Source organism: Dendrobates tinctorius, unplaced genomic scaffold, assembly GCF_039654945.1.
Source record: "Dendrobates tinctorius isolate UK_male_01 unplaced genomic scaffold, ASM3965494v1 ptg000192l, whole genome shotgun sequence".
Lineage (NCBI taxonomy): Eukaryota > Metazoa > Chordata > Amphibia > Anura > Dendrobatidae > Dendrobates > Dendrobates tinctorius.
This window is the reverse complement of record NW_027361859.1, coordinates 13,048,804-13,107,461: the sequence shown is the minus strand read 5'-3', so window position 1 is coordinate 13,107,461 and position 58,658 is coordinate 13,048,804. Positions and strand designations below refer to the sequence as shown.

Sequence of the window (58,658 nt, the reverse complement as noted above, 5' to 3'; positions counted from 1 at the left end):
CGCCGTACACCTCACATGCACAGGTCTCCGCTCCATACACCTCGTAATCACATGGCTCCGCTCCGTACACCTCGTACATACACAGCTCCACTCCGTACACCTCGTACACACGGCTCCTCTCCGTACACCTCGTACACATGCGGCTCTGCTCCATACACCTCGTACACATGGCTCCTCTCCGTACACCTCGTACACACACGGCTCCTCTCCGTACACCTCGTACACACGTGGCTCTGCTCCGTACACCTCGTACACATGCGGCTCTGCTCCGTACACCTCGTACACACGCGGTGTGAGGAACTGAAATACTTTCCCTGCACAGATGACTAGTTACCGCAATTTATGTTGTAATTTACATGCAATGACCTTATCTGGTGGGGGAATATGTGCCTTTCTTTCTCTTGGCAGGGGGCCCACTTGGGTTCATACCACTCCAGACTGGCCGGAGACTTCACTGGGTGTGAATTAAATGTACATTGGTGAAGGGGGTTGGAAGGAGAGTTGAGAGACCTGATGGGGGAGGCAGTTGTGTCTGGGGATCTGAAGCGAGAGGAGCAGAGTTAAGGCCGCTCCTGGAACCCATGAATGGACTATCGAACTTGGAACTAAGTTTTCTCGGGCTTCTGTCATGAGATCTATATTCCCCTAGGAATTATCCCATGGACTATTTTTACTGATTGGGGTCATCTACCTGGACTTACTGAAATGCTTGTATGGATACAAATAAAACTTGTTACATCATTAACCTGCCTAGGTGATTACTAACACCCACAACTCTAGATCTTCACAAGTGGTGGCAGCAGTGGGATCACCTATCTCTGAACAGCGTAACAGAGAAAGTTACTGATGGTGACTTGGCAGAAGAGATGGCAGACTCCATCTACAAGAGACTCAAGTAGGAGCAGCTGAGAGCCCTGTGCTCTGGGAGAGAGCTGGAGTGGTCGATGGCGGACAACCGGATGGCCCTAATACAACGCTTGGACAAGTGGCATCGAGAACACCCACAGGAGGAGATCAGTCCACATGTAGAAGAGGACAGCCCAGTGGACGGACAACAGCCGCGGGCAATCATTCCGATGGCAGAGGATCGATTGACCGAGTTGGGGCGGGTGCTGGCTGCGCTAGGAGAGCGGGCCACAGAAAGAGAACAGGCGGCTGTGATAAGCAAATATCTGGGTGTCCATGTAGCCATTCCACCACCCTCTGCGCAGATGACAGTGGATAACGGGAGAGAGGGACCCGCATCTTTGAGGTACCGGGACATACCACAGTTTAATGAAGACACCACGGGTATTGATGACCATCTTCGATTATTTGAGAACCTCTGTCTGCTTCATGAGGTGTCCATTGAGGACTGGCCGAGATTTTTGAGTGTTGGCCTGACCGGGAAAGCCAGAGAAGCTTTTAATAACTTGTCTTCTGGGGATCAGAGGTGTTACGCTACCATTCGCAGTGCATTACTGGAGAGGTATGCCGTCACACCTGAAACCTACCGGAGGAAGTTTCGGGAGACTGAAAAGCCCAATGCACATACGCACCGGGAGTTTGCCAACACATTACGTACAGCATGTGCTCGGTGGATCGAAGGACTGGGAGCTCGGGAAGCTGAACATGTCTTGGATATATTCATGCGGGAGCAATTTATGTCCAAGCTCCCACGTGACATAAAGGAATGGGTGGCGGATAGAAAACCACGGAGTCTGGAGGAGGCTGCAAGATTGGCTGATGATTGGTCTGCCAATCGTCCAGGGCGGTGTGGGAGAACAGCTCCGGCAAGTCGGGAACAAGGGCTTCCCGAGAGGCCAGCGAGACCCATGGTCCAGCGAGAGGAGGAACTGCAAGGATTTCGTACTCTACAAAGAGGGGGAGGACTCCAAAAACCCCAAGTATGGCCAGCATCAGGGCGAGGGGGATTAAGCTACTATAACTGCGGACGCATGGGACACTTCGCCAGGGAATGCCGGGCCGATTCGGGTCCACGTCATCCGCATTTCCAACCTGTGAACAGTGTACTGCAATGGGGCTGGAATGCTGGGGGCGAGAAAAGAGGGGGAGGTCCTCCAAAACCCCAAGTACGGCCCACATCAGGGCGAGGTGGATTAAGCTACTATAACTGCGGACGCAGGGGACACTTCGCCAGGGAATGCCGGGCACATTCGAGTCCACGTAGCTGGAGGAGAATTTCTGAACACTCGGACAGCCCGAAGCCAAGGACTCATTCCCGCTGCATCAGAAGACTTTGACATGCCAAATAACCTCCCGCCAGTGTAGGAGAGACCACGGCAATGCTGATGGACTATCGAGACAGACTGAGGAAGCCATGAACTCTGGTAATTGTCGTCAGAAGAAGGATAGTCAATTTCATGAATTGGAGCCCAATACTTGCCGTGCTGGAAAAGTGGGGGAAGAATGTGAGGAACTGAAATACTTTCCCAGCACAGATGACTAGTTACCTCAAGTTATGTTGTATTTACATGCAATGACCTTATCTGGTGGGGGAATATGTGCCTTTCTTTCTCTCGGCAGGGGGGCCACTTGGGTTCATACCACTCCAGACTGGCCAGAGACTTCACTGGGTGTGAATTAAATGTACATTGGTGAAGGGGGTTGGAAGGAGAGTTGAGAGACCTGATGGGGGAGGCAGTTGTGTCTGGGGATCTGAAGCGAGAGGAGCAGAGTTAAGGCCGCTCCTGGAACCCATGAATGGACTATCGAACTTGGAACGAAGTTTTCTCGGGCTTCGGTCATGAGATCTATATTCCCCTAGGAATTATCCCATGGACTATTTTTACTGATTGGGGTCCTCTACCTGGACTTACTGAAATGCTTGTATGGATACAAATAAAACTTTTTACATCGTTAACCTGCCTAGGTGATTACTAACACCCACAACTCTAGATCTTCACACGCGGCTCTGCTCCGTACACCTCGTACACACACAGCTCCGCTCCATACACCTCGCACACACAGCTCTGCTCCGTACACCTCGTACACACAGGGCTCTGCTCCGTACACCTCGCTCACACGGCTCCGCTCTGTACACCTCGTACACACGCGGCTCCGCTCCGTACACCTCGTACACACACTGCTCTGCTCCGTACACCTCGCTCACACGGCTCCGCTCTGTACACCCCGTACACACGCGGCTCCGCTCCGTACACCTCGTACACACACGGCTCCGCTCCGTACACCTCGCACACACACGGCTCCGCTCCGTACACCTCGTACACACACGGCTCTGCTCCGTACACCTCGCACACACACACGGCTCCGCTCCGTACACCTCGCACACACACGGCTCCGCTCCGTACACCTCGCACACACGGCTCTGCTCCGTACACCTCGTACACACACGGCTCTGCTCCGTACACCTCGTACACACACTGCTCTGCTCCGTACACTTCGCTCACACGGCTCCGCTCTGTACACCTCGTACACACGCGGCTCCGCTCCGTACACCTCGTACACACACGGCTCCGCTCCGTACACCTCGCACACACACGGCTCCGCTCCGTACACCTCGTACACACACGGCTCTGCTCCGTACACCTCGCACACACACACGGCTCCGCTCCGTACACCTCGCACACACACACGGCTCCGCTCCGTACACCTCGCTCACACGGCTCCGCTCTGTACACCTCGTACACACACGGCTCTGCTCCGTACACCTCGTACACACACTGCTCTGCTCCGTACACCTCGCTCACACGGCTCCGCTCTGTACACCTCGTACACACGCGGCTCCGCTCCGTACACCTCGTACACACACGGCTCCGCTCCGTACACCTCGCACACACACGGCTCCGCTCCGTACACCTCGTACACACACGGCTCCGCTCCGTACACCTCGCACACACACACGGCTCCGCTCCGTACACCTCGCACACACACGGCTCCGCTCCGTACACCTCGCACACACGGCTCTGCTCCGTACACCTCGCACACACACACGGCTCCGCTCCGTACACCTCGTACACACACGGCTCCGCTCCGTACACTTCGTACACACACGGCTCCGCTCCGTACACCTCGTACACACACGGCTCCGCTCCGTACACCTCGTACACACACGGCTCCGCTCCGTACACCTCGTACACACTCGGCTCCGCTCCGTACACCTCGTACACACACGGCTCTGACCCGTACACCTCGTACACACGCGGCTCTGCTACATCCAGCCTGCAAACCCCTCCTGACCCCACACAGAAACTTCCCCTCATCCAGCACCATGACACCCAGCACAGCAGAGTCCTGCATACACTGAGGCCCCTGATCATGTGACCCCTGACTCCTCCCCTCCTGTGACCTCATCACACTGATCACAGGTCCTGTGCGCACAGAGCAGCCATATATGTGGCAGACGCTCCTGGATCTTCTCCTTTCTGGGCCGGTTCCTCCTGTGAGTCCTATTAACCCTTTCTCCCCTGTTTCCGCCTTCCTGACAGGTGTCACGTTATGATTAGCGATAAGCGAATTTGTTTGGAAAACGATCGCCAAACATAAATTCGGCACACATATGGCACATTCGGATTTGTGATCGGAAATGCAAGGAAAATGTTAGAAAATCGGTAACATTCGGTAAAAGTGCGGGAAAATATTTGCATTGCCACAAAAGTATTTTCAGCACTTTAGCATTTATAATGGTGTATCATGAGTGTTTGGCACGTGTATGATGGGGGGAGGGGGGTCTGCAGAGCTCAGAGACGCGGCGTTCTTGTAAGCACAGCAGTCATTTTTTCCCCTAACTTTATGTGTGCACATTGCGGCTAGCCAATCAGTGCACAGGAAACATCCACAATGTCCTGACACAACGGCTTATGTCATTGGCTGCTGAAATCACATGTCACTCTCCATATACATAGCGGACATCTTGTTTTAGCGCCATTTTGACAAATTGATGCAAACAGTGGCGGCATAGGAACCAACATGACATGAACCAAGGAAGGAAGCCACAATGACCACAGACCTGACCCCAGGGCACAGAGCAGGAAAAGTTGGGAGCTGTGTCCACCAAAGTACTTAAGAAAAATATTTTACAGTAAGTGGAAAAATCCAATTTTCATATTGAGAGCAATATGGACACAAGACCATTGGACATTCCAGAACAGTCCCAATGGATAGGAGCAAACAGCAGCCAGCCATGTGGACTGCCAAACTGACAGCAGCCGGCAATACCTTCCATCCTACAGTGGCATGTAAAAGTTTAGGCACCCCTGCTCACAATTAAGTAAGTTGAAGATGACATGATCTCTAAAAGAGATAACGTTAAAGGTGACACCTTTCCTTTGTATTTTAGGCAAAATATATATATTTTCATATTTTACATATAAAAATTTTCAAAAAGGAAAATTGGCTGATTCAATCGTTTGGGCACCCAACATTGACAAGTGTGACCAACTTTTTACTACTGAGGCCGCCTATGCAGCATCAGTAGTAAAAGATAAAATGTAAAAAAAATAAAAAATGGTGTTATTCTTACCTTCCGACGTCCCGCGCAGCCGTTCCCAGTAATCCTTTGCGAAAATGCCCGCGATGACGTATGTTCTAGCGGGATCGCGACGTCTCGCGAATGACCGCGAGACTTCGCGATCCCGCGAGAACGGACGCCATCGCGGGCATTTTCGCAAAGGATTACTGAGAACAAGAGTGTGGAGAGAGGCGGGAAGGCTGCGCGGGACGTCGGAAGGTAAGAATAACAATATTTTTTATTTTAAATTCTATTTTTTACAGGGATATGGTACCCAAAGCCCGGAGGACAGTCTCCTCTCCTCCGGACCGTGGGTACCATCCGCAAATGTTCTGCTTACTTTCCGCATGGTGTGCACAGCCAGCCACATGCGGGAAATAAGTAGAACAATGCATTCCTATGGGTGCGGGATAGCCGCGATTCCGCAAAATTAATGAGCATGCTGCGTTTTTTACCGCGAAGCGATTCCGCCGCGGTAAAATCCGCAGCATTAGCACAGCATTGCGGAATCCCATAGGAATGCATGGGATGCTTATTTTTCGCGTTTTCACGGCAAAATCGCGCGGTTAAAACCGCCGTGGAAACGCGAAAAAAACGCCACGTGTGAACTCAGCCTTAGAAGCCAGAGAAGAGTCTTTCAATTCTTGATTGAGGGATTTTCTTCCATTCTACCTTGGAAAAAATCCTTCCACTTCTATTTTGAGGTCTAGTCACAGATGTTCAGATCAGGTGACTGAGGGTCATGGTAAAACAATCCGCTTGGCCTTTTCATGTAGTCTGTTGTCAATTTTGTTGCGTCTCTGCATTCCCTTCCCCTGCAGAGACATTGACGCTTTCACTGCCGCAGCCCCGCACCTCCCTCTACTCCTCCTGCCGTCCCTGCCTTTTCTCCGCCGCCTCTGCTCTCCGCCTCCCTCCCCCAGCAAAAATGCTCACCATAACGGTCCAGCGCCCTGTCCTCGTCCTCCTGCGGCTGCCGGGGGTCTGTGCACTGTTTGCAGATGCCCAAGCACAGTGCTTAAAGCGCGCGTGGTCCCGGTTTCTTAATGAGACAGCTCACACCATCCTAAAGTGTCCCCAGCCAATTTAAGGCACCTCCACCTGGTGGGTGGTACCTGTGCAACATTGTAAGTTTGTTTCCTAACAGTGGTCCCAGTGCTCGTATCCTCGTATGTTTGCCTTTCAGCCATGCTCTCCTGACTGTCTATCAATCAGTCTCCATTTGAGCCTCTATCAGAGTACTTGATTAACATTTTGACCCTAAAAATGGCCATTCTGGTGGCTCTTACATCAGCTAGAAGGTTGGGGGAACTGCAGGCACTATCGGTTAACCAACTATCTACTCAGGTCTTATCAGATAGGCTGGGTCAGGGCTAAGTATAACCCTTTCTCCCAAAGGTTGTGACAACCTTTAACAGATCCCAGGAGCTAGTTTTGCCACCTTTCTGTAATAACCCAAAGAATGAGGGAGAAAAAGAGTTTCATACCCTGGTTGTTAAGAGCTGCCTGTTGCAATTCTTAGCGTCAACCAGTGAATTCACTAAATCTACCTCCCTGTTTGTTCTCTTTCATGGTCTAAGGAAAGGCCAGGCTGTGTCCAAAGAATCCATAGACAGATGGGTCAGGACTGGAATTGACTTGGCCTACACTTTGGGAGGTGTTCCCCCCCCCCCCCCAATAATATAAATGCACACTCCACAAGGGCTGTCTCTACATCCTGGGCAGAGAGGGCTAATGCTTCTCTGGAACAAATCTGTAGGGTCTGGCACAAGGTCCTCACCCTCCACATTTTTCAAACATTACCACATGGATTTAGGTGCTGCAGATCTTATTAATCTTACATCTTATTAATGTCTTACAAGCGGTGGTCCCTCCTCACTAGGTTCCTCTGAAGTCTCTCTCCATGGTTATGTTGTGGGGAATGAGAAAACTGATATTTACTGGTAATTGGATTTCTGAAAACCCAGGACAGCACCTTTCCTTATCCCCTCCCTTCTCACCTCCTGTATCCTTAGTGGATAGCCCCGGTTGACTCACTGGATGTTGCAGGAAAAAAAACCACTTTATTTCTGATGTAGTCATGTTCAGGGTATGACATAATACATGTTATTCCAGTGATATCACCAAACTTGTATATACCGTATATACTCGTGTATAAGCTGAGACTTTCAGCCCAGTTTTTTTGGGCTGAAAGTACCCCTCTCGGCTTATACATGAGTCATATACCTGGGGGTCGGCGGGGGAGGGGGACCGGAGGTGTCAGAGATCATACTGACCCCCCTGACGCGTCTCTGCAGCCCCCCCTCTTCTCCTACAGTCTCCCTTACATCCTTCAGCGGTCATGTGGTACCACTCATTAAACTCATGAATATGCGCATATTTATGAGTTTAACACCTATCTGACATATGACGTACTATCCCGTTCATGTGCCCTGGGACTCAATTCCCAAGGATGGGATAGTACGTCATAGCGATCAGCGGCGCTCACGGCACATTAACCCCTGGCACACTGCGATCAAACCTGATCGCAGTGTACCGGAGGATCAGGGAAGCATCGGCAGGGAGGGGGCTCCCTCCGTGCTTCCCTGAGACCCCCAGCGCAGCGCGATGTGCTGCCCTGCGCTGGGGGCCTCCTTCCCTGCAGGTCCCCGGATCCAATATGGCCGCAGGGGCCTTCGGAGGGCCTGCAGGGCGGCGGCCTCCTCAGTGCCTGCAAAGCGCAGGCATGAGGAAGTATTCTGTAGTGCCTGTATCACATCGCTGATCTGACACAGCGCTGTGTGTTGTGTCAGATCAGCGATCTGACACATGACAGTGATGTCCCCCCCGGGACAATGTAATAAAGTAAAAAACGTTTAAAAAAAAAAAAGTGTAAAAATATTCCCTAATAAATTCATTTTTTGGAAATAAAAAAACCCAAACAATAAAAGTACACATATTTGGTATCACCGCGTCTGTAATGACCTGCCCTATAAGTGTCCCACTAGTTAACCCCTTTATTGAACCTCTTAAAAAATAAAAACAAAGCAAAAAATAATGCATTATCAGCATACCGCCAAACAAAAAGTGCAATAACGCGCAATCAAAAAGACGGAAATAAATAACCATGGTACCGCTGAAAACATCATCTTGTTCCTCAAAAAACGAGCTGCCATACAGCGTCATCAGCGAAAAAATAAAAAAGTTATAGCTCGCAGAATAAAGCGATGCAAAAATAATTATTTTTTATATAAAATTGTTTTCATTGCATAAAAGCGCCAAAACATAAAACGACAAAAATTAGGTATCACGAAAATCGTACTGACCCGAAGAATAAAGCCACTTTATCAATTTTACCAGACGCGGAACGGTGTAAACGCACCCCCCCAAAAGAAATTCATGAAGTGCTGGTTTTTGTTCATTCTGCATCCCAAAAATCGGAATAAAAAGCGATAAAAAAAATGTCACATGCCTGAAAATGGTACCAATAAAAAGTCAAAAAACAAGACCTCACATGACTCTGTGGGCCAAAATATGGAAAAATTATAGCTCTCAAAATGTGGTGATGCAAAAACTATTTTTACAATAAAAAGCGTCTTGTAGTGTATGACAGCAGCCAAACATAAAAACCCGCTATAAATAGTAAACCCCCTTTATCACCCCCTTAGTTAGGGAAAACTATTAAAATAAAAAAAAAAATGTATTTATTTCCATTTTCCCATTAGGGTTAGGGCTAGGGTTAGGGCTGACATTAGGGTTAGGGGTGTGTTGGGGTTAGGGTTGGAGATAGAATTGGGTGGTTTCCACTGTTTGGGCCCATCAGGTGCTCTCCAAAGGCAACATGGCGTCTGATCTCAATTTCAGCCAATTCTGCGTTGAAAAAGTCCAACGTTGCTCCTTCCCTTCCAAGCTCTGCCATGCGCCCAAACAGTGGTTTACCCCTACATATGGGGTATCAGCCTACTCAGAACAAATTGTACAACAACTTTTGGTGTCCAATTTCTCCTGTTACCCTTGGGAAAATAAAAAATTGGGGGCAAAAATATCATTTTTGTGGCAAAAAAATGATTTTTTTTATTTTTATGGGTCTATGTTATAAACTTCTGTGAAGCACTTGGGGGTTCAAAGTGCTCACCCCACATCTAGATAAATTCCTTGGGGTGTCTAATTTCCAAAATGGGGTCACTCGCGGGGGGTTTCCACAGTTTTTGCACATCAGGGGCTTTCCAAACGCGACATGGCGTCCAATCTCAATTCCAGCCAAAAAAGTCAAATGGCTTCTTCCCTTCCGAGCTCTGCCATGCACCCAAATAGTGGTTTACCACCACATGTGGGGTATCAGCGCACTCAGGACAAATTGCACAATAACTTTTGTGGTCCTGTTACCCTTGGGAAAATAAAATTTGGGGGTGAAAAGATCATGTTTGTGGAAAAAATATGATTTTTTTTTAATTTTACGGCTGTACGTTATAAACTTCTGTGAAGCCCTTGGGGGTTCAAAGTGCTCACCACATATCTAGATAAGTTCCTTGGGGGGTCTAATTTCCAAAATGGGGTCACTTGTAAGGGGTTTCCACTGTTTAGGCACATCTGGAGCTCTCCAAACGTGACATAGCGTCCGATCTCAATTCCATCCAATTTTGCCTTGAAAAAGTCAAACGGCGCTCCTTCCCTTCTGAGCTCTGCCATGCGCCGAAACAGTGGTTCTCCCCACATATCAGGTATCAGCGTACTCAGGACAAATTGCACAATAACTTTTGCAGTCCAATTTCTCCTGTTACCCTTGGTAAAATAAAAAAATTGAACTTGAAGTTTTTTTTTGGTGAAAAAAAGTTAAATGTTCATTTTTTTTAAACATTCAAAAAATTCATGTGAAACACCTGAAGGGTTAATAAACTTCTTGAATGTGGTTTTGAGTACCTTGAGGGGTGCAGTTTTTAGAATGGTGTCACTTTGGATATTTTCTATCATATAGACCCCTCAAAGTGACTTCAAATGTAATGTGGTCCCTAAAAATAAAATGGTGTAAAAATGAGAAATCGCTGGTCAACTTTTAACCCTTATAACTTCCTACAAAAAAAATTTTGGTTCCCAAATTGTGCTGATGTAAAGTAAACATGTGGGAAATGTTACTTATTAAGTTTTTTGTGTGCCATATCTCTGTGATTTAAAAGCATAAAAATTCAAACTTGGAAAATTGCAAAATTTTCGCCAAATTTCTGTTTTTTTCACAAATAAACGCAAGTTATATGAATGAAATTTTACCACTAACATGAAGTACAATATGTCACGAGAAAACATTGTCAGAATCACTGGGATCCATGGAAACGTTCCAGAGTTATTACCTCATAAAGGGACAGTGGTCAGAATTGTAAAAATTGGCCCGGTCATGAATGTGCAAACCACCCTTGGGGGTAAAGGGGTTAATGAGTGGTACCACATGACCACTGAAGGAAGGGAGACCGTAGGAGAAGCCGGGCTGCACAGAACGCGCCAGGAGGGGGTAAGTGTATTCAATATTCACCTGTCCCCGTTCCCACGCTGCTCACCGCTGTCTGCTGCATCCTGTGTCAGTGATGTTTAGCCAGCAGAGGGCGCGATGACGTAGTTAGTCACTGACACAGGACGCAGCAGACATCCGTGAGCAGCGATGGACCCAGGACAGGTGAATATCTCAGGTGCCGAGTCCTGAGCGAGGGGCAACACCGGCACCTGGCCCCCAGCGAGGAGAGGTGAGTATGGCATTTTTTTCTTGCAGCAGCATATGGGGGCTTAATATATAGAGCATCTTATGGGGGCAGCATATAGGGGCATATTCTATGGGGCAGCATATGGGGGCATATTCTATGGAGCAGCATATGGGGGCATATTCTATGGGGCAGCATATGGGGGCATATTCTATGGAGCAGCATATGGGGGCATATTCTATGGAGCAGCATATGGGGGCATATTCTATGGGGCAGCATATGGGGGAATATTCTATGGAGCAGCATAGGGGGCATATTCTATGGAGCATCTTATGGGGCATAATCTATGGAGCACTTTATGGAGCATCTTATGGGTGAATAATCTATGGAGCATCTTATGGGGCATATTCTATGGAGCATCTTATTGGGCCATAACCTTTATGGGGCATATTATTCTATGGAGCATCTTATGGGGGCCATCATTAACCTTTGTGCAGCATTATATGGGGCATATTTTGTATGTAGCATCTCATGAACTGAATGGAGCTTTATATGGGGCTCCTGATTCAATATGGATATTCAAAACATTTAGCCTACTGATGTCTCAATTAATTTTACTTTTATTGGTATCTATTTTTATTTGTATTTTCCACCCTAGGCTTATACACGAGTCAATAAGTTTTCCCAGTTCTTTGTGACAAAATTAGGGGGGTCGGCTTATACTCGGGTTGGCTTATACACGAGTATATACGGTATGTGTGTTTAATAAACTAATCAAAACGTAGTTCCTTTCATGCTCTGTAAACCACTGAAGTGTAGTGGACGGCTCCGCCTTTTAAAGCTGTAGGGTTTCTGGTCCTTGGAGCGGATCCTTTGTCTCCATGGTACTGTTGTGGTTTCAGGCAAATCTGATTACCGGTAAGTAATCATCGTTTTTCTGGTGTTTTTCTTGTATTATAAGAAAGCCTAAGGCCAGAAATAAACCCCATCAAACACTGTACATGGAGACTTTGGAAATCAGATAATTTTTGTCACCGGTGTTTGTGGAAACAAAAAATATTTTAAAAAAGCCTCAAACTTCTGTGTGTGAATCAGACCTGAGATGTAACGTGATAGAAGATTACAGTGCGGGGAAGACGGGAAACCTTCATATAGACGGCCGGTGGGGATGGAGTCAGTGACCGACTCTGACCAAATATGTTTCTAGAGCCGTAGTAGAAGATGAAGATGTCGTCCTCATCATGAAGTAGTTATTTCTCCTGTCCCGTGTAATGAATATCTCCTGCAGTATTGCTAATGCCGATTCCAGTGTCGGGAAATGAGACGAGAATTAGCGTTATGGAAGATGAGTCTGTGAGGAACGTATTCAGCTGCCGACTCCGAGGGAGAAACTGCTTGTTGTCTGTGGCCTAAAATATATAGGTTTTATTAGTAAATGTAAAGAAGAAAACTAAATACTGTAAAATAAGAAATCTCCTCATATGTTTCCCTTATTATCTCCAGTAATTGTATTATTACACAGGATTTTTATGATCAATTGATTCCATCTTTTTCTCATTCAAATTTAATGATGTTCCATATCCTTTTTCGTCTCATTCAGGTCCCTACAATATTGGATCCTCTCAGTGAAGATCTGATATAAGATATAAGAGAGTTTTCCTGATTTACCCATCAATGATGGATATGGACAGAGACAAGATGGCGGAGAGGATATTACACCTCACCCTAGAGATCCTCTTCCGGCTTACTGGAGAGGTGAGAGATTCTGATGACGTCACATTACATCATTCTTATCTATGGGAATAACAGATGGAGAGAACTGGAGAGGTGAGGACTCTGGAAATGTCTGTAGTGAGATTTATTAATGTTTTTCTCCATAACCAGGATTACACAGTAGTGAAGGAGACCTCTAGTGATCGCTGTCAGGACCTTGTGAATGAGGGATGGGGAAGACGCCTGAGCCCAATCACTGGGCCTCCACCTCACCCCCTGATACATGAGGACATCAATGACCAGAAGATCCTAGAACTCACCTACAAGATGATTGAGCTGCTGACTGGAGAGGTGACACTGCTGGGAATGCTGGGACATTATACAGTAATGCTATGAAGGGATCGGGGGGATGATGGTATCATTGTATGTGTCAGGTTTCTATAAGGTGTCAGGATGTCGCCGTCTATTTCTCCATGGAGGAGTGGGAGTATATAGAAGGACACAAAGATTTGTACAAGGACGTCATGATGGAGGTTCCCCAGCCCCTCACATCACCAGGTAATAGACAGGACTAAATACACACGGCCTATAATTATCTGTATGTAACGAATGAATTCAGTCCCTGTATGTGTTTCCTACAGATCTATCCAGTAAGAGGACAACACCAGAGAGATGTCCCCGTCCTCTTCTTCCACAGGACTGTAAACAAGAAGATCCCAATGTTCCTCAGGATCATCAGGTAGATGGAGAGAAGGTGTCATGAGATCTCCCCTATGATGTGTAGATGGCTGTGAAGGTCTTGTGCTCAGTCTTGTTTTATCCACCAGTATTATATGTTTTATACTTGTGTAATGAGAATGGTGGAGATGGCAGGATTAGAGCTGACCATAGATGTGACTTCTCCATCTGTCTGTGACTTTTACAATATTGGTTTCAGGGTGAAGATCTGACCCATATTAATACTACAGAGACATATGTGAGGGGTGATGAGCGGTGTAAAGAGGAGATTCCTACATATGACTACCCAGGTGAGTAGTAACCACTAAATGCAGAGATGTCACAGATTCTTCTCAGTCACCGGCTGTGGCTGCTTTAACAGTGGTGTAGTCCGGCTGTATCACAATCATGCGATCTCTAGTGGCTTAAAGGTGAATAACATTCTCCTCCATCTGAAAATGTTCAAATTACTTTGTGAAATTATGAAAGCCCTTTTCTATTAACCTTTCAATCTGGAAGCTCCTCCTACTCCATAGGATTAGAAGACGTTGACCATTACCTGCCCAGGTCTATAAACTACAAAGCCAAGTGACAGCGTGCATAGAATGTGCTGACAAATTAGAAAATCACTTGAAGAAAAATATTATGATGGTCCTGTAATAGAAAGCGGAGGGTAATGATGCTGTTGACTTCCTAGATCCCTGATATCTTATTGGGTGAATCTCCCTTCTCTCCCTTCTGTGCTGCTGAATGTGCTCATATGGTCCCTACAAGACCAGATCCAGTCTTTCTAGATAAACTTCCCTTTTATGATCGACAACATTAAATGTGCAGTGAGGCCAAGTGTGAATTTCTCTACAATAACAACAGAGTTTCACTTTATCCCGCATTTTCAATTTCTTTTAAAACCGACTAGCTTCAAAAAGATTGCTATGAACTATACAAAAAACATTATTCAGATTACTGCACAATCTTTCCTGAAATCGGGAGTAACATATACTCTACTCTTCTGTTCAGGACTCATAGTAGTTCCAATGGTCCATGATAAATGAGTGCAACTGCTGTTTAACCCCTTTTCCCTAAGGCTTTTTGCACATTAATGACCAGGCCAATTTTTACAATTCTAACCATTGTCACTTTATGAGATAATAACTCTGGAACAGAGGATGTACCGTATATACTCGTGTATAAGCCGACCCCCTCCCCCCCTTTTTTTTTTTGTCACAAAAAACAGGGAAGGCTTATTGACTTGTGTATAAGCCTAGGGTGCACAGTGAGTGGCCCCAGATAATACTGCCCAGTGAGTGGCCCCAGATAATGCTGCCCAGTGAGTGGCCCTAGATAATGCTGCACAGTGAGTGGCCCCAGATAATGCTGCACCGTGTGTGGCCCTAGATAATGCTGCACAGTGAGTGGCCCCAGATAATGCTGCACAGTGAGTGGCCCCAGATAATGCTGCACAGTTAGTGGCCCCAGTTTTGCTGCACAGTTAGTGGCCCCAGTTTTGCCGCACAGTGAGTGGCCCCAGATAATGCTGCACAGTGAGTGGCCCCAGTTTGACGGCTCTGCAGTGACTGTTCAGGCAGAGGGCGCGTACTAACTACTCATCGCGCCCTCTGACCTAAATGTCACTGCAGAGGACACAAAACAGCAGAGCGATGCGCAGCAACGGGGACAGGTGAATATGGCTCCCCCCGTTCATATTCACCTCCTCCTGGCGCAGGTCTCTGCAGCCCCCCAGCTTGTTCTATGCTGTCGGCGCCGCTGCTCTTCCTGCTTCAGCGGTCACATGGTACCGCTCATTAAATTCATGTATATGCGCATATTCATGACTTTAATGAGCAGTACCACGTGACCGCTGAAGCAGGAAGAGCAGGGAAACCGAGAACATGGAACAAGCAGGGGGGCTGCAGAGACAAGCCAGGAGGGGGTGAGTATGATCTCTGACCTTCCCCCGCCGATTCCCCCCCCCCGGTATATGACTTGCGTAAAAGCCGAGAGGGGGACTTTCAGCCCAAAAAAATCGCCTGAAAATCTCAGTTTATACACGAGTATATACGATATTGTACATCATGACAGTGGTAAAATCTCTTCTAAATAACTTTTTTACAACTTTCAAGCTTTGAACTCTTTTGCCCTTAAATCAAAGAGATACGTCAACAAAATAGTTAGTAAGTAACATTTCCTTTGTCTACTTTACATCAGCACAATTTTTGAAACTTTTTTTGTTAGGAAGTTATAAGGGTTAAAAGTTGACCAGTGAGTGCTCCAGCAAAATAAACAAAATTATTTTTTAGGGACCACTTTCCATTTGAAGTGACTTTGAGGGGTCTATATGATAGAAAATACCCAAAAGTGACCACATTCTAAATTCTGCACTCCTCAAGGTGCTCAAAACTACATTCAAGAAGTTTAGGTGCTTGACAGGAATGTGGGAAAAAAATGAACATTCACTTTTTTTTTCACAAAAAATTTATTTACACCCAAATTTTTTTATTTTCACAGGGAGTAACAGGAAAAAATAGACCCCCATTTCTCATGAGCATGCCAATATCGAATATGTGGGAGAAAACTACTGTTTGGGCACACGATAGGGCTCTAAAGTGAAGAAGCTTAATTTGACTTTTTGAATGTAAAACTTGGTGGAATCATTGGCGGATGCCATGTCCCTTTTGGAGAGCCCCTGATGTGCTAAACTCCCAACATGTGACCCCGGTTTAACTTATCTGAGGTATTGTACTTTGGCACCATTTGTATGATACTCTCCCATCATGACTGAATTGGCACTTTTGGTTGTGGAGATTGACATCTATCGTATATACTCGAGTATAAGCCGACCCGAGTATAAGCCGAGGCCCCTAATTTTGCCACAAAAAACTGGGAAAACTTATTGACTCGAGTATAAGCCTAGGGTGGGAAAGGCAGCAGCTACTGGTAAATTTCAAAAATAAAAATAGGTACCAATAAAAGTAAAATTAATTGAGACATCAGTAGGTTAAATGTTTTTGAATATCCATATTGAATCTGGAGTCCCATATAATGCTCCATACAGTTCATGATGGCCCCCATAAGATGCTCCATGCAAAATAAGCCCCATATAATGCTTCATAAAGTTCATGATAGGCCCCATAAGATGCTCCATACAAAAAATATGCCCCATATAATGCTGCACAAAGGTTAATAATGGCCCCATAAGATGCTTGATAGAATAATATGCCCCATATGCTGCTCCATAAAGGTTGATGGCCCCATTAGATGCCCCATATAATGCTGCATAAAGGTTATGACCCCATAAGATGCTCCATAGAGTTATATGCCCATATGCTGCTGCGATTAAAAAATGTAAAAAAACATACTCACCTATCGTCACTGGGGGCAGGTGCCGTATCCTGAGCAGGCGAACACACACTCTATAGGGGCCAGGTGCCGGTGTCGCCGCTGGCTCAGGGGCCCGGCACCTGTGATATCACCTGTCCCTGTTCCACCGCTGCGCTCCGCTCTGTCTTCCGGGTCTCTGCAGTGACGTTCAGCATAGGGCGCGCACTAACCACTTCATCGCACCCTCTGACCTGAACGTCACAGCCAGAGGACGCAGAAGACCGAGTGGCACACGGCGGTGGAACGGAGTCAGGTGAATATCACATGGCTCCTCTGTCCTCCCCATCACACTCAACCCCTTTTGGCGCGGTCTCTGCAGTCCCTGCTTCGCCGATGGTCTCTGGCACCGGCAGCTCCTTCCAGTGTTCAGTGGTCATGTGGAACCGCTCATTAAAGTAATGAATATACGCATATTCATTACTTTAATGAGCGGTACCACGTGACTGCTGAACACAGGAAGAGCTGCTGCGCCAGAGACTATCTGAGAAGCAGGGATTGCAGAGACCGCGCCAGGAGGGGGTGAGTATGATCTGACAGCTGCGCTCCCCTGCCGACCCCCAGGACAATGACTCAAGTATAAGCCAAGAAGGGCACTTTCAGCCTAAAAAAATGGGCTGAAAATCTCGGGTTATACTCGAGTATATACGGTATTTGGCAGTGTCATGACTTTGAGGCTTTTATGGCTATTATTTGGCTTTATTTATAGTGAGGAGTTTTAGGACTTGTTTCATTTCTCCTCCCCCTTATGTGGATTTGCATCCCTTTGAATTTCTACTGACCACATCTTTCATAGTCCTCTGCACTCTCATTTTACTTGATATATAGTGACATATGGTTCCCCAGCTAATCTAGCCTATTTATTTAATTATTATTGTGGACTTCCCCTATGAGGCACTATGCTGTATTTTAATTTATTTTATTTATTATCAATAAAGTTTTATTATTTTAATATTTTCCTATGAATCTCTTCATGATTTTGGTATTATGTGGTACCAAAAGGTGCGATTACTTTTGACTTTGAAGTGCCATTTGTATAGTTTTTTGGACATCTATATGTTAACTGAATGTCGGGTCTCAGCAGTCAGAATCAACTGACACTTGGCGGTGATCGTTCGCGCACAGCCTCTGTGCATGCAAAATCACGGGGATGTATCCATACGGCACAGTGTAAATAAGTACCAGGTCACAGGGACGTTTCTGGTGGTAAAGTTCTTTGAACAAACCATATGTTGTTGTTGGGGATCATATTTTTATTCTATGTCTTTTTTTGTTTGTTTTTACAGGTTCAGTCTGTATGGTATGTTTGATTGTGGACACTGTCTAAATTTAAAAGGAACCTGTAAGGTCTCCCTTGCCCTCAGAACCACCTGCAGTTGTGTCTACATAGCTAAATACCCTGCTTAATAGTCCTTTTATGAGATTACACACATAAACAGAGCTTTAAGGGCATGTCACACTAAGAGATATCGCTAGCAATATCGCTATAACTTGTGACGTTATAGCGATATTGCTAGCGATATCGCTATGTGTGATACTTACCTACAACCCGCTCCCCCGCTGCTTATCGCTGAACGTGCGAGAACAGGCTGGACTGTTTCTCGACGTCAGCTTCCTGTGGCGCTTCCTGCTGTGACGACGAGCGACGCGTGGAGCCGGGCGGGAGGACGCAGGATCGCCTGGTGTGACAGGTAAGTAGCGACCCCCGTCCCCAGCGATGTCGCTGGTGAGATCTGCCTGTGTGGCAGCTCACTAGCGACCACTTAGCGATGCACCAGCGATCCTGACCGCGTCATATCGCTGGTCGGGATCGCTGGTGCATCGCTAAGTGTGACAGTACCTTAAGAAAAGTATTTCTAAAGTCCATTTAAGATATGTAAATGAGGCCTTAAAGCTAGCCTCTCCAGAGATGCTCAATTGGGTTTAGGTCAGAGCTCTGGCTGAGCCAGTCAGTAATGGTCACAGAGTTGTTTTGAAGCCACTCCTTTGTTAATTTAGCTGTGTGCTTGTTGGAAGGTGAACCTTCGGCCAAATCTGAGGTCCATAGCACTCTGGAAGAGATTTTCATCCAGGATATCTCTGTTCTTGGCCGCATTCATGTTTCTTTTAATTGGACCCAGTCGTTCTGTCCCTACAGCTGAAAAACACCCCCCATAGCATGATGCTGCCACCACCATGTTTACCTGTTGGGATTGTATTGGGCAGATGATGAGCAGTGCCTGGTTTTCTCCACACGTACCGTTTAGAATTATCACCAAAAAGGTCTATCTTCATCTCATCAGACCAGAGAATCTTATTTCTCATAGTCTGGGAGTCCATCATGTATTTTTTTTTTTTAGAAAACTCTGTGAGTTTTCATATATCTGGCACTGATGAAATGCTTCTGTTGGGCCACTCTGCTGCAAAGGCCAACTGGTGGAGGGCTGCAGTTATAGTTGGCTTTGTGGAACTTTCTCCCATCTCCCTACTGCATCTGTGGAGTCCAGCCACAGTGATCTTGAGGTTCTTCTTTATCTCTCTCACCAAGGCTCTTCTCTCACGATTGCTCAGTTTGGCAGGACTGCCAGGTCTAGGAAGACTTCTGTTGTTCCCAAACTTCTTCCATTTAAGGATTATGGAGGCCACTGTGCTCTTAAGAACCTTGAGTACTGCAGAAATTCTTTTGTAACCTTGACCAGATCTGTGCCTTGCCACAATTCTGTCTCTGAGCTCCTTGGCCAGTTCCTTTGACCTCATGATTCTCATTTGGTCTGACATGCACTGTGAGCTGTGAGGTCTTATATAGACAGGTGTGTGCCTTTACAAATCAAGTCCTATCAGTTTATTTAAACATAACTGGACTCCAATGAAGGAGTAGAACCATCTCAAGAAGGATCATAAGGAAATGGACAGCATGTGACTTAAATATGAGTGGCTGAGCAAAGGGTCTGAATACTTATGACCATGTGATATTTCAGTTTTTCTTTTTTTATAAATTTGCAAAAATTTCTACATTTCTGTTTGTTTCAGTCAAGATGGGGTGCAGAGTGTACATTATTGAAAAAAAAAAAAACTTTTTTGCATTTACCAAATGGCTGCAATGAAACAAAGAGTGAAAAATTTCAAGGGGTTTGAATATTTTCCATACCCACTGTACAAGCGCTGGCGTCATCGCCAACGCTATACAAACCTTGCACATACTCGCTGCTTCTTTCCCTCGCTGCTTCTTTCCCTCGATGCACTAATCCTCTAGAACTGGGCGTATGATCGGAAGTGTAGAGGACCTATGGTCATGCGTAGTGCGCCTTTCTGAAGCCGGCACACATAAAGATCTGTTTGTGTAATGTAATAAAGGGACTGTTAGGCAGGGTATTTAGCTACATTATGTAGACACAACTGCTGGTAGGTCTGGGGCCACAGGGGGATCTGACAGTTCCCTTTAAGACACCTCAGCTCTGCATTACTTTAAAAACGTTTCTTTAAAGGGAATCTGTCACCTCATTTTTGGCCTATGAGGTGCGGCCACCACTTATCTACAGCATTGCCTTTAAATGTCCAATTTTTTTTAAACTCCTCTTATAGCAAATATTGGCCCCTATGATAGTTTAGATTACCAAGAGCCACTGAGCCCCATGACCCCAGAGAGGTTTCACCATTAGTTACTCATTTTTTAACTGATAAAGACTGTTGACTTTGATCATTTCAGTAGATGTTATTGTCTATACTCGCAGTTTTTTAGTTAGTTTACAAAATACTCTGATTTAACCTCTTCCTGCATTCAGTTTTGTGTTCCTAATCAGGCCCTATTTTTCAAATCTGATGTGTGTCACTTTATGTAGTGATAACTTTGGAATTCTTCACAAAGCATAATAGGAAACAAATAGACCTTACAAATTTTCCAATGTCTCTTGAATTCAACAATACCCTATATACGGTTGTGCACTACTATCTGGGCACATGACAGGGTTAAGAAGGGAAGGAGCGCCATTTAGCTATATGAATGCAGATTTTGCTGGAATAGTTTGCAGACACAATGCATTGTGGTCTCCTGGCAGCTCAAAAGATGGCTACCACGAACAGGCTTGGTGCTATCTACTTCGTTTTCCATATCACATGGATTGATGTGCTCATCACACTTTAAGCCCCCTACATGGATCTGAACTTACACAGAGACCCTTAGGCCTGTTTCACATTTCAGTCTTTTGGAATCAGTCAGAATCCATCAAAGTGTACGGATCCGTTGCAGATTGCAAAAAACTGATGCACCGGATCTGTTTTTTTTGATGGATCCGTCACAGCAGCTAGTGTATGAACTTTAAAGGAACAGAACTCTGGAAAGGAGAGAGCGAGAGACTTTTCTGTGCCAGAATGGATTTTGGGGATAAAATTTAAGGAAAGGAAATTCTTCCGGGCATGCTCAGATTAAAAAAAATGGAATCTGTCACAGGATTCCGTCATGTGACAGACAGCGACGGATCTGCCGCCCATAGGCGTCCATTCTACCAGACGACGGACGGCGACGGATCCGTCACCACCCGTCTTTTCGACGCAGACAAAAAATGTTCCTATGGACGACGTCTTTTCCGCCCAACGAACAGCAATTTTATGACGGATCCGTCGCACGACGGACGAAACTGAAGGCCATCCGTCACAATCCGTCGCTAATACAAGTCTATGGGGAAAAAGTCGGATCCTTTTTTTTCTGCTAACGACGGATTTTGACTGACGCCAGAAAACTGAAGTGTGAAACAGGCCTTAGGCTTGGGCCATGGTGTTATTTGCCGATGTGCAGTGTGAGATGGCAAGAAGAATACTCAGGTAGCCTGGTCAGGACAAGGAGGGCAGAGAAAATGCAAAATTATAAAACGCAAGAGTAGTCAGTAAACGGCCCAGGGTCGCAACAGAGAACAAATATACTAGCTGGCAGCTGAGCAGAGAGGACTGAACCAGAGGAGAACAAGGCTGTATCTGGCAGCTTCCGGCAATATTCTTCGAGCTTTAGTAGGGTGTGGTGCTTTCCAGTTGGCTGAAGCAGAGAGCAGATTACTTCAGCTGGACAGCATGCACCCATACTGCCAGACTGGATGGTACTACTGATCCCAGGCACGCTAATCTTAGTGGCTAAACAGAGCCATCACCTACCCACAGCTTTTGGTTCTGACATCTCCATTACCAGCGTTGCCTGCAGAATGAATAAGGCAATATCTGGTGATAGAAGCAGACATCGCAGGGGCAGATCCCAGAGAAGATGGGACACACCATTTGCAGAAGCCCTAATATAGCAAAGTGGCAGAAAGCCAGCAGTGCAGTAAAAATCTCCATAAAGTGGCTACATTTTGGAAATTATAACCCTCAATGAATTAATCTATAGTAGTAACTATTTTGACTCCACAGCCACTTTCTGTAAATTAGCATACAGTGGATGTTTGAGAGTGAAAATTTCACACTTGCCATTTTATTACCCAGCATATATTGCCCAGATTGTGCTTCAGGAGACACAAACTCACCGTAATTTAAGCGGTTTTTTTTTCACTATAGTAATGCCAAGTACATGAATGCTAAATGTGGTTTGGGCAAACTGCAAGACTCAGAAGCAAGGGGGAGATTTGACATTGAGAGAGCGAATATTGCTGGATCGGTTTATGGAAGCCATGTTGCTCTTCAAGAGCCTTTGAGACATTAATGTGGAAACCTCTGTTTTTCCACTGACAGATGATGGATTTGGGGGCTTGTTTTTTGGGAGATGAGTAGAAATTTTTATTGGTATTATTTTCTCCTATATAACATTACTTAGTAACTTTTTATTCCATATTTGGGAGGCAGAATGAACTTGTAATTGAGCACCACACTCCACTGGCTCATCCTGTGAGGTTTTCTATTAATCATAGAATCATAGAATGGGAGAGTTGGAAGGGACCTCCTGGGCCATCTGGTCCAGCCCCCTGCTCAAAGCAGAATTCGCTAAATCATCCCAGACAGTTGTCTGTCCAGCCTCTGTTTGAAGACTTCCATTGAAGGAGAACTCACCACCTCTCGTGGCAGCCTGCTCCACTCATTGATCACTCTAACTGTCAAAAAGTTTTTTTCTAATATCTAATCTGTGTCTCCTCCCATTCAGTTTCATCCCATTGCTTCTAGTCTTTCCTTGTGCAAATGAGAATAAAGATGATCCTTCTACAATGTGACAGCCCTTCAGATATTTGTAGACCGCTATTACGTCTCCTCTCAGTCTTCTCTTTTGCAAGCTAAACATTTCCAAATCATGCAACCTTTCCTCTTAAGACAGGGTTTGCAGACCAGTCACCATTCTGGTCGCTCTTTTCTGAACTTGCTCCAGTTTGTTGATGTCTTTTTTAAAATGTGGCGCCCAAAACTGGGCACAGTATTCCAGATGAGGTCTGACCAAAGAGGAGTAGAGGGCAATAATGACTTCACGTGATCTAGACTGTATGCTTCTGTTAATACATCCTAGAATTGCATTTGCCTTTTTTGCTGCTGCATCACACTGTTGACTCCTATTCAGTCTGTGATCTATTAGTATACCCAAGTCTTTTTCACATGTGCTGTTGCTTAGCCCTATTCCTCCCATTCTGTATATGCTTTTTTTCATTTTTATTGCCCAGATGTAGTACTTTGCATTTTTCCCTGTTAAAAACCATTCTGTTAGTTGCTGCCCACTGCTCCAGTTTATTTATATCTTTTTGAATCCTCTCTCTCTCTTCTCTAGTATTAGCTATCCCTCCTATCTTTGTGTCATCAGCAAATTTAATCAGTTTACCCTCAATTCCTTCATCTAAATCGTTGATAAAGATGTTGAACAACACAGGGCCCAGGACAGAGCCCTGTGGTACCCCACTTGAGACATTCTTCCAACTGGATGTGCAGCCATTTACGACCACTCTTTGGGTCCGATCACTAAGCCAGTTATGAATCCACCTAACAGCTGCCTTGTCCATTCCATACTTAGTCATTTTTTCAGTAAGAATTGTGTGAGATACTTTGTCAAATGCTTTGCTGAAGTCAAGATATACTATATCTACAGCATTTCCCTGATCCAACCAATCAGTGATTCCGTCTTAGAAGGAAATTAAGTTAGTCTGACATGACTTATTAGTTACAAACCCATGCTGACTCTGTTTAATCACTTCATTCTTATCCAGGTACTGACATACATGTTGTTAATAATTTGTTCAAAGATCATTCCTGGTATAGAAGTCAGACTCACCGGCCTATAGTTGCCTGGGTCCACGTTCTTCCCTTTTTGAAGATAGGAACAACATTTGCTCTTCTCCAGTCTTCTGGGACTTCTCCTGTTCTCCAAGAATTTTCAACGATTATGGAGAGGGGTTCAAAAATTTCTTCTGCTATCTCCTTCAGTACTCTGGGGTGTAATTCATCTGGACCTGGACTGTGAACTGTCATTTTCTTGGTGAATAGTTCCATATTTTTTCCGAACTCGACATTTTTAGGGACCGTTTTAAGTAGAAATGTTCAAAGATTTGAATTTCAATATTATTAATAATTGGTTTTCTCTTTGACAGATGAATGTACCAGGCGATCAGAGGGACAGATGACATCTTCAATGTTTAAATCGGAAGATTTTGAGCTCTCACAGGATACAATTGAAGTGAATGCCATTACACCAGATATACCATCATTTCTTCACAGCAAAGATCTGTCATCTGATCCTTTGAAACAGGTCTTGTCTTCTGATTCATTACTGGCTACTAAGGAAAAACAAAGTCACAGAATAAGCATTAAAAAACTAACAAGTCCTACAGCAAAGAAGCAATTTTCACGTTCAGAATTTGGAAATAGTTTTCCCCTCAAAACGTCTTTTCTTAAACGTCAAAAAATTCACATAGCAGAGAATAGATTTTCTTGTTCCAAGTGTATGAGATGTTTTAACCAGAAATCACATCTTCTTAGACACCAGAGAACTCACACAGGGGAGAAGCCATTTTCTTGTTCAGAATGTGGGAAATGTTTTAATGAGAAATCAGATCTTGTTAGTCACCAGAGAATTCATACTGGAGAGAAGCCTTTTTCCTGTTCGGAATGTGGGAAGTGTTTTAGCCTGAAATGGAATCTTGTTATTCATCAGAGAACTCACACAGGAGAGAAGCCTTTTTCATGTTCAGAGTGTGGAAAATGTTTTGCATACACATCAACTCTTGTTACACATCAGAGAACTCACACAGGGGAGAAGCCATTTTCATGTTTAGAATGTGGGAAATGTTTTACAGAGAAATCGGCTCTTTTTACGCATCAGAGAAGTCACACAGGGGAGCAGCCATTTTCATGTTCAGAATGTGGAAAATGTTTTGTGAAGAAATCATCTCTTCTTAGGCACCAGAGCAGTCACACAGGGGAGAAGCCTTTTTCATGTTCAGAATGTGGGAAATGTTTTAACCAGAAAGCATATCTTGTTAAGCACCAGAGAATTCACACAGGGGAGAAGCCTTTTTCCTGTTTAGAATGTGGGAAACGGTTTAATCAGAAATCAGATGTTGTTAAACACCAAAGAACACACACAGGGGAGAAGCCTTTTAAATGCTCAGAATGTGGGAAATGTTTTACTCAGAAAGCGCATCTTGATGGCCATCAGAGAACCCACACAGGGAAAAGCCTTTTTCATGTTTTTAATGTGAGAAATGTTTTTCACTGAAATCAACTCTTAACCCCTTATTGACGGAGCCAATTTGCAGCTTAATGACCAGGCCAATTTTTACAATTCTGACCACTGTCACTTTATGAGGTTGTAACTCTGGAACGCTTTAACGGATCCCACTGTTTCTGAGATTTTTTTTTTTTCGTGACATATTGTACTTCATCTTAGTGGTAAAATGTCTTCGATATGACTTGTGTTTATTTATGAAAAAAATGGAAATATGGTGAAAATGTTTAAAATTTTCAAACTTTTAATTTTCATCCCTTTAAATCGGAGAGAGATGTCACACAAAATACTTACTAAATAACATTTCCCACATGTCAACTTTACATCAGCACAATTTTGGAAACAACATTTTTTTTAGGATGTTATAAGGGTTAAAAGTTGACCAGCGATTTCTCATTTTTCCAACAAAATTTACAAAACCATTTATTTTAGGGATCACCTCACATTTGAAGTCACTTTGAGGGACTATATGGCAGAAAATATTCAAAAGTGACACCATTCTAAAAACTGCACCCCTCAAGCTGATAAAAACCACATTAAATAAGTTTATTAACCCTTTACATGCTCCACAGAAACTGAAACAATGTGAAAGGAAAAAATAAACATTTAACTTTTTTTCACAAAAATTTTACTTCTGAACCAATTTTTTTTATTTTCACAAGCGTAAAAAGAGAAAATGAAAAACAAAATTTGTTGTGAAATTTCTCCTGAATACTCTAATACCCCATATGTGGTGGTAAACCACTGTTAGAGTGCATGGCAGAGCTCAGAATTGGCTGGAATTGAGATCGGACGCCATTCTTTTTGCCCCCAATTTTTTTTCCCAAGGGTAGCAAGAGAAATTGGACACCAAAAGTTGTTGTGCAATTTGTTCTTAGTATGCTGATACCCCATATGTGGAGGTAAATCCTTGTTTAGGTGCATGGCAGAGCTCGGACGGGAAGGAGCACCGTTTGACTTTTTCAACGCAGAATTGGCTGGAATTGAGATCGGACGCCATGTCGCGTTTGGAGAGCCCCTGATGTGCCTAAACAGTGGAAACCCCCACAAGTGACACCATTTTGGAAACTAGACCCCCTAAGGAACTTTTCTAGATGTGTGTTGAGCACTTTGAGCCCCCAAGTGCTTCAAAGAATTTTATAACGTAGAGCCGTAAAAATAAAAAATCATATTTTTTTCACAAAAAATTATCTTTTTCGCCGACAATTTTTTATTTTCCCAAGGGTAGCAAGATAAATTGGACCTCAAAAGTTGTTTTACAGTTTGCTCTGAGTATGCTGATACTCCACATGTGGGAGTAAAGCTCTGGGTGCACGGCCAAGCTCGAAAGGGAAGGAGCGCCATTTGACTTTTTAATCTCAAAATTGTGAGAGCAGATGCCATGTCGGGTTTGGAAATGTGCCTAACAGCACAAACCCCTTACAACTGACCCCATATTGGAAACTACTCCCCTCAAAGATTTTCTCCAGGGGCATATTGAGCAATTTGAACCCACAGGTACGACACAGAATTTGATAACATTAGGCCGTTATATTAAAAAAGTTAATTTTTTTCACAAAAATCTTGTTTTAAACTTGAATTTCTCACTTTTGTCAAAAATTACACCAAAAAGTGGACCCCATAATTTGTTACCCACTTTATTATGAGTGCGTCAATATCCCACATGTAGTCAAAAAGTTCTGTTTGGACAAACGTATAAACAGAACCTGGCACTCAACTTAATGCTGGTGAAAAGTAGTTTTATTTGTAGTACTAAACAACAAACGTTTTGGTTCCAAGGACCGTCATCAGTTACGTACTCAGTAGTTTCAAGACGTATGTATAACGGAACAGACAAACTTATCCGCATCAAACAGAAGGGTAATGGTAATGCCTTAATATTGCAGTAGATAACTGGCTTGTGAAAGAGCGGGCGTCTGTGTCCTGACACGGCATCCACCGTTTGTCAGACAAATAAAACTACTTTTCACCAGCATAAAGTTGAGTGCCAGGTTCTGTTTATACATATCACATGGTGTGGGAACCTACCTGGACACCTCCAGCAGTAGTGCGCACGGTATCTCTGTCTACTTTGGACAAACAGCAGGGCTTGGACAGAAAGGGAAACAATGTGACAAATTTGGCTTTATTTGAAATAGATACTGGCCTGTGTGGTTCAGAAGCAACAGGAATCCCCCATAAATGTCTTGTTTATAAATTGTACCCTCTAATCTATTTATCTAGGGATGTAGTGAGTAGTTTGATGCCACCATGTTATGTGTTAAGAAATATATCCAATATGGCACCTATGTGAATACTGGACACACGGATGTGCCTATAATAGATGGCACACCATTTGGTCATTAGGGTAAAATTGAAGTTCCAGGACCCATTCAAAGCTTCTAGAGACATTGAGCAAACAAGAAAATCCTTTCAGGATTATTACTCACAGAAGGAGGCATGCTCCTAAAAACACATTAGCTGATTATAAAATTTGGTCTTGCTAACTAAACGGTTGTCCTGCATTTGCTTATATTGTAGCAGAAAGAATAAACTGTATTGGAGTGAAGAGCAAAATGTGGAGGAAAATGCAGCCAACTATGTGGCAAAGCTGAGTTTGTTCCAAAGATGAACGAACACCAGCAGGGCTAGAATGGTAGACACTTTCAGAGACTGGTCGTAAAACGTGCTTTTAGCTCCATCAATCCCTATATGAGAGACGAATGTGCCAATAGACGTGGTGCACCATAGCAAGCTCCCACCTGCCAAGGTCAGAACCCCTATATGCACAAAACAACCAGTTCTCTATAGAAAGTATTGTCTGGTACTAGAGGTTTGGCAAGAACCATAAAGTAAAGCCCATAGTGTATAAGTACACTTCCACAAGTTTAGAAATCCTCCATTAAATTGATCATGCCTGTATCACCAACATAAATATAAGTAATATAAATGGAAGCCAAAGTTTTGTGTAGCAAGACAGTCGTAAAAACAGTCAAAGTTAGATAAATGGTCAAAAATGTTTGTGAGTAATCAAGTCCTAGAAATAATTTTCAGATGACCTGACTTTTCAGGAACATTTGTGGGGTCCACACTCTAGAGTGTAGAGACGTGGGTACGTGTACGAGAATTTGTTGGAATAGTAGTTTGGTATGTGATTGATCAAGTCCTAGAATTTTCAGATGACCTGACTTTTCAAGAACATTTGTGGGGTCCACACTCTGGGGTGTACAGACATGGGGACGTGGATGAGAATTTGTTGGAATAGTTTGGTATGGGATTGATCAAGCCCTGGAATTAATTGTGAAATGGGGTAAAATGAGATCTTCTAATGAAAATATTATTTATTAATTGTTCCAAATTACACTACTGAGGCCACTAAGCAGAAAATAAAAATTATTAAAAAACAAACTAATGATTGTAGGTGGTGTGGTAGGTCTCAATACAGGGAGAGATACAAAGGCCTGGTTGGGATGGACATGTAGGGCAAAAGTACCGGGAATCACTCCGTCTGCCATGCTTCCTGCAAACCAGGCATCTTTTTTGAGAACACCTTTGGGTGGGAGTGACAGGGGCAGGGTGAGGAAAATGGCACTCTGCAAGTCCCCGGGAATCCTCAGAGTCGAAGGCTTACCCTGGTGCCATTGACACAAACATGAGGCCCTGTACAATTTTTTCCTGAAATTGCTGGAGCGTAAGTGGTCCTTGGGACTTTGTATACAGGACAAAGCTGTTGTATGTGGCAGTTTGAATAAGGTAGATTGCCACCTTTTTGTACCAGGCCCTTGTCTTCCGCTTGGCCATGTATGGTTGCAGAACCTGGTCTAACTGGGTCGCCCTCCCAGGGCTGTGGGGTACTCTGTACCGGGCCGGTGTCAGTGGGATGTGTCACAGCAGCGGTGACCCGGTCCATGGCCCTGGGCGCCCAAGTAATGGGGGAATTGAAATGGTGGAATGTAGTTGATTAAATGAATAGTTTGTGACGCCACCTGTGGTGTTCAGCAAGTGAGGTGTTAAGCCGACGCTGCATGCAGATCCACTGGGACTGATGGTATGGTGCAGCAAAGATGTAAAAGCTCCCCACAGGTGAAGCTGTAGTCCCAGGGCAGTGTAGATGTGGTTGGCACGGGGATGTAGCAGTGCCGGAAGGGTAGGAAGCAGACAAAGACACGCGGGGTGCAATTTCTGTACCTTTACTTGATAAATGCAGTCCAGGGTACTGATTACAGATGGTACTGGAGCAGGCTAGCCTGGAAGCAGCTCAGGGATTCTCTCAGCAGATGGGCTGTGCAGTCTCCTTCCCTAGCGCTTATTTGTATGAAGTACTCCTAGTACTGAGTTACACTGAAGTTCCTCCTAATTCTCTTCTACTAGCACTCCTCGTATGGCAGACAGCTGTAGCCGCTATTCCTCTCTTGGCTCACTCCGTGCTGTTGTGCCTCCGAGTCTTAGATGGGGTAGGGCATTTACAGACTCCTACTCCTCTGGTGTCTGTTGCAGGACCATTAGTATCCGTACAAAAGTGGAGACCAGGCTCCAGTTCATGCGCTCTAACTGGAGATGAGCCTTTCCTCTCCGCTCGATCTTCACCCTCCTCACACTAACTGACCACTCCTTCCTCTTGGCCCTCAGAGAGCACTCCTCCCTTCAATTCTGGTTCAGAGTCCCCCCTGCTGGCCTGGAGTGGAACTGTTGCATGTATAGGTTAACTGCGAGAGAGACCCTTCACTGCCTCCAAGCCTGGCATTACCCTCCCTGGACGAAGGCAATGCCATACTCCTGGGGCGCCACATTCCCCCCTAGTGCAAGTCAGCACTCCTGGGCTGATGAAAAATATATGAAAAACATATAAACATGTAAACAGTATGAAGGTTACAAAATTTGAAAAATGAAAAATGTACAAAAACCAAAAGCTCAAAAAACAGTCCTATGATGACAAGTCCAAGCATCAATGTCCATGGTCCATTCCTGGGCAAATGGTGAACTATTTACAAGTTGATTTTGACCACACAAGTCCTGTGGTACAATGTCCATAAAACAAGGTAAAAACTGGAAAATTCAAAGGAAACTCTTACAGATTACCTGTAGGTACAAAACTTGAGAACAGTTACATATATACACAATTTCAACATTCACATAAACTTAGCTATATACGATATCTGATGGGTGGTATACCTTGTGTAGTACGGGTAGACCTGCGAAACACTGGTTGTCTGGGGCTAACTACTGGTGTATTGTGTAATGTACTGGATACACTACTGGTGGTTCTGCATGGCACAGGGATATTAGATTGTCTGTGAACTCTTAGACTCACCATGGGTATAACAGATTCACCACTGGCAGGGCGAGGACTCTCCGGCTCCACTGCTGGTGTGGCATCTGCTGCCTGATTTTCCTGATCCTCAGGATTTTCTTGAGTCACGTCTTCCTATGCTACCAATTGGGGAAATGTCAACACTGGCACCACTATAGCATCATTTACTTTAGTCCAATTTGCAGGGAATTCTCCAAGTATTGTGCTGACCTTCTCTTCTTCTTCTATGGGTTGGATGTTATCTTGTTCTTCCATTCTTTCTTTTAACTGGTCAGGGCACAGTTTCAGATGATCCCTGGATATTGCTGCTGAGGTTTCTCCTCCATCTTTGCTAATAAGACACACCTTGTTATTGTCAAAGTTTGAGGGTAGAATGGTGTAAGGCTCAGCTTCCCATTGGTCATCCAATTTATGCAATCTTCTTTTCCTCTTTAATACTTGTTCTCCTGGTGACAAGGGAACTGCCGGTGCATGTTGGTTGTAAAGCTTCTCGTGCTTTTGCCTTGCCTGAGCTAGACCCTTTTCCACACATTCTTGTACTCTTCTGTACTGTTGCTGCCTCTCTGTATCCCAGTCAGCATCTGGTGATGTCACTTCAGGTGTCAGGACTCCCATATCCAAATCAATAGGCAGCTTACCAGGTCTTGCTCTCATTAGGTAGGCTGGGGTACAGTTGGTGGAATTCACTGGAATATGGTTGTAGAGGTCTACCAGATCTGGCAACTTTTCTGGCCACAGATTTCTCTCCTCCAAAGGCAATATCTTCAGTAGGTCAATCACTACCTGGTTCATCTTCTCACACATGCCATTGGTCTGTGGATGATAAGGGATTGTCCTGATCTTCTTGTAACCATACAAGTTACAGAATTCTTGGAACACTTCCGCCATCGAAAGCCGGACCTTGATCAGTAAGTACTCTCTCGGGATATCCATGTGGTCTGCAAAAGTGCTGTTGGAAGGCTCTGGCTGCTGTCCTTAAAATACACTATAGGAACAAACAAGCGCAATAGGGTCTTATCTGATAATGGTATAAAGATATATAAAATCCACTCACCCGCTAAAGGAGAGATCAGGCATATGGAAATCGTCAGCTGCTGCACGTCCAAATGGTCAGACAAGTGACCGCCAGTATATCGCTTCTTATGGAACTTATTTTTTGGACTTTCATGTGCTGCTTGACATAATACACAATCCAGTTATATTAAAAGATCAATCATTTATTCCCATTTAATCCCAACGCGTTTCCTTCCACAACTGCTGGGTTTCTTCAGGAGCGTTCGACTCTGGGCGTGAGTCAGCCTGTGACAGCAGCTCCTTCACCAGGCGGACTGCAGGGTCACTATCTTGCGTTTCTGCCCAGTCATGGTGAGGCAAGAGTTGTAAGGTGACCTCCTTCAAGCCAGACCATCTGTTTCTCACTCCTTGAGCGCGTTGGGCCGCAAGTGGCCGGTGGAAGGGAGGTAGCTCTATTTCTTCAAGAGCCTCAGGGTCTTCTCCTGCATCTGGAAGATTAGGCATTCTGGACAGCGCATCAGCATTGGCATTATTGTGCCCCGCTTGGTACTTGATGGTAAATTCATAGTTAGACAACCGAGCCATCCATCGCTGCTCCAGTGCCCCTAGTTTTGCGGTGTCCAAGTGAGTCAACGGGTTGTTGTCTGTGAAGATGGTAAACTTGGCTGAAGCTAGATAATGCTTGAATCTTTCAGTCACAGCCCAGACTATGGCGAGGAACTCCAGCTTGAAGGAACTGTAGTTGTCAGGGTTCCTTTCAGTGGGACGAAGCTTCCTGCTGGCGTAGGAGATCACTCTTTCTTTGCCATTCTGTATCTGTGACTACTGCTCCAAGTCCCACGTTGCGGGCATCAGTATACAACACAAAGGGCTTGTCATAATCTGGGTAGGCCAGAACTTCATCTCCTGTAAGAGCCATCTTCAGCCGGGTGAAGGACCTCTCCAACTCTTCAGTCCATTCAAATGTGGAATTCTTCTGTTTAGCTTTCTTGGTCTGCCCCACCAGAAGATTTTGCATAGGAGTGGCTATTTCAGTGAAGCCTTTGATGAACCTTCGGTAGTAGCCTACCAACCCGAGGAATTGGCGTACTTCATGGAGGTTGCTGGGCTTCGGCCAGTCCCGGATGACTGTGACTTTGTCAGGATCTGGTGCCACACCTTCTGCACTCACTACATGACCCAGGTACTGTACCTTTGGGCTTCAGGAGGTGGCATTTGGAAGGCTTCACCTTCAGGTCAAAGTTGGACAAGGCTTCAAACACCTCAGCCAGGTGCTCCAGATGGTCTTCATAAGTCTTGGAGAAAACAATGACATCATCAAGGTACAACAGGACTGTCTCAAAGTTCATGTGTCCCAGGCAGCACTCCATCAGCCGTTGAAATGTTCCTGGGGCAGTGCAGAGCCCGAATGGCATATAGTTGAACTCACAGAGACCCATTGGAGTGGTAAATGCTGTTTTATCCTTGTCTGCCTCTGCCACGGGAACCTACCAATACCCACTAGTGAGATCCAAGGTGGAAAAGTAGTTAGCATTTTTAAGTGCAGCTAATGACTCTTCAATTCTGGGTAATGGGTAGGCATCTTTATGTGTAATGCTGTTAATTTTCCTGTAATCAACACACATTCTCATGGTACCATCCTTTTTCTTTACAAAAAACTATTGGAGCTGCCCAGGGGCTACAACTGTCTCTGATAACCCCTGCTTCCTTCATCTCTCTCAACATACCTTTAGCACATTGGTATTGTGATGGGGGTATAGGCCGGTATATTTCTTTAAAGGGTGGATGATCTCCAGTGGGGATATGATGTTGAACCCCTTTTGCCTGCCCAAAATCTAGTGGGTGTTTACTGAATACCCGCTCATATTCTTGTGTCACTCTGTAAACCCCATTTTTCTGGTATGAAGGTGTAGAGTCAGTCCCCACCTGCAGTTGCTGGCACCACTCCTCCAGCTGCTTCACAGAGCCATTGTCCTCCACCTGATCGGATGAGACCAAGGGCTCTGCTGCCTGCAATGAGTTGTTATTAACAGTGAGCAGCTAAGCAACTGTGGCGCACCGAGGTATTGTGGCCACCTCCTCCCCACAATTCAAAAGGTGTACAGGTACTCTCCCTTTTCGTACATCAACCACCCCTCTGGCTGTCAGGACAGTGGGCCTGCTATCAGAATATACTGGTTCTACCAATGCCTGGTAATCCTTCCCTCTGAGGCCTATGGCTGCCCGACACCAAATCAACATTTCACATCTTGGCATTGCAATGGGGAAAGCATCACTCACTCTGACGCTACCAATTTCTCCGCCAGACAGCTCTACATGTTGTATTTGCATCAGGGCCTTGATCTCCTTCTGCAGGACTCGTTCACTGGAACCAGCAGTCTCAGCCACCTGTTGCAACAAGACAATAACCTCGGAAAGACAATTTTCAATTACATTTGTACCAAGAGTCATCATGGGTAGAGTTGAGCGACTTTTGGTTTTTTAGGGTCGCGTTTCGTTTCGTGAAACCAGACTTTTCCAAAAGTCGGGTCGAGCAAGATCGTCCGATTATAGGGAAAAGTCGGGGTCGTCCCGAAACACGAAACCCAATGTAAGTCAATGGGGAATAAAAGTCGGCAGTGAGAGGAGGACAGGAAACACACCTACAGTGCCCATTTGAATGCCAAAAGCATCAATTCTTCTTACTTAAGCTTGTCAATAGAGTTGAGCGAAACGGGTCGAAAAAATTCAAAAGTCGCCGACTTTTGGCAAAGTCGGGTTTCATGAAACGAAACCCGACCCTAGGATGAGGTCGGCCACGAGGTCGGCGACTTACGCGCCAAAGTCGCGTTTCAAAAGTTTGTTTTGCGCTCTTTTTCAGCCAATCAGGATCCACGGACACTGTGGGCAACGTGATGACATAGGCACGGGTCACCACCATCTTTCAGAAGGGCATGCAAGTGATTGGCTTGCTTTGGTGGGCGTCACAGGGGGTATAAAAGGGCGTGCATGCCGACCGCCATCTTACTTCTGCCGATCTTAGCATAGGGAGAGGTTGCTGCTGATTCTGTAGGGAGAGCGATAGGCAGGGAAGAAGACCAAAACACTGCTTCTGCTGCTAGCGATTTGGCCTGCACAACACACCAGTCACTGTGTGTGCAGTGCAAGGGGAGGCTATATAGTGGTGTATCAGTGGTGTTGGCTGTTGGGCTGCCTTCTAAGGCGCTCAGATATTCATTGGGCCTCACACAATCCAAAAGTGTCCAGTGTCCAAAAGTGTGTGCAGAGATTCAAACTCTCACTTATCCTCTAGTCACTTAGGTCACAGCTGTGCCATCGAGCTTGTCACATAGTGCTCAGATATTCATTGGGCCTCACACAATCCAAAAGTGTCCAGTGTCCAAAAGTGTGTGCAGAGATTCAAACTCTCACTTATCCTCTAGTCACTTAGGTCACAGCTGTGCCATCGAGCTTGTCACATAGCGCTCAGATATCAGTGGGCCTCACACAATCCAAAAGTGTCCAGTGTCCAAAAGTGTGTGCAGAGATTCAAAATCTCACTTATTCTCTAGTCACTTAGGTCACAGCTGTGCCATCGAGCCTGTCACATAGCGCTCAGATATTCATTGGGCCTCACACAATCCAAAAGTGTCCAGTGTCCAAAAGTGTGTGCAGAGATTCAAACTCTCACTTATCCTCTAGTCACTTAGGTCACAGCTGTGCCATCGAGCTTGTCACATAGCGCTCAGATATTCATTGGGCCTCACACAATCCAAAAGTGTCCAGTGTCCAAAAGTGTGTGCAGAGATTCAAACTCTCACTTATCCTCTAGTCACTTAGGTCACAGCTGTGCCATCGAGCCTGTCACATAGCGCTCAGATATTCATTGGGCCTCACACAATCCAAAAGTGTCCAGTGTCCAAAAGTGTGTGCAGAGATTCAAACTCTCACTTATCCTCTAGTCACTTAGGTCACAGCTGTGCCATCGAGCTTGTCACATAGCGCTCAGATATTCATTGGGCCTCACACAATCCAAAAGTGTCCAGTGTCCAAAAGTGTGTGCAGAGATTCAAAATCTCACTTATTCTCTAGTCACTTAGGTCACAGCTGTGCCATCGAGCCTGTCACATAGCGCTCAGATATCAGTGGGCCTCACACAATCCAAAAGTGTCCAGTGTCCAAAAGTGTGTGCAGAGATTCAAAATCTCACTTATTCTCTAGTCACTTAGGTCACAGCTGTGCCATCGAGCTTGTCTGCATTGTGATTGCTATAAGTGTGTGCTAGAAGTGTGAAGATTAATTTAAGAATTAAAACCAGAAGGATGAATACAGACTGTGCCCTGCTACCTGCCACCATCGCACTCTAACAAGCATCTCTATTCTTCCGACAGGTATGTCCATCCACCCAGCTCTCCTGCTCTCCTGCTGTCTGTCTATGAAGGACACACAGTGCGTCACCCAGCTTTGCACGTAGACGTGCCTCTGCACCTAGCATTCACATGGTATGTCCATCCACCCAGCTCTCCTGCTCTCCTGCTGTCTGTCTATGAAGGACACACAGTGCGTCACCCAGCTTTGCACGTAGACGTGCCTCTGCACCTAGCATTCACATGGTATGTCCATCCACCCAGCTCTCCTGCTCTCCTGCTGTCTGTCTATGAAGGACACACAGTGCGTCACCCAGCTTTGCACGTAGACGTGCCTCTGCACCTAGCATTCACATGGTATGTCCATCCACCCAGCTCTCCTGCTCTCCTGCTGTCTGTCTATGAAGGACACACAGTGCGTCACCCAGCTTTGCACGTAGACGTGCCTCTGCACCTAGCATTCACATGGTATGTCCATCCACCCAGCTCTCCTGCTCTCCTGCTGTCTGTCTATGAAGGACACACAGTGCGTCACCCAGCTTTGCACGTAGACGTGCCTCTGCACCTAGCATTCACATGGTATGTCCATCCACCCAGCTCTCCTGCTCTCCTGCTGTCTGTCTATGAAGGACACACAGTGCGTCACCCAGCTTTGCACGTAGACGTGCCTCTGCACCTAGCATTCACATGGTATGTCCATCCACCCAGCTCTCCTGCTTTCCTGCTGTCTGTCTATGAAGGACACACAGTGCGTCACCCAGCTTTGCACGTAGACGTGCCTCTGCACCTAGCATTCACATGGTATGTCCATCCACCCAGCTCTCCTGCTCTCCTGCTGTCTGTCTATGAAGGACACACAGTGCGTCACCCAGCTTTGCACGTAGACGTGCCTCTGCACCTAGCATTCACATGGTATGTCCATCCACCCAGCTCTCCTGCTCTCCTGCTGTCTGTCTATGAAGGACACACAGTGCGTCACCCAGCTTTGCACGTAGACGTGCCTCTGCACCTAGCATTCACATGGTATGCCTTTCAGCTAACCCCAGCTTACCCCAGTGTTATTTATGACCTTGTTTACTCTGGCTTGATCATATGCATCTGGTCCACTCTTAATTGTCTGACCAAGAAGAGCAGAGACCACTCCTCTCTGCTTCACACCTGACTGCACTTAGTTGTACATATATTGCAGAGTACAAGTCTGCATAGACTTCAGTCTGCATTGTGATTGCTATAAGTGTGTGCTAGAAGTGTGAAGATTAATTTAAGAATTAAAACCAGAATTGGAACTGAAGGGAACTGGACACAGTCACTGTAAACAATGTTTCTGTTTGTTTTCACTTTCACCCCAATAATCCTTCACTTTCTGCTAATTCCCCTAATCCCTACTCCTAGTAAGGAACTGTTCATCTCTTCTTCAATCCTCCCCATCCACCTCACCTCCGCCTCAAAACTGTTCCTTAACATACAATCCTCTGTCTCCAAACACAGACAGCCCCCTCATGCCCTCTCCTGCTCCCACCTGCTAACACTTTCTCTGCTCCTTCTCACTGCTGGTGATATCTCTCCAAATCCTGGTCCTCCTCACCACATTCCCACAGTCATTTCTACCTCCCATCCACGCTCTATCACAACCTTCCGTAACCTCTCCAACCTTATACCCATTCACCCAGCCCCCGCTTCCCCAGTCCCACTAACAGGAGCTCTGTGGAACGCTCGCTCTGTCTGCAACAAGCTTTCCTACATCCATGATCTTTTTGTTACTACCAAACTCTCCTTCCTCGCCATCACCGAAACCTGGCTCACCCCTTCTGACACAGCCTCTCCTGCTGCACTTTCGTATGGCGGCTTCCACCTTTCTCACACCCCCCGCCCCAGCAGCAAACATGGTGGAGGAGTTGGTTTTCTCCTGTCAGATACCTGCTCCTTCACCCCAATCCCACTGCCACCCTCTGTTACCCTCCCTTCCTTTGAGGTGCACTCTGTGCGCATCTACTCCCCCTCCAACCTCCAACTGGCTGTCATCTACCGCCCCCCAGGGCCAGCCACCACCTTCTTTGACCACTTCACCACCTGGTTACTTCATTTCCTTTCCGCGGACATCCCTACTATCATCATGGGCGACTTCAACATCCCCATTGACACTTCCCTCTCAGCTGCCACTAAACTTCTATCTCTCACTTCCTCCTTCGGCCTCACTCAATGGTCTTCTACAGCCACCCACAAAGATGGCCACACACTGGACCTCATCTTCACCCGCCTCTGCTCCCTATCTAACCTCTCTAACTCACCTCTTCCTCTCTCTGACCACAACCTGCTCACATTCTCTTCCCTCTTCACTCCATGTCTACAATCCCCACCCCACAAACTTTCACACCCTCGCAGGAATCTTAAACACCTTGACCTACACTCATTCTCCGAATCCCTCCTCCCTCTTACAGATATAAGTTCCTTACACAATGCGGATGACGCTGCCGCTCTATATAACACCACAATAGCTGTAGCTTTGGAATCCGCTGCCCCACTTACACATACCAAAACTCGCAAAATCAACAGACAGCCCTGGCACACCAGCCTGACCAAAGAGCTGAGGCGAGCTTCCAGGGCTGCTGAGCGCAGATGGAAAAGATCCCACTCCAACGAGCATTTCATCGCATTCAAACAGTCCCTCACTACTTTCAAGACCACACTCGCCACAGCTAAACAAACCTACTTCTCATCTCTCATATCCTCCCTGTCTCACAACCCTAAACAGTTATTCAACACCTTCAATTCTCTCCTCCGCCCCCCAGCACCTCCTCCCTCCCCACTCATCTCAGCTGAAGACTTTGCCTCATTTTTCAAGCAGAAAATTGATAACATCAGGGACAGTTTTGGTCAACAACCCCCAGAGCCCTTCCTCCCGACTTCCCAGCCCTCCACCTTCAAAACCAACTTCTCCACCATTACAGAAGATCGACTCTCCACTCTACTCTCAAGATCACATCTCACCACCTGTGCACTCGACCCGATCCCATCCCACTTCATCCCAAACCTCACCACAGTCTTCATCCCAACCCTAACCCATCTCTTCAACCTATCACTAACAACTGGTGTTTTCCCCTCAAGCTTTAAACATGCCTCCATCACACCTATCCTCAAAAAGCCCTCTCTTGACCCATCCTCTGTATCTAGCTATCGCCCTATATCACTTCTCCCATACGCCTCCAAGCTACTGGAACAACACGTCTACCTTGAACTGTCCTCCCATCTCTCTTCTTGCTCCCTCTTCGACCGCTTACAATCTGGCTTCCGGTCACACCACTCCACTGAAACTGCCCTTACTAAGGTCACCAATGACCTCTTAACTGCCAAGAGCAAGCGACACTACTCTGTCCTCCTCCTCCTGGACCTGTCGGCTGCCTTTGACACAGTGGACCATTCCCTATTATTACAGACCCTCTCATCCCTCGGCATCACAGACTTGGCCCTCTCCTGGATCTCATCATACCTAACAGACCGGACATTCAGCGTCTCCCACTCACACACCACCTCCTCACCTCGCCCCCTATCTGTCGGAGTCCCACAAGGTTCAGTCCTAGGGCCCCTGCTGTTCTCTATTTACACCTTTGGCCTGGGACAGCTCACAGAATCTCATGGCTTTCAGTATCATCTTTATGCTGATGACACACAGATCTACATCTCTGGACCAGATATCACCTCCCTACTAACCAGAATCCCTCAATGTCTGTCCACTATTTCATCCTTCTTCTCCACTAGATATCTGAAACTCAACATGGACAAAACAGAATTCATCATCTTTCCCCCATCTCACGTGACCCCCCCTACGAACCTATCAATTACAGTAAATGACTGCCCACTCTCCCCAGTCCCACAAGCTCGCTGCCTCGGAGTAATCCTTGATGCTGATCTCTCCTTCAAACCACATATCCAAACCCTTTCCACTTCCTGCCGTCTTCAACTCAAAAATATTTCACGCATCCGTTCATTCCTCACCCAAGAATCTGCAAAAACCCTAGTCCATGCCCTCATCATCTCTCGCCTTGACTACTGCAACCTCATGCTCTGCGGCCTCCCCTCAAACACTCTCGCACCCCTCCAATCTATTCTAAACTCTGCTGCCCGACTAATCCACCTGTCCCCCCGCTATTCCCCAGCTTCTCCCCTCTGTCAATCCCTTCACTGGCTCCCAATTGCCCAGAGACTCCATTACAAAACCCTAACCATGACATACAAAGCCATCCACAACTTGTCTCCTCCATACATCTGTGACCTCGTCTCCCGGTACTTTCCTGCACGCAACCTCCGATCCTCACAAGATCTCCTTCTCTACTCCCCTCTTATCTCCTCTTCCCACAATCGCATACAAGATTTCTCTCGCGCATCTCCCCTACTCTGGAACTCTCTACCACAACATATCAGACTCTCACCTACCATCGAAACCTTCAAAAAGAGCCTGAAGACCCACCTCTTCCGACAAGCCTATAACCTGCAGTAACCACCGATCGACCAAACCGCTGCACGACCAGCTCTACCCTCGCCTACTGTATTATCACCCATCCCTTGAAGATTGTGAGCCCTCGCGGGCAGGGTCCTCTCTCCTCCTGTACCAGTTATGACTTGTATTGTTTAAGACTATTGTACTTGTTTTTATGTATACCCCCCTCACATGTAAAGCGCCATGGAATAAATGGCGCTATAACAATAAATAATAATAATAATAATAATAATAATAGCGCTCAGATATTCATTGGGCCTCACACAATCCAAAAGTGTCCAGTGTCCAAAAGTGTGTGCAGAGATTCAAAATCTCACTTATTCTCTAGTCACTTAGGTCACAGCTGTGCCATCGAGCCTGTCACATAGCGCTCAGATATCAGTGGGCCTCACACAATCCAAAAGTGTGTGCAGAGATTCAAAATCTCACTTATTCTCTAGTCACTTAGGTCACAGCTGTGCCATCGAGCTTGTCACATAGCGCTCAGATATTCATTGGGCCTCACACAATCCAAAAGTGTCCAGTGTCCAAAAGTGTGTGCAGAGATTCAAACTCTCACTTATCCTCTAGTCACTTAGGTCACAGCTGTGCCATCGAGCTTGTCACATAGCGCTCAGATATTCATTGGGCCTCACACAATCCAAAAGTGTCCAGTGTCCAAAAGTGTGTGCAGAGATTCAAACTCTCACTTATCCTCTAGTCACTTAGGTCACAGCTGTGCCATCGAGCTTGTCACATAGCGCTCAGATATTCATTGGGCCTCACACAATCCAAAAGTGTCCAGTGTCCAAAAGTGTGTGCAGAGATTCAAACTCTCACTTATCCTCTAGTCACTTAGGTCACAGCTGTGCCATCGAGCCTGTCACATAGCGCTCAGATATTCATTGGGCCTCACACAATCCAAAAGTGTCCAGTGTCCAAAAGTGTGTGCAGAGATTCAAACTCTCACTTATCCTCTAGTCACTTAGGTCACAGCTGTGCCATCGAGCTTGTCACATAGCGCTCAGATATTCATTGGGCCTCACACAATCCAAAAGTGTCCAGTGTCCAAAAGTGTGTGCAGAGATTCAAACTCTCACTTATCCTCTAGTCACTTAGGTCACAGCTGTGCCATCGAGCTTGTCACATAGCGCTCAGATATCAGTGGGCCTCACACAATCCAAAAGTGTCCAGTGTCCAAAAGTGTGTGCAGAGATTCAAAATCTCACTTATTCTCTAGTCACTTAGGTCACAGCTTTGCCATCGAGCCTGTCACATAGCGCTCAGATATTCATTGGGCCTCACACAATCCAAAAGTGTCCAGTGTCCAAAAGTGTGTGCAGAGATTCAAACTCTCACTTATCCTCTAGTCACTTAGGTCACAGCTGTGCCATCGAGCTTGTCACATAGCGCTCAGATATTCATTGGGCCTCACACAATCCAAAAGTGTCCAGTGTCCAAAAGTGTGTGCAGAGATTCAAACTCTCACTTATCCTCTAGTCACTTAGGTCACAGCTGTGCCATCGAGCTTGTCACATAGCGCTCAGATATCAGTGGGCCTCACACAATCCAAAAGTGTCCAGTGTCCAAAAGTGTGTGCAGAGATTCAAAATCTCACTTATTCTCTAGTCACTTAGGTCACAGCTGTGCCATCGAGCCTGTCACATAGCGCTCAGATATCAGTGGGCCTCACACGATCCAAAAGTGTCCATTGTCCAAAAGTGTGTGCAGAGATTCAAAATCTCACTTATTTTCTAGTCACTTAGGTCACAGCTGTGCCATCGAGCTTGTCACATAGCGCTCAGATATTCATTGGGCCTCACACAATCCAAAAGTGTTCAGTGTCCAAAAGTGTGTGCAGAGATTCAAAATCTCACTTATTCTCTAGTCACTTAGGTCACAGCTGTGCCATCGAGCCTGTCACATAGCGCTCAGATATCAGTGGGCCTCACACAATCCAAAAGTGTCCAGTGTCCAAAAGTGTGTGCAGAGATTCAAAATCTCACTTATTCTCTAGTCACTTAGGTCACAGCTGTGCCATCGAGCTTGTCACATAGCGCTCAGATATTCATTGGGCCTCACACAATCCAAAAGTGTCCAGTGTCCAAAAGTGTGTGCAGAGATTCAAACTCTCACTTATCCTCTAGTCACTTAGGTCACAGCTGTGCCATCGAGCTTGTCACATAGCGCTCAGATATTCATTGGGCCTCACACAATCCAAAAGTGTCCAGTGTCCAAAAGTGTGTGCAGAGATTCAAACTCTCACTTATCCTCTAGTCACTTAGGTCACAGCTGTGCCATCGAGCTTGTCACATAGCGCTCAGATATTCATTGGGCCTCACACAATCCAAAAGTGTCCAGTGTCCAAAAGTGTGTGCAGAGATTCAAACTCTCACTTATCCTCTAGTCACTTAGGTCACAGCTGTGCCATCGAGCTTGTCACATAGCGCTCAGATATTCATTGGGCCTCACACAATCCAAAAGTGTCCAGTGTTCAAAAGTGTGTGCAGAGATTCAAACTCTCACTTATCCTCTAGTCACTTAGGTCACAGCTGTGCCATCGAGCCTGTCACATAGCGCTCAGATATTCATTGGGCCTCACACAATCCAAAAGTGTCCAGTGTCCAAAAGTGTGTGCAGAGATTCAAACTCTCACTTATCCTCTAGTCACTTAGGTCACAGCTGTGCCATCGAGCTTCTCACATAGCGCTCAGATATTCATTGGGCCTCACACAATCCAAAAGTGTCCAGTGTCCAAAAGTGTGTGCAGAGATTCAAACTCTCACTTATCCTCTAGTCACTTAGGTCACAGCTGTGCCATCGAGCTTGTCACATAGCGCTCAGATATTCATTGGGCCTCACACAATCCAAAAGTGTCCAGTGTCCAAAAGTGTGTGCAGACATTCAAACTCTCACTTATCCTCTAGTCACTTAGGTCACAGCTGTGCCATCGAGCTTGTCACATAGCGCTCAGATATCAGTGGGCCTCACACAATCCAAAAGTGTCCAGTGTCCAAAAGTGTGTGCAGAGATTCAAAATCTCACTTATTCTCTAGTCACTTAGGTCACAGCTGTGCCATCGAGCCTGTCACATAGCGCTCAGATTTCAGTGGGCCTCACACAATCCAAAAGTGTCCAGTGTCCAAAAGTGTGTGCAGAGATTCAAAATCTCACTTATTTTCTAGTCACTTAGGTCACAGCTGTGCCATCGAGCTTGTCACATAGCGCTCAGATATTCATTGGGCCTCACACAATCCAAAAGTGTTCAGTGTCCAAAAGTGTGTGCAGAGATTCAAAATCTCACTTATTCTCTAGTCACTTAGGTCACAGCTGTGCCATCGAGCCTGTCACATAGCGCTCAGATATCAGTGGGCCTCACACAATCCAAAAGTGTCCAGTGTCCAAAAGTGTGTGCAGAGATTCAAAATCTCACTTATTCTCTAGTCACTTAGGTCACAGCTGTGCCATCGAGCTTGTCACATAGCGCTCAGATATTCATTGGGCCTCACACAATCCAAAAGTGTCCAGTGTCCAAAAGTGTGTGCAGAGATTCAAACTCTCACTTATCCTCTAGTCACTTAGGTCACAGCTGTGCCATCGAGCTTGTCACATAGCGCTCAGATATTCATTGGGCCTCACACAATCCAAAAGTGTCCAGTGTCCAAAAGTGTGTGCAGAGATTCAAACTCTCACTTATCCTCTAGTCACTTAGGTCACAGCTGTGCCATCGAGCTTGTCACATAGCGCTCAGATATTCATTGGGCCTCACACAATCCAAAAGTGTCCAGTGTCCAAAAGTGTGTGCAGAGATTCAAACTCTCACTTATCCTCTAGTCACTTAGGTCACAGCTGTGCCATCGAGCTTGTCACATAGCGCTCAGATATTCATTGGGCCTCACACAATCCAAAAGTGTCCAGTGTCCAAAAGTGTGTGCAGAGATTCAAACTCTCACTTATCCTCTAGTCACTTAGGTCACAGCTGTGCCATCGAGCTTGTCACATAGCGCTCAGATATCAGTGGGCCTCACACAATCCAAAAGTGTCCAGTGTCCAAAAGTGTGTGCAGAGATTCAAAATCTCACTTATTCTCTAGTCACTTAGGTCACAGCTGTGCCATCGAGCCTGTCACATAGCGCTCAGATATCAGTGGGCCTCACACAATCCAAAAGTGTCCAGTGTCCAAAAGTGTGTGCAGAGATTCAAAATCTCACTTATTCTCTAGTCACTTAGGTCACAGCTGTGCCATCGAGCTTGTCACATAGCGCTCAGATATTCATTGGGCCTCACACAATCCAAAAGTGTCCAGTGTCCAAAAGTGTGTGCAGAGATTCAAAATCTCACTTATTCTCTAGTCACTTAGGTCACAGCTGTGCCATCGAGCCTGTCACATAGCGCTCAGATATTCATTGGGCCTCACACAATCCAAAAGTGTCCAGTGTCCAAAAGTGTGTGCAGAGATTCAAACTCTCACTTATCCTCTAGTCACTTAGGTCACAGCTGTGTCATCGAGCTTGTCACATAGCGCTCAGATATCAGTGGGCCTCACACAATCCAAAAGTGTCCAGTGTCCAAAAGTGTGTGCAGAGATTCAAAATCTCACTTATTCTCTAGTCACTTAGGTCACAGCTGTGCCATCGAGCCTGTCACATAGCGCTCAGATATCAGTGGGCCTCACACAATCCAAAAGTGTCCAGTGTCCAAAAGTGTGTGCAGAGATTCAAAATCTCACTTATTCTCTAGTCACTTAGGTCACAGCTGTGCCATCGAGCTTGTCACATAGCGCTCAGATATTCATTGGGCCTCACACAATCCAAAAGTGTCCAGTGTCCAAAAGTGTGTGCAGAGATTCAAAATCTCACTTATTCTCTAGTCACTTAGGTCACAGCTGTGCCATCGAGCCTGTCACATAGCGCTCAGATATTCATTGGGCCTCACACAATCCAAAAGTGTCCAGTGTCCAAAAGTGTGTGCAGAGATTCAAACTCTCACTTATCCTCTAGTCACTTAGGTCACAGCTGTGTCATCGAGCTTGTCACATAGCGCTCAGATATCAGTGGGCCTCACACAATCCAAAAGTGTCCAGTGTCCAAAAGTGTTTGCAGAGATTCAAAATCTCACTTATTCTCTAGTCACTTAGGTCACAGCTGTGCCATCGAGCCTGTCACATAGCGCTCAGATATCAGTGGGCCTCACACAATCCAAAAGTGTCCAGTGTCCAAAAGTGTGTGCAGAGATTCAAAATCTCACTTATTCTCTAGTCACTTAGGTCACAGCTGTGCCATCGAGCTTGTCACATAACGCTCAGATATTCATTGGGCCTCACACAATCCAAAAGTGTCCAGTGTCCAAAAGTGTGTGCAGAGATTCAAACTCTCACTTATCCTCTAGTCACTTAGGTCACAGCTGTGCCATCGAACTTGTCACATAGCGCTCAGATATCAGTGGGCCTCACACAATCCAAAAGTGTCCAGTGTCCAAAAGTGTGTGCAGAGATTCAAAATCTCACTTATTCTCTAGTCACTTAGGTCACAGCTGTGCCATCGAGCCTGTCACATAGCGCTCAGATATCAGTGGGCCTCACACAATCCAAAAGTGTCCAGTGTCCAAAAGTGTGTGCAGAGATTCAAAATCTCACTTATTCTCTAGTCACTTAGGTCATAGCTGTGCCATCGAGCCTGTCACATAGCGCTCAGATATCAGTGGGCCTCACACAATCCAAAAATGTCCAGTGTCCAAAAGTGTGTGCAGAAATTCAAAATCTCCCCTGTCCTATAGACACCTTGTTTTACATACTATATAGTTTGTTGGATTTTGTCTACATTTCTACCAAAAATGAGGAAGGCTGGTGGAAGAGGCCGTGGAATTGGGCGGGGGTTGGCAGCTGGTAATGATGGTGTTGGTGGTGGATCTGATGGTAGTGGCAAGAGCAAAATAGGACCGAATGCAGGAGGTGTTGAGCCTGCGTCATCGTCTGGCTACATAAGGCCTCGAACGCTTAGTTTTCTAGGAGTTGGCAAACCGCTTTTAAAGCCAGAGCATCAGGAAAAAGTTTTGTCTTACATTGCTGACTCAGCCTCCAGCTCTATCGCCTCCTCTTCTTCAGTTGTAAAAAGTAAAAGCACTGAGTCGTCATTGGAGGCTCATGTTCATGAACCACACCTTTCCTTGTGTCCTTCACCCCAACCAAGATTGAAGGATGACGCAGGCCATACTACTGATTACTCCATGGAGCTGTTTTCACATACCATGCCTGGATTATCAAGTGAAATGGTGAATTACCTAGGCCAAGATGAATCTGACATGGAGTGCACTGATGCACAGCCGCTGATGGATGATTCTGCTGGTACATTCACTCAGAGCACTACATTGTCCTCGCAGTGTACAGAGCCAGATTCTGACCCTGATGAGACTCAGGTGCCCCTTCCCGCACACTATACCACCATACACGGTGACACAGAGGAAGGTGCACATGACATAGAAGAGGAGGTGATGGATGACCCAGTTGTTGACCCAGATTGGCATCCATTGGGGGAAGAGGGTGCTGCTTCCAATAGCTCAGATGAGGAGCATCCACAGCAGACATCGACATCGCAACAGCTGTTATCTGGCAGGCCCGGAGCACTCCAAAGACAGGTTCCAAACATCAAAATAGTTGCTGGACAGCTTGTCCAGAGGGTCAAAAGATCACAGCGTGCTAGGCCGCAAAATGTCTGCCAAAGTAGGAAGAGTGCAGTGTGGCACTTTTTTGAACAAAATCCTCATGATCAGGCCAAGGTTAGAAGTGCGCAAAGACCTTTAGCCGAGGGAAAAATCTGAAAAATTTGAATACCAGTTGCATGCTTAGACATTTAACCAGCATGCACTTGCAAGCGTGGACACAACACCAAACCTCAAGTGCCACATGTGCAACTGATCACAACGAAGGTAGTCAGCAACGCTACATTGTTTCCCCCACTGTAAGCCCACCGGTTAGCACAGCAGCAAATGTTGAGGTGTCGTTGCAGGGCCACAGCAGTCAGGGAATCCCACTGTTATATAAACGAAAGACTGATTCTAGGCCATCAGAAAGAACACCAACTCCATCACCATCATCAACCCTCTCTCAGTCCGCCCTGTCCACCGCTACTTCCACCATATGCAGCTCTCAAGTCCAGCTCACCCTCCCAGACACTATGAGTAGGTCAAGAAAGTACTCAGTCTCTCATCCGCGTACACTGGGTTTGAACGCCCACATTGCCAAACTAATCTCGTTTGAGATGATGCCCTTTCGGTTGGTGGAAAGCACAGCTTTCCGCGAACTCATGGCCTATGCAGTACCACGCTATGACCTACCCAGTCGCCACTTCTTCTCTCGCAAAGCCATCCCAGCCCTCCACCATCATGTGAAAGACCGCATTGTCCATGCACTCAAGCAGTCAGTGAGCGGAAAGGTGCACCTCACAACTGATGCATGGTCCAGTCGGCATGGCCAGGGCCGTTACGTGTCCATCACTGCGCACTGGGTTAATGTGGTGGATGCAGGGTCCACAGGGGACAGCGGTGGTGGGACAGTGCTGCCTAGCCCACGGTATTGGAAACAGTTGGCTGTAGGCGTTCCACCCTCCTCCTCCTCCAGAAGCGAAAGCTCGTCCACAGAGCGCAGTCGTACGAGCACTCCATCTGCAGCTGCCACTGTTGCACACGATGTGTCCCCCTATCGAGCAGCTAGTGGAAAGCGTCAGCAGGCTGTGTTGCAGATGATGTGTTTGGGCGACAGACATACCGCCGAGGTGCTGGCCGAGTACTTGAAGCGACAAACTGAGTCATGGCTGGGCAGTGTACATCTTGAGGCAGGCAAGGTAGTTAGTGATAACGGCCGTAATTTTGTGGCAGCCATAGCCCTTTCAAAACTCAGCCACATACCTTGCTTGGCTCACACCTTGAACCTGGTGGTGCAGTGCTTCCTCAAAAATTATCCGGAGTTAACAGTCCTGCTCCAGAAGGTGCGAAGACTGTGCGCGCACATCCGCCGGTCGCCTGTACACTCCGTTCGTATGCAGAAGCTGCAGCGATTGCTCCACCTTCCCAACCACCGCCTCATTATCGACATTGCAACAAGGTGGAACTCCACCCTGCACATGGTGGAGCGGCTGTGCGAGCAGAGGCAGGCCATAATGCATTTGTGGGAGGATACACGGCCAGGCACTTTGAGAGCAGACATGGAGTTGACAGGTGTGCAGTGGTCGAAGCTGAAAGACCTCTGTAAAGTCCTTCAGTGTTTTGAGGAATGCACACGGCTGGTAAGCGCAGACGACGCCATCCTAAGCATGAGCATCCCACTTATGCGTCTGCTCATGCAAACTTTGACGCACCTTAAGGAGCAGGCGTCTGCAGCCAATGTTGATGAGGAGGAAGAGGAGGAGGGAATCCTTGATGACATTCAGCCATTGTCTGCTCAGGGACCTCTCCTGGATGAGGTGGAGGAAGAAGAGGAGGAGGAGGATGATGATGGGGATGATTACTTAGGGGAGGAGGATGCATCTCGTGGGGCAAGTGAAAATGTTGGCGTGGCAAGGTCTGGTACAGGGTTTGTGCGTGACTGGAGGGATGTGGATTTGCCAGAAAGTGCTCCTCCAACCAGCACTCGCAGTGCATCATTGACACCGGGAACATTGGCCCACATGTCAGATTATGCCTTGCGGATCCTAAAAAGGGACCCCCGCATTGCCAAAATGATGAACGATGACGACTACTGGTTGGCCAGCATCCTGGATCCACGCTATAAAGGCAAATTACAAAACATCATGCCACAGGAGAACCTTGACCTAATATTGGCTAATAAACAAGCAACTCTGGTAAATCGGTTGCTTGAGGCATTCCCAGCACACAGCAGCGGTGATGGTTCTCACACGAGCCGTACGGGCCGGGGGCAGCTTGGCAGAGGTGTTCGTGGTGCTCACAGCAGAAGTGGCGTTGGAGACTGGGGTTTCATGACAATGTTGTGGACTGATTTTTCAAATACCGCTCACACAACTGGTAATACTGCATCGATGGAAAGTGACAGGAGACAGCAGTTGTCAACCATGGTTACAAACTACTTTTCCTCCCATATCGATGTTCTCCCACACAGGTCATTCCCCTTTGACTATTGGGCCGCTAAACTGGACACCTGGCCTGAATTGGCACAATATGCCTTACAGGAGCTCGCTTGCCCAGCTGCAAGTGTGCTATCGGAAAGAGTCTTCAGTGCAGCTGGATCAATCCTGACAGAAAAAAGGACCCGTCTGTCAACCCAAAATGTGGATGATCTAACCTTCATTAAAATGAACCATGCATGGGTTTCCAAGGATTTTGTCCCACCTTCCCCTGATGACACATAGGGTGACAGAAAAATGGCTTGCTTTGGTCCACATCTTCCTGGGACTTCACCTATTTCGCCTTTTGCATCAGCTGAATGTCCAACATCAACATATGCCACTTTCTAAAACTCCCTAACTGTGCTGCCTCCCCCCCCATGGCCGGGGTCACCACCTAGCGCACGACACCGTGCGAGTGCCGTTGCCCTGGACAGGTGGGTAGGCCGACTCTTGGGCGCGGGCACTGGCACAGGGTCCCTCATAGTGCAATCAAGTGTCTCTGACGGTGGTGGTGCACACCCGCCGTCAGACACACCGCTGTACTATGAAGGGCCCAGTGCCAGTACCGACGCCCACGAGTGGGCCCCCCTTGCTTGGGCAGGGCCCCAGCATTTGTAATCTTTACTTCTCCCTGCTCCTCCGCTGTGTAATCTGGGCCGTCAAATCCATACTGTGCCTGACACCGTCTGAGCCTGCCTCCTGAGACATATATTTTGAATGTGTACGCTATCCATACATGTTATCCGGGGATACGGTACCCTTTCTAACCTTTGTGCAATCACGTGCAATCCATACTGGGCCTGACACCGTCTGAGCCTGCCTCCTGAGACATATATTTTGAATGTGTACGCTATCCATACATGTTATCCGGGGATACGGTACCCTTTCTAACCTTTGTGCAATCACGTGCAATCCATACTGGGCCTGACACCGTCTGAGCCTGCCTCCTGAGACATATATTTTGAATGTGTACGCTATCCATACATGTTATCCGGGGATACGGTACCCTTTCTATCCTTTGTGCAATCACGTGCAATCCATACTGGGCCTGACACCGTCTGAGCCTGCCTCCTGAGACATATATTTTGAATGTGTACGCTATCCATACATGTTATCCGGGGATACGGTACCCTTTCTAACCTTTGTGCAATCACGTGCAATCCATACTGGGCCTGACACCGTCTGAGCCTGCCTCCTGAGACATATATTTTGAATGTGTACGCTATCCATACATGTTATCCGGGGATACGGTACCCTTTCTATCCTTTGTGCAATCACGTGCAATCCATACTGGGCCTGACACCGTCTGAGCCTGCCTCCTGAGACATATATTTTGAATGTGTACGCTATCCATACATGTTATCCGGGGATACGGTACCCTTTCTAACCTTTGTGCAATCACGTGCAATCCATACTGGGCCTGACACCGTCTGAGCCTGCCTCCTGAGACATATATTTTGAATGTGTACGCTATCCATACATGTTATCCGGGGATACGGTACCCTTTCTAACCTTTGTGCAATCACGTGCAATCCATACTGGGCCTGACACCGTCTGAGCCTGCCTCCTGAGACATATATTTTGAATGTGTACGCTATCCATACATGTTATCCGGGGATACGGTACCCTTTCTAACCTTTGTGCAATCACGTGCAATCCATACTGGGCCTGACACCGTCTGAGCCTGCCTCCTGAGACATATATTTTGAATGTGTACGCTATCCATACATGTTATCCGGGGATACGGTACCCTTTCTAACCTTTGTGCAATCACGTGCAATCCATACTGGGCCTGACACCGTCTGAGCCTGCCTCCTGAGACATATATTTTGAATGTGCACGCTATCCATACATGTTATCCGGTGATACGGTACCCTTTCTAACCTTTGTGCAATCACGTGCAATCCATACTGGGCCTAACACCGTCTGAACCTGCCTCCTGAGACATATATTTTGAATGTGTACGCTATCCATACATGTTATCTGGGGATACGGTACCCTTTCTAACCTTTGTGCAATCACGTGTAATCCATACTGGGCGTGAGAACGGCTGGCAAGCTACAGCACCTGTGGTTTGCACACGTAAGTTTTTCATTTTTTCAGGAATGACGGTTAGGCCTAATTCCGGAACGGCAGTTGACCTGCACTTACTGGGAAATCATTGTTCGCAGGTAATAATTGTAATCACTCAGTGATCCCCATCACTAACGTTGTTCAGCGGGTTATCTGCACCTGTAAGCGACAAACGCTGGCCTTTTCAGTGTAGCGCACATGCAGCCACGGACATGTAAGGGCATGACACACCAGTTATTGGCCAATCTCATGTTCCAGAGCCTCACGTGTCCCTCTAGTAAGCCAGACTCGGACCGCGGGGCATGACGGAGTCTTGTTCCTTAACGGAATTAAGCTTGCAATGTGTGCATCTGTTCTGTAGCTGGCATGGTTGAGGTTTCCAAGGTGGAGTCGAATTTAACCGTAGGCTCCACTCCTGGTGGTGCCCTTCTGGACATTCCTTTAAGGTTCAGCTTTGCAACCATACTGCCCACGTAAAACAAACACTTTGCCTTCATGAACGCTGTTTGGAGGGTCATGACTCGTGGGAATAACGCCGCCCAATCAGTTAACCTGCTAGAGAGATCCTTCGTTGCTCCCAAGCATGACATCACACTCCCTAGGAGGAAGGTAATGCCACTGTGGCGACCGTACTCCTGGGGGCGACACAAGTGCACTGATGCCCAGCGACTGCTCGATGAATCTGCTGGTACATTGATTAATTCATTAACTTCCACTGTCTAGTGGGCCCAAATAATGCTCCAAACATAATGGGCCCCATTTCTAATGCTCTAGTGTATAATGGGCCCTGTAAATGCTGCTCCAGTGTCTGATGTCCACCTTTGGAATGTTCCAGTGTATGGTGGGCCCCATCTATCATTCTCCAGAGTATAGTGCTCCCCAAAAATTGCTGTCCCAACATTGAAAACAATCAAATAAGTCTCCTCGCTAGGGAATCCCTGGACTAGTCTGGACTCCTCGTCGTCCCCATCTTCCATCTCACTGCACAGTATTTCAACCTTGCAAGTGCTGTGATCCTGAGCAAGCAGGGGGGGCCCACTCGTTGGCGACGGCACTGGCACAGGGCCCCTGATAGTACGGTGGTGTGTCTGATGGCGGGTGGGCCGAACCTGCACTTTCATCTGCAGCTTCCTCTTTGTCACCGTGTAAGATGGAACTGTATATGGGAAGGGTAACCTGAGTTTCATCAGGGTCAGATTCAGGCCGTGTAGCGTGAGAGGGGAATGTAGTGGTCTGGGTCAATGTACCAGCAGATTCATCGAGCAGTTGCTGGGCATCAGTGCACTTGTGTCGCCCCCAGGAGTACGGTCGCCACAGTGGCATTACCTTCCTCCTAGGGAGTGTGATGTCATGCTTGGGAGCAACGAAGGATCTCTCTAGCAGGTTAACTGATTGGGCGGCGTTATTCCCACGAGTCATGACCCTCCAAACAGCGTTCATGAAGGCAAAGTGTTTGTCTTACGTGGGCAGTATGGTTGCAAAGCTGAACCTTAAAGGAATGTCCAGAAGGGCACCACCAGGAGTGGAGCCTACGGTTAAATTCGACTCCACAGGGGAAACCTCAACCATGCCAGCTACAGAACAGATGCACACATTGCAAGCTTAATTCCGTTAACGAACGAGACTCCGTCATGCCCCGCGGTCCGAATCTGGCTTACTAGAGGGACACGTGAGGCTCTGGAACATGAGATTGGCCAATAACTGGTGTGTCATGCCCTTACATGTCCGTGGCTGCATGTGCGCTACACTGAAAAGGCCAGCGTTTGTCGCTTACAGGTGCAGATAACCCGCTGAACAACGTTAGTGATGGGGATCACTGAGTGATTACAATTATTACCCGCGAACAATGATTTCCTAGTAAGTGCAGGTCAACTGCAGTTCCGGAATTAGGCCTAACCGTCATTCCTGAAAAAATGAAAAACTTACGTGTGCAAACCACAGGTGCTGTAGCTTGCCAGCCGTTCTCACGCCCAGTATGGATTACACGTGATTGCACAAAGGTTAGAAAGGGTACCGTATCCCCAGATAACATGTATGGATAGCGTACACATTCAAAATATATGTCTCAGGAGGCAGGCTCAGACGGTGTTAGGCCCAGTATGGATTGCACGTGATTGCACAAAGGTTAGAAAGGGTACCGTATCCCCGGATAACATGTATGGATAGCGTGCACATTCAAAATATATGTCTCAGGAGGCAGGCTCAGACGGTGTCAGGCCCAGTATGGATTGCACGTGATTGCACAAAGGTTAGAAAGGGTACCGTATCCCCGGATAACATGTATGGATAGCTTACACATTCAAAATATATGTCTCAGGAGGCAGGCTCAGACGGTGTCAGGCCCAGTATGGATTGCACGTGATTGCACAAAGGTTAGAAAGGGTACCGTATCCCCGGATAACATGTATGGATAACGTACACATTCAAAATATATGTCTCAGGAGGCAGGCTCAGACGGTGTCAGGCCCAGTATGGATTGCACGTGATTGCACAAAGGTTAGAAAGGGTACCGTATCCCCGGATAACATGTATGGATAGCGTACACATTCAAAATATATGTCTCAAGAGGCAGGCTCAGACGGTGTCAGGCCCAGTATGGATTGCACGTGATTGCACAAAGGTGAGAAAGGGTACCGTATCCCCGGATAACATGTATGGATAGCGTACACATTCAAAATATATGTCTCAGGAGGCAGGCTCAGACGGTGTCAGGCCCACTATGGATTGCACGTGATTGCACAAAGGTTAGAAAGGGTACCGTATCCCCGGATAACATGTATGGATAGCGTACACATTCAAAATATATGTCTCAGGAGGCAGGCTCAGACGGTGTCAGGCCCAGTATGGATTGCACGTGATTGCACAAAGGTTAGAAAGGGTACCGTATCCCCGGATAACATGTATGGATAGCGTACACATTCAAAATATATGTCTCAGGAGGCAGGCTCATACGGTGTCAGGCCCAGTATGGATTGCACATGATTGCACAAAGGTTAGAAAGGGTACCGTATCCCCGGATAACATGTATGGATAGCGTACACATTCAAAATATATGTCTCAGGAGGCAGGCTCAGACGGTGTCAGGCCCAGTATGGATTGCACGTGATTGCACAAAGGTTAGAAAGGGTACCGTATCCCCGGATAACATGTATGGATAGCGTACACATTCAAAATATATGTCTCAGGAGGCAGGCTCAGACGGTGTCAGGCCCAGTATGGATTGCACGTGATTGCACAAAGGTTAGAAAGGGTACCGTATCCCCGGATAACATGTATGGATAGCGTACACATTCAAAATATATGTCTCAGGAGGCAGGCTCAGACGGTATCAGGCCCAGTATGGATTGCACGTGATTGCACAAAGGTTAGAAAGGGTACCGTATCCCCGGATAACATGTATGGATAGCGTACACATTCAAAATATATGTCTCAGGAGGCAGGCTCAGACGGTGTCAGGCACAGTATGGATTTGACGGCCCAGATTACACAGCGGAGGAGCAGGGAGAAGTAAAGATTGCAAATGCTGGGGCCCTGCCCAAGCAAGGGGGGCCCCTCATAGTACAGCGGTGTGTCTGACGGCGGGTGTGCACCACCACCGTCAGAGACACTTGATTGCACTATGAGGGACCCTGTGCCAGTGCCCGTGCCCAAGAGTCGGCCTACCCACCTGTCCAGGGCAACGGCACTCGCACGGTGTCGTGCGCTAGGTGGTGACCCCGGCCATGGGGGGGGAGGCAGCACAGTTAGGGAGTTTTAGAAAGTGGCATATGTTGATGTTGGACATTCAGCTGATGCAAAAGGCGAAATAGGTGAAGTCCCAGGAAGAGGTGGACCAAAGCAAGCCATTTTTCTGTCACCCTATGTGTCATCAGGGGAAGGTGGGACAAAATCCTTGGAAACCCATGCATGGTTCATTTTAATGAAGGTTAGATCATCCACATTTTGGGTTGACAGACGGGTCCTTTTTTCTGTCAGGATTGATCCAGCTGCACTGAAGACTCTTTCCGATAGCACACTTGCAGCTGGGCAAGCGAGCTCCTGAAAGGCATATTGTGCCAATTCAGGCCAGGTGTCCAGTTTAGCAGCCCAATAGTCAAAGGGGAAAGACCTGTGTGGGAGAACATCGATATGGGAGGAAAAGTAGTTTGTAACCATGGTTGACAACTGCTGTCTCCTGTCACTTTCCATCGATACAGTATTACCAGTTGTGTGAGCGGTATTTGAAAAATCAGTCCACAACATTGTCATGAAACCCCTGTCTCCAACGCCACTTCTGCTGTGTGCACCACGAACACCTCTGCCAAGCTGCCCCCGGCCCGTACGGCTCATGTGAGAACCATCACCGCTGCTGTGTGCTGGGAATGCCTCAAGCAACCGATTTACCAGAGTTGCTTGTTTATTAGCCAATATTAGGTCAAGGTTCTCCTGTGGCATGATGTTTTGTAATTTGCCTTTATAGCGTGGATCCAGGATGCTGGCCAACCAGTAGTCGTCATCGTTCATCATTTTGGCAATGCGGGGGTCCCTTTTTAGGATCCGCAAGGCATAATCTGACATGTGGGCCAATGTTCCCGGTGTCAATGATGCACTGTGAGTGCTGGTTGGAGGAGCACTTTCTGGCAAATCCACATCCCTCCAGTCACGCACAAACCCTGTACCAGACCTTGCCACGCCAACATTTTCACTTGCCCCACGAGATGCATCCTCCTCCCCTAAGTAATCATCCCCATCATCATCCTCCTCCTCCTCTTCTTCCTCCACCTCATCCAGGAGAGGTCCCTGAGCAGACAATGGCTGAATGTCATCAAGGATTCCCTCCTCCTCTTCCTCCTCATCAACATTGGCTGCAGACGCCTGCTCCTTAAGGTGCGTCAAAGTTTGCATGAGCAGACGCATAAGTGGGATGCTCATGCTTAGGATGGCGTCGTCTGCGCTTACCAGCCGTGTGCATTCCTCAAAACACTGAAGGACTTTACAGAGGTCTTTCAGCTTCGACCACTGCTCACCTGTCAACTCCATGTCTGCTCTCAAAGTGCCTGGCCGTGTATCCTCCCACAAATGCATTATGGCCTGCCTCTGCTCGCACAGCCGCTCCACCATGTGCAGGGTGGAGTTCCACCTTGTTGCAATGTCGATAATGAGGCGGTGGTTGGGAAGGTGGAGCAATCGCTGCAGCTTCTGCATACGAACGGAGTGTACAGGCGACCGGCGGATGTGCGCGCACAGTCTTCGCACCTTCTGGAGCAGGGCTGTTAACTCCGGATAATTTTTGAGGAAGCATTGCACCACCAGGTTCAAGGTGTGAGCCAAGCAAGGTATGTGGCTGAGTTTTGAAAGGGCTATGGCTGCCACAAAATTACGGCCGTTATCACTAACTACCTTGCCTGCCTCAAGATGTACACTGCCCAGCCATGACTCAGTTTGTCGCTTCAAGTACTCGGCCAGCACCTCGGCGGTATGTCTGTCGCCCAAACACATCATCTGCAACACAGCCTGCTGACGCTTTCCACTAGCTGCTCGATAGGGGGACACATCGTGTGCAACAGTGGCAGCTGCAGATGGAGTGCTCGTACGACTGCGCTCTGTGGACGAGCTTTCGCTTCTGGAGGAGGAGGAGGAGGAGGGTGGAACGCCTACAGCCAACTGTTTCCTATACCGTGGGCTAGGCAGCACTGTCCCACCACCGCTGTCCCCTGTGGACCCTGCATCCACCACATTAACCCAGTGCGCAGTGATGGACACGTAACGGCCCTGGCCATGCCGACTGGACCATGCATCAGTTGTGAGGTGCACCTTTCCGCTCACTGACTGCTTGAGTGCATGGACAATGCGGTCTTTCACATGATGGTGGAGGGCTGGGATGGCTTTGCGAGAGAAGAAGTGGCGACTGGGTAGGTCATAGCGTGGTACTGCATAGGCCATGAGTTCGCGGAAAGCTGTGCTTTCCACCAACCGAAAGGGCATCATCTCAAACGAGATTAGTTTGGCAATGTGGGCGTTCAAACCCAGTGTACGCGGATGAGAGACTGAGTACTTTCTTGACCTTCTCATAGTGTCTGGGAGGGTGAGCTGGACTTGAGAGCTGCATATGGTGGAAGTAGCGGTGGACAGGGCGGACTGAGAGAGGGTTGATGATGGTGATGGAGTTGGTGTTCTTTCTGATGGCCTAGAATCAGTCTTTCGTTGATATAACAGTGGGATTCCCTGACTGCTGTGGCCTTGCAACGACACCTCAACATTTGCTGCTGTGCTAACCGGTGGGCTTACAGTGGGGGAAACAATGTAGCGTTGCTGACTACCTTCGTTGTGATCAGTTGCACATGTGGCACTTGAGGTTTGGTGTTGTGTCCACGCTTGCAAGTGCATGCTGGTTAAATGTCTAAGCATGCAACTGGTATTCAAATTTTTCCGATTTTTCCCTCGGCTAAAGGTCTTTGCGCACTTCTTACAGATAACCTTGGCCTGATCATGAGGATTTTGTTCAAAAAAGTGCCACACTGCACTCTTCCTACTTTGGCAGACATTTTGCGGCCTAGCACGCTGTGATCTTTTGACCCTCTGGACAAGCTGTCCAGCAACTATTTTGATGTTTGGAACCTGTCTTTGGAGTGCTCCGGGCCTGCCAGATAACAGCTGTTGCGATGTCGATGTCTGCTGTGGATGCTCCTCATCTGAGCTATTGGAAGCAGCACCCTCTTCCCCCAATGGATGCCAATCTGGGTCAACAACTGGGTCATCCATCACCTCC

At 46.8% G+C, this 58,658-nt stretch overlaps 1 protein-coding gene across 3 annotated transcripts; it reads left to right on the top strand.

The window, feature by feature from the left end:
* Positions 1–4,281: 4,281 nt before the first annotated feature.
* LOC141055900 (uncharacterized) lies at positions 4,282–26,223 on the top strand. Of its 3 annotated transcripts, none has more exons than XM_073552612.1 (7): positions 4,282–4,402; positions 12,737–12,891; positions 13,021–13,200; positions 13,284–13,407; positions 13,491–13,588; positions 13,787–13,877; positions 24,462–26,223. In XM_073552612.1, the coding sequence occupies exons 2-7, from the start codon at positions 12,811–12,813 to the stop codon at positions 25,586–25,588; spliced, it is 1,701 nt and encodes a 566-aa protein (XP_073408713.1). In that variant the 5' UTR covers positions 4,282–4,402; positions 12,737–12,810; the 3' UTR covers positions 25,589–26,223. The 3 variants fall into 3 exon arrangements, with proteins under 3 accessions (XP_073408713.1, XP_073408714.1, XP_073408715.1); XM_073552613.1 differs by lacking the exon at positions 4,282–4,402 and adding an exon at positions 4,893–5,041; XM_073552614.1 differs by lacking the exon at positions 4,282–4,402 and adding an exon at positions 5,064–5,230.
* The last annotated feature ends 32,435 nt before the right edge of the window (positions 26,224–58,658 follow it).

What these genes read in the sequence shown, in the direction of transcription:
- LOC141055900 (XM_073552612.1), top strand. Translation starts at nt 12,811, where the DNA reads ATGATGGATATGGACAGAGACAAGATGGCGGAGAGGATATTACACCTC. An exon ending in CCAGCCCCTCACATCACCAG is followed by an intron (nt 13,408 to 13,490) that starts GTAATAGACAGG and finishes TGTTTCCTACAG; the next exon opens with ATCTATCCAGTAAGAGGACA. An exon ending in ATGTTCCTCAGGATCATCAG is followed by an intron (nt 13,589 to 13,786) that starts GTAGATGGAGAG and finishes TATTGGTTTCAG; the next exon opens with GGTGAAGATCTGACCCATAT.